The sequence below is a fragment of the Aotus nancymaae genome, unplaced genomic scaffold (assembly GCF_030222135.1).
Source record: "Aotus nancymaae isolate 86718 unplaced genomic scaffold, 86718_ANA_hifiasm-v0.15.2.pri h1tg000051l, whole genome shotgun sequence".
Taxonomy (NCBI): domain Eukaryota; kingdom Metazoa; phylum Chordata; class Mammalia; order Primates; family Aotidae; genus Aotus; species Aotus nancymaae.
Window position 1 is genome coordinate 6,658,776 of NW_026988465.1, and position 72,089 is coordinate 6,730,864.

The following is a 72,089-nucleotide window of genomic DNA, read 5'->3' on the forward strand; positions in this document are numbered from 1 at the left end:
TCTGACCTTACAGAGTTCTTGTAAAGATGAAATAAAGTGATGCATGGACTTCATAAACTGATAACATTCTACAAAATTCAGCTAAGTTAATGTTATACCAAACCATTTGCCAGTATCCTGAAAGGCTAACCATAAATCTACTAAAAAGGAAGAATTTGTTTTTCTAAGTACACTAATACTAAACATAGGCTTACATCGAGTTGTTTATATAGAATGTTTCATTCGCACTTACTATAATTCTTTTTCAGAGAGCATAGTCAAATTCGATGAGACATGTTTCTGCTCACACAATTACACTCAGTCTATACTCGATGACCAGTTGGTTGCTTCTTCAAATGAAAAAAATAGACATTGTTCAACTCCCACTATGAGTGAGAAGAGGTCATGTTTGGTTTTCTGTTCCTGTTAACACATCCTTTGCGGAGGAGGAAGCCTTCCAGCTTCATCCAAGTTCCTGCAAAAGACATGATCTCAATTGTTTTTATGGCTGCACAGTATTCCATGGTGTATATGTACCACATTTTCTTTATCCAATCTATCATTGATGGGCATTTGGGACATGTCTTTGCTACACACTGGGGCCGGGGGTGAGGGGCGAGAGGAGGGAGAGCATTAGGACAAATACTTAAGGCATGCGAGGCTTAAAATCTAGATGACGGGTTGATAGGTGCAGCAAACCACCATGGTATGCATATACCTATGTAACAAACCTACACCTTCTGCCCTTGTATCCCGAAACTTAAAGTAAAAAATAATAAAAATAAAAAAATAACAACAGCGAAAAATAGTAGACATATTTAAATCTTTAAAGCAACTTTTCCCAAAGTATATTCTATTGAATACTATTTGTGAAATAAAAGTTTTCATGGTTAAATATATAAATTTAATAAATGCAACACATTATCTCCCTAATGAAAGGCACTGAAGATAGAGAAATAAAGAGAGAAAATGCAGCTTTAAATGCAGGTAATTGATGGAGACCATCCTGGCCAACATGGTGAAACACCATCTCTACTAAAAATACAAAAATTAGCTGGGCATAGTGGTGCATGCCTGTAGTCCCAGCTACTTGAGAGGCTGAGGCAGGAGAATTGCTTGAAGCCAGGAGGCAGAGGTTGCAGCGAGCCGAAGTCATGCCTTTGCACTCTAGCCTGAGGACAGAGTGAGACGCTGTCTCAAAAACAACAACAAAAAAAATGCAGGTGACTCTGTGCTTCCTTGTCTATCTCTTCTACTTGTCTATGAGGTCTTTAAACCTCTAATCATATTAATGCATATGACACATGAAGGTTGATACAAATTACAGGAGTTATGCTGAAGAGGATATAATCAAATCTTGTAGCAGAATCAAGAGCGATTTCACAGACATGGTGCCATTTAACCTTAATATTTGGGGATGAACATAAATTCACAAAATAATACAGTGGGAAGAGGGTTCAAAAAAGCAAGTTCTGGGATGTTGTAGGAAAAGATATTGAAGCCAAAGAAAACATTCGAAGTAACTGGGTATTAATCTCAAGACCAGCAATGGAAAATACGATTCATTTTGTGAGTCAGTTTGCATTGATTTTAAGGGAAACATCTTAATGTATATTAATTTTATGATTTTATGATCCCTACTTCCTTGAGGTTAACCTTTTCTTTATTCTGTTAGAGAATTGAGCATGGGTGTATGAAAAGTAACATTTTATAGTGCAATTTTTTAAAAAGAAGTATCAATGTTCAACTTTTCTTTTCACTTCCAAAATAAAACTTCAAAATAAAAAAAGGAGTTTTGGCCATCATAATTAAAAGAGGAATTAAGGAGAATATTACCTTTCACTCCTTGCACCAACCACTGGAGAAAAGTATAGTTGATTTTAAACAATGTGAGGGTTAGGGGCGCTGACCCACGTGCACTCAAAAATTTAATATAACTATTGACTCCCTAAAAGTTTGACTACTGATAGCTCTCTGTTGACTGGAAGCATTTCCAATTAAAAAAACAGTCTGTTAATACATATTTTGTATGTTATATATATGCATATTACATGCTCTTACAATAAAGAAAGCCAGAGAAAAGATGTTAGTAAGAAAATCATAAAGAAGAGAGAATATATTTACTATTCATTAAGTGGAAATGGATCATCATATAGGTCTTCATCCTCATCGTCTTCATATTGAGTAGGCTGAGAAGGATGAGGAGGGGTTGGTCTCAGGGGTGGCAGAGTTGGAAAAAACTTTGCATGTAAGTGGACCCACACAGTTCAAACCGTGTTGTTCAAGGGCCAATTTGGAGGAGACAGGGATCACAGAGAAAAGAGATCTTCAGGTTATGAGAGTATTTGGGAAGCTCTGGAGATCAAAATATAAAGACAGCAAGCCATCAATTCTATGGCCAACAAATAAGGAATCTTTAAGATCATCCTTCACCACTTGAGTATATTTATATTGTCTAGGTTTAGAAACCACATCATTACTTATAACTAACTATCTGTATACCTTTTGTTGATGTTCCAGCAGACATATTTTCACATGTTGAAGCACCTTCTGGGATCCTCTAAACATCCTCTGCAAATATTGTCAGCTCAGGTTATCTCTAAGCTTCCCTACCCACTTCCACCACCTCCTCCTCCACTCCAAAAAGAAAAAGAAAATTTAAAAGGCAGAGCTTTCATACGGTTGCATAGGGTGTGAAACAGAAAGCTCAAGCAACAACATTTGAATAGGAGAAGAGAAGGGTTCCTGTAAACCCATTCGTGTTTACAGGAATGATGAGCTGGGACCTGCATATGAGCTTAGAGAGTAAAACACCTGCACACATTTAGACACTAGGTTAGGATACAGAAAGCTGTCACACTGACCCTCTGCCCTCGTGAAAAGGCAGAAGGTCCACTGAGCTGTTAAACACTTAATCTATCCGTGGATGGCAAAGTTAAGAGTGCTGCCTGTAAACCATGCCCTCTGGGGCTTTGGGGGTTGCAGGTACTCCCCCTAGACACTGCCAAGGGGCCTGCACAGGGTTTTGCTCCTGCTGGTGCCCAAAAGCGCTCACTTCGACATCCTCAGCAGCTCACATGCATGCTCCCCCTCCCACCTCCTAGGAGGGGTTGAAAGCCGTGGGCACAGTAAGCAAGATATCCCTGTCACGAGGCCCACGAAGGGGTCAAGGGAAATTTCCTGTTTCGATATTATTTTATATTTTTACTTAAATAGAATAACAAGGAAATAAGGTTCAAAATGGCCTTAAAGAAGTAACCGAAGCTGATTGAGACACCAGTGTAGCATTTTTCTTTTCCTGCATTCCTTGAATGATTGAATTTATAGAAAGTTGAAAGCAAATGTAAACAATTACTAAAGGGTTTGCAAAATAACACAAAATTCAAACACAGTACATAAAATTAATCTTTAATGAAAAGATGTTTACTATGTAAAACTAAGAATCTTGTATCCAGGGAATAAATCAGATTATTGTAAATACATTGCCATTCTTTTCCTGAGAATTTTCTGAAAAATTAATCCCTCAGAAAGAATATTTTTTACAAGATATTCACAGGTGATTATTGAAATATTGGAAATAGCAAATTGGAAATAAACTCACTGTATAACCGTGAGCGTATCTATATTAGAATATTAAATATAACCTACAACATTAATTAAAAGTCTGTGTAACCACTGTGGAATGTTTGTTTACATTATGTGAACAGAAGGAGAATATGATATTGTATCTCTTCTATAATCAAAATATATAAAATTTTGTATTCAATTTGTCATGGGGCTGCAGAAGTTTGGTTTTTTTTAAACATAAAAATAAAAATAACTGTTAGTTTGGAATCTGGGTATTTTTAAATTTGTTTTGATTTCTATTTTGTGATGCTATTATTATAGTTTAACAGCTTGAAATATTATATTATACTCCTAAGAATATATAATGATTATGGAGGGATGATGGGATAAAAGCTATCTATAGTAAGTATGCCCTCAGATTATTGCCAATTCTTTTTTTTTTTTTTTTTTTTTTTTTTTTTTTTTGAGATGGAGTCTTGCTCTGCTGCCAGGCTGGAGTGCAGTGGCGAAATCTCGGCTCACTGCAACCTGCGCCTCCTGGGTTCAAGCGATTCTTCCGCCTCAGCCTCCCGAGTAGCTGGGACCACAGGTGCGTGCCACTACACCCTGCTAATTTTTGTGTTTTTAGTAAAGACGGGTTTTTACCATGGCCAGGATAGTCTCGATCTCTTGACCTCGTGATCTGCCCGCCTCGGTCTCCCAAAGTTATTGCCAATTCTTTCTGATACCAGCATGTGAGCTAGTACTGAGGTCTAAGAACTCCATAAAGGCAATTTTTATACTTAAAGTTTTCATCTCTTAATTTAAATATTAAACCTAATCAATGCTATAAGTTGAAAACTTGTTTAAGTGCTGTTAAGCAACTTACATTATTAGATTAAAATACTCTTGTAGAATTGACTCTTCAGCCACTATAATTAGGTGTACGTCTTTTGCATTTTCTATTAAATTCCTTTATCATCATACCTGAAGATTTTACCCCTCACAGAATTGGAAAAGTATCCACTGAATTTAAATTCTACCACAAAAAATATTATCATTTTAAGCCTCTTACTCAATTAGAACTCGGTTATTATGAGTTTCACACCAACTTCCCATGAACATAGTGAGGCATTGTTCATCTTTCCCAGTGGTATGTAAAGCCAAAGCGAAGCAGTCTCATTACTCTCAGCTTCAGAAACCAAGGTTCAAGGAGGGTTCTTCAGCATTAACCACCTGAAAAGAGGCCTCCCTATAAAACACACAGTCATACTCTCACTTTAGAGAAAATCTGGTTCATTAATCTGCATAGAACGGCCTAGGAGAATTGAGGCAAAATAATCCAAAAAGCTAAGATCATTATGCCTACTTCAGATCTTTAACATAATTTGCTTAATAAAAACTTGTTTTCCATTGTTTACTGAAAATACATTAACATAATTTAAGTGCCAAATTCAGTACCTGATAAATTACTCGAATCCTAGCTCTAAATAAATAAAACAAGTGTTCAGAATCTTAGAAAATGAAAGGTTCCATCAGGACTGACAAATGTTTTAATAACACATGAATTTTTATGCCATTGGTGATATAACTAGAAACCAAAAAGTGTATTAAATATGAACAACATATAGAAATATCATAGTTTATCATTTCAATTTTTTTATTTCTGCATACCCAAACGAACATATGAAATTTTAGATTGAAAACATCTCATTCATTATTCAAACCTTATTTAAAATAACTCTGCTCAAACCAAGAAAAGAAATTTTCATGACTTTCTCACATAGTGATAGAGAAATGATAACTTGGAATCATTTATCATTGAGGTTGCTTTTCAGGAACAATGGAACTCAAAGGCAGGAGCTGAGGTAGCCAAGCATCTTGAATATTAAGAGACTCACAACACACTGAGTCATTTGATATCTTGCTGTTCCCCCTCATTCTGAAAAAGCATTCTTTTTCTGGAAATCTACATTCTAGAATTCTTCAAATTATGGGTTATCTTCAAGGCAGAATTGGTTAAAAAAACAAAAACCAAAAAAAGTGAAGACCTTTGAGAAGCCTTGTATGTTTAGAAATTCATCAAGAATCACAAAAGCATTCGTGTCACAGATGGGATTAGTTGGTTCTATAACTAACTGAAAAAGAGGTTCAGGTACCATCCATAAAGTAACAGTTAAAGTAAAAAATGTTTAAAGATTAGAAAAAAGTAACACAAAGTGAAACAGACGAGAAAGTAGAACATAAAAAGAATGATAGCAAAACAGCTCCACAATGTGCATTTTAGAAGGGAGGAGACAATCATTTGAGTTCATAACAATAACCATCACCAGTTCAGACCTCTGCCTCCAAAGAAATCATCATCATGTTAAAGAGATACTCAGAGTATTGGGGAGTCTAAGTATGTGGGGAGCAAGAGGAACCCAAAAAACGTCAACTCTGGGACCACACAATCTACCCCAGGCAGGCACTGCCCTATCCCGAGAACACCGTAATGGTTGACATTTAGGATAGTCTTGATTCAAAAGCAATTTAAATTTTGATTGTTTCCTTTTGACAAGGAAAAATGAATAATTAGATAGCTTACAAATGTTTCTATCAAAAGAAGTTAAATGATGGCTTTCCATGAAAAGAAATCAAATCCTAAATAATCCAGGAAAATCTCTGTTCTAATGTGGTCTCTGTCCTTAGACTGAGACATCCTGCAAATCAGAATCTGTATTTCTTAAGTCCTTGAGATACCTGCTCTTAATGGAAAATGCAGGGGGAGAGGGAATATACCTCTCTCTCTCTCTCTCTCTCTCTCTCTCTCTCTCTCTCTCTCACACACACACACACACACACACACACACACCCCTTCCTGAATCAATGAATTGTTCATTAATAACAAAGGCTCTATGATTTCACTTGTTTCATTGGTTTTTTCTTTTTTAATTATCTTACTTATTTAACATTTGCCTGGATTGTGAGACCATTAGGAATTTTTTCTCAAAGTGGAATTTTGCTCTTATTATTTGGGGCAACTGTCTCTCTATCCCCATTATTTTACGATTAGGAGAAGAAACATGTTAGAAGATGAACAATTATATTTTAATATTAAGATCAGTATACATAAGCTTCCATATATCTATTTGTAAAATATTGCAAAGAGTTCTTCAACTTATTAGTATGTTTTATATTACTCTTAAAGGGAGCTTGGAAGCCATTTTGTTTGTTTGTTTTTATGTTAGATGGATTCACATCTTACATAGTTATTATATATTTTTTTAGAGAGGGGTCAATAGCAGTGAACGAATTTGGGGAAAATATTAATTATTTTTATATTTTTAAGAATACAACTCTGAGGCAAACAAAAATTATATAAAAACAAATTAATGGTTACCTCTCACAATGCTATGTTTAAAATGTTTTGCCCATGTATTTATGCTTATCAGAGTTACAATAACTAGCCTTTCTAATTATTTAAAATATGGCTTAATTTAAAATGTCTAAAGATAGACAAAATAAATTATTTAATTTTTATTAATTTGCACTTTAATTTACCAAAACATTCTGTTTTTCAGTCACAGGTCTATGTGGTTTGTTTGGACATTGACATTTTGGGGGTTTTGTTTCCCCCACTAACAAAATCCAGGCTTTTGTTTGTCTTTAAGTAAGCACTAGTCTTCAGACAGATATCACTTTAAATAGATTCACAAAAAAATTTTACTTTAATATCATGTCCAAAAAATATATTTTGCAAGGCATCTTACACATCAGCTATTTGACTATCAGGTCAGAATTCAGATAATATTTATTTCTCTCATTGGTACCAGTAGATGTGGTTCCTATTTCTTTCCATTTTCTTAAGGCTCAAGCTGCTATGAGAATTGTAACTTTGGTGCAATTTCCATAAACCAATTAGCTACGGTTGTTTATCTGTTCACAAGAATGAGCAGGAGTGCCGAAGTGGAGGGAAGAGACACGCACACGTGGAGAAGGATGGAAGAGGGTTAACAGGCAGGCAGATTTGTAGGCACAGAATGATCTGCTCTCACCCCTAATGAGCAGAATCAGGCAGCTTTAATTCATGTTTTGTTGGGGGTTTTGTCTTCCGAACCACAAAAGGGAATACAAGACCCTGTTTAGGGTAGGGTTAGATTAGTCCTATCTGGTCAAAGGGAACAATACGGACATGTTAGTTGATCAGAAAGATGTTTTCACACTGTTTCTCATAGATGGTCCCTGGAGACAACTTTCTTTCTCTCTCTCTGTCTGTCTGTCTGTCTCTCTTTTTTTAATTACCAAGCATGACATTCATGGTTATTTCTTCTTTCCACCCAGTTGACTACAAAGGGGCCAGCTCTTCAGCCCCTTGTTGGCCGGGCCTGGGGGAGGAAGTGACAGAAGGCTGGCCTTATTTACCTTAGCGGCTTCCCGTGTAATCTGGTTAATCTTGTGGCTAATGGGAGGACACCATGGGTCCCCACACACTGTGCTCCTCAATGAGGGCTCATTCATATTTAATACAATAGAGTGTTTAAGTCATTCCACGCTTTGTGGAGAAGATTGGCTTTCTTTGTGTGCCTTCTCCTGAGAAGCCTTCCCAGCTCGTCCTCTTTCAGACAGGCATATGTTCCAGCTCCTGCCTGCTGCAGCTGCACAAGGACAGAGCAGCCTTCTTTTTTCTCTCTCTCTTTTTTTAAAGTCAATGAATTGATGACTGCAGTGTGAAATGTGGGTTGAAATGGTCCCCTCCTCCCCCGCCCCGCCCCAAGGATGCATAGATTAGCCTTTTGCTATTCTAATATCTCACAACAAGACATCTCAAGAGGAAGCAGGGCTCGTGTTCCTCAAGTGTGCCATTGTGAGGACAACAATCTGTTGAGCACAAAAGAAAAATAAATAAATAAAAGCAGGTGACATGTTGACCTTGTTCCTTTAATATTATCTGTGTATGGCGCACCCGAAGCAGGGCTCTGGAGAAAAGAATAAACGGGGATGCTTGGGTGGTGGGAAACGTTCTTACTACATACAGAGTGTTTAAACAATCCTATTGGAAAGAGAATCTCATCAAAACACGGCCACTTGGTCCTTGGATTTGATTTTAGGGAGAGGAAAAAAAATGAGGTCTCATTAGTCCTAATGGGATACATTATGGATACACAGATTCTCTCACACCACACTGGATAAACTGGCATTTTTGAGAATAATGGAAGTTAATGACTTTTGATTTCTAAAGTACAGATGGCAATGTTGTTAATTCTTTTAATTTTTTCAATTTTGGTTCAAATTTTAAAGTAACTGAAATACTATCAATCTCTGCCTTCAATCTGCTAACAGTCACTGCAGTGATGCTGATTAGGAAAAATAAGGCATCACTCATATTTCTATTGTAGACTAGTTTAGTCCCTAGTTTGATAATAAAGATTGACTTTCAAAGGCAAAAGATGAATTTTAACATGCTTACTCCCAAATCCTGTGAAGCTCCCAAAGACTTAGAGTTCTGAAATCTTTCATAAACTGTTATGTATCTGAAGTCCTCCAGCTATAAGATTTATTTAGCAAAGTTTTTAAAAGTAGGGAGGGCCATGTTGAAGAGTGTTTCTGTTTAGAACAGTAACAAGAGTCCTGAGTTAATGAGCTTACATTTGCAGCTGCAGTGGTTTAGATCCAAACAAACAAATAATGTAATCTGCTGAAGTGATGACATATAAAGTAATAGTAACAGCTATATACATATGGATAAGCCTCGCTCCCAGACTAATGAAAGGCAAAAAATTATTGACTACTGGACTATGTAACCAAAGAAGATAATGATATTAATTTTTCAAATGATAGAGAGTTTCTCTGGTCTACAACCAAGTTGATGTGATGCAGCTCAAAGCAAAGGATTAGACTGGCTGATTGGTATACATCCTGCCACTCTGGTAGGGAAAAATGGTACATGTGGTCCACACAGCTTTATGTGTATCTGGGATCTTGTCAGACAAATTCATTTTTTAACTTGCCGGCGTTGGAAAATAAATTGCTTAAAACATTAAGGAGTGCATTTATATTGGTCATTAAAGGGATAACCTTTACAAACTAGCAAATGCTGCAAAAGGGTTTTACAGTTGCTTTGGCTAAGCCAGTAAACCACATTTGGAACCTGCTTGTGTTTTCTACTTATCTATCACCCTGTTGCCACTTAGAGTCTGCATATGATGTAATGTACAAATACAGCCACTTTTATTTTGTGTAATGTTCATACACAAAACTAGGCTAAGTGGCAAAAAAGAAAGCTTGATGTTTACTCTGCATTTCCTTACGATATGATTTTTATGTAAGTGATTATGAAAAAAAAATATTTAAAAATCAAATGAGAGAAGTTAAAATTAAGAAAGTATGCTTCCAGATATAATTTATCAAAGAGTAAAAAAGCTTGGAGTAGGTATTGACCAAAAAAAATTATCTACAAATATCAGAAAAGGAAAAATGGAGAAAGGAAGGAAACTCAATCAGAAGAACAGTCTTCAGTCTCTTAACTTCATTTACTCAAAAATAAGAAACCAACACGAACCCAAACCTTAATTAAAGTTTACTTTTGCGAGCTTCTGCTCACCCCCGCATTACCCCCACCTCCCCAGCTGAGAGGTTTCATCTCCTTACCCACTACTTCATTAGAGCCTAACAATCCATTATCCATTTCCTAATCCTCCACTGCTCCAAGGAGTCAGGTTATTAGAGGCCTTGAAGGGTCCTGTCATTGTCATGGAGGTATGAATCGATCACTAAGATGACAACTGGTGACAAGTGCTGTTTATTAGACTGCTACTTTGCCTCTTAATTATAACTGATTAACTTGCCCGTTGGAGGTGGAAACAGAAGAATTAACTGCTTTTGTTCCTGTCATCTACTACATTACTTTATTGCTTTGATTTGCCTTTCAATGTGACATTTTCTTTATCAAGATCACAATAAGAATCCAAAGTTTTCCAAAATGAAAACTTGTATTAAAATTTGTTTCCAAAACATTTAATCTTAACTATGAATTTGTTCACATGCCCTCAATTTAGTTATTAACTGGGATTTATTTGCAGATTTATTTTTCTCAATCTTAGTTCCAAGGAGGAAAGCATAGTGTGGGGATGGGCAATCATATTATCTGTACTTGTTTTTTTTTCTACTGAACGAGGAGGAAATTGTAAGTTCTATAGTCTTTCATTGTCTCATAAATATTTTAAGAAATAATAGTATACCTGCGAAATAATTACAATTTATATTCATTCAACTATACCTGAGTTTAGCATGGGACACATGAGTTACTGAATCCAGCCCCTAAATCTGTAATTTGCACTAGGAGGAATTTTAAATATTGAAAGGTTTTGTTTATAAGACAGAATCCATCCTAATTAAATGACTTTTGTCTTTTTTGTCACTGAACTTCTGGATTTTCAAAGTTTTCTTTGAACTGTAGTTTTAGCCCTTCTCATATTGATCAAGTCCTGAAAGAAACTATTCTTTCAGCACTCAATAACCTCAGAATTTGCCATAGCCAATTGGAATCGTTACTCGATTTAAAATAGCACTACTCTAGCCAGGTTCTGGTTTAGTAGTTAAATATTACTTTTTTTGTTGAGAACTAAACGTCTTGATTTTTCACTTATAGTGAATGTTAACAATCCTAATTTTTAAAATTTGCATATTTCAAATATACAGGTAAGTATAGCAGACATATCAGTGGGAACTCAAATACTCGAGATCTTTTTTCCTATATTTTAGAGTTAAAGAACATTAGGTAAAAATAATAATAATAATTCTAGATTCCCCCTCCCTCTGTATTCACTTACTTTTATTTTAAGCTCAAATCAAAAAAATTAAAAAAGGAGAATTGTGGCCTGAAGGAGAATGGAGAGAGCTGGTCTCATGACCAGAATCAAGGAGGAAATCTTGCCTGGTCATTCTCAGTCCACTATGAGATCCTTGAAACAGTAGAATCTCTTTTGATTATAAAATATTTATTCTGCACAGATCAAAATGGTGAGGGGAGCTGATCTATCTCAACAAGCAACATTTTAAAAATTCATAATTTTTGTCTTAACTAATGATTTTTATGACAAATTTTATGCAATCCTCAGACATTAAAGCTGAAAGAGCATTGAAATCCTTCAGAGACACAAGAATCTTAAAAATTAAGAAATATAAAATCACACAGAGAGCCAGTATGAGTCTCAGACAAGTGGTTTTGATATTTATGTTTTCTTTATCATTATTATATTTTATTCATTATCATAACACTTCAAAGTTTTTAAAACACAGAAAAACCAATCCATTGCTTAGTTTCCAATCAAAAAATTACTAATTTATAAAGTTCATGTACAATATAGTAGAATTTATGTCAGTTTTTAAAATATTAAACTAACTGTAGTTCCAATCAATGTGATCAAACTAATAATTATTGAGACAGTACAAAGGGACAATTAAAGTGAATTCTCATGTCTGGTTGTCTCATTTATATTCTGGCTTGACCACTTACTAACTTATGTTACAGTTTTGTGACCTGTAAAATAGAAAAACTGGTAGCTATTTCCTCATATTGCTGTATAAAAGAAATAATATGTTTAAGGCAGTTAGATGAAAGCCTAATATACCTCCACCTAATATTATACTTAATGATAAAGAAATAATAGCTTTTCTCCGGAGGTCAGGACCAGGACAGAGATGTCCTCTCTCACCACTTCTATTCGATAGTGTACTGTTACCAGAAGGGAATCCAGAGGTGTCTGTGGCAAATTGGTTCTTGCCTCCTCGGATGAAAGAATTCAGGTGAGGGGCAGAAGTAGTTTTAAGGCAGAGGGAGAAACTAAAGCAAGTTTTAGAACAGGAGTGAAACTTTGTTAAAGAGCTTTAGGCAGGAACAAAAGGAAGCAAAGTACATTTGGAAGAGGGCCAAGCGTGCCACTTGAGAGATCCAAGTGCCCCGTCTGATCCTTGACTTGGGGTTTTATACATTGGCATTGCTCCAGGGCTTGTATTTCTTCTCTTCTGACTCTGTTCTTGGAGCAGGCTGTCCATATGCACAGTGGCCTGCCAGCACTTGGGCGGGGCCGCGTGCACTGTGTGTTTACTGGAGTTGTGCACATACTCCACTTCCCGCTGTTCTTAGAGGAAGGTCATATGCTGGTTAAACTCCACCATTTTACCTCTTAGTGAACATGCGTGAGCCTGCTCACCCAACTCCCGAGACCTTATAGGGAAGCTGTTGATCACCAGCTTGCGGTGCTTTCTATCTATCTACTTGGAGACTGCCCTTCCCTGATCGGCTACAATTTATTATTATTTTAGAGAGACAGTTAACAACCACTTGACCATCACCTGATGGTCACCTGACATTCCTGGGAGGGTTCCTCGCCTTTTCGCCTCATGTCAGCCTAACTACTTACTCTAAAAGTACTGGAAGTTCTAGTCAAGGCATTTAGTGAATAAAAAGAAATCAAAGGCATTTATATTAGAAAGAAATAAAACAATTCCATTCACAATAGCAATCAAAAGAATAACATAGTAAGAATTCAATTTAATTAAAGATGTGCAAGACATGTATGCTAAAGACTACAAAATATTGTTAAGAGAAATTACAGAGAATCTAAATAAAAACGGAATGAAATCCTGTGTTCATGGATTGGAAAACTTACCACTGTTAACATGGTAATACTCAGAAAATTATTATACAGATTCAACACCATCCAATCAATACTTGCATCTTTCGCATTAATTGAAAAGCTGATTCTAAAATTCATATAAAAATGCAAAAGACTTAAAGTAGCCAAAACCATCTTTTAAAAGAATAACAAAGTTAAAGAAGTTACATTTCCCACATTCAAAACTTACTATAAAGCTGTAGTAATCAAAACAATGTAGTATTAGAAAAAGAATGGAAATATCTATCAATGAAATATAATTGAGATTCTAGAAATAAATCCTTACATTTACTGTCAATTGATTTTCAGCAGATGCTAAGACCATTCAAAGAAGAAATAATTACAATTTTCAACAAGTATTACTGGAACAACTTGATGTTCATATGCAAATAAATAAACTTTGATCCTTAATTCAACCATACAAATAGTTAAGTCAAAATGAATTATAGCAGATCTTAATAATAAGACTTATAGAGGAAAACACAAAAATGTTCATGTGCTTGGGTTAGGCGAAGTGTTGTTAGACATGACACAGAAATAAGAGAAATTTTTAAAAGACTACTTGGACTTTATTAAAAATTCAAACCTTTCTTTGCTACAAAAGTCAAAATTATGAAAATGAAAAAACAAGCTATAGATTGAGAGAAAACATTTGCAAAACATTTATACAATAAGAACCTATATCCAGAATATGTAAAGAATTATTTCAACTAACAAGAAAACAGATGATTTCATTTTAAAAATGGAAAAATCATAGAAAAGACATTTATCCAAAATATATGCAAATGGTCAATAAGCACATGAAAAGATGCCAAACATCATTAGTCATGGGGAAATGAGCAAAGCTACAATGAGGTACCACTTCATACGCACTAGGATAACGATAATCAAAAAAACATTAACAAGTATTGGCAAGAATGTAGGGAAATCAGAACTCTCATTTGTTGGTAGCGAGAATCAAAAATGGCGCAGCCACTTTAGAAAACAGCTTGGCAGTTTCTAAAAAGGTTAAAATGAGTTACTGCATAATGCAGCAGTTCTTCTCTTAGCTATCTATTCAAAAATGGAGAGAAAGTACATCTGCACCAAGACATGACTGTTCATGGTAGCACTGTTCATAATATCCAATGAGTAGAAGCAATCCAGATATCCATCAACTGATGGATGGTTAAATGAACATAGTACAGCCACCCAAAGGCCTACTACTCTTCAATACAAAGAATGAGGTAAATAATAGAAAGATAATTGAGTCTGAAATAAATTTAGAGGGATATAATTATATAGACATACATAGATATATAGAGATGTATGCAGATGGTAGACGTAGACACATATATCGCTTGCCATTATCCAGGCACGCTAAATAAATCTCTGAGAAAAAGGCCCCGATATCTATGTTTAAGAGAGCCCCCTAGTTTCTTCTTATGCTCAACCAAATCTGAAAAGCCCTGAACTTGATGATTTCCTAGGTCCCTTCTATTCTTAAATTCTGACCTTTTGTTTTATTAATATTTTTAAACAAAACTGTTTTTAGATGGGACTTGTAAAAGGCGTGGTCTCTCATTGACTTCTTTTCCTTTTCTCAGCCTGTTTCTCCAAGAGTCCCACCAACAGGATGGCATATAAAACAAATTCACCAGGTGACCCTCACACTCCAAATTCCACTCCTTTCTCTTTTGCTGATGTAAGGGTCCTTATCTAAGCCTTTCTCCTTATTTAAATTACGATGACGACCCTTTAGGTTATCCTGTTGCTTGCACAATTAACAGACTGCAGCTGTACAAAGTGCTGACACTGGCATTCTGCTGTAGTATCCTACAGAACACACACGTAACTCCACTTTTGCTTCATTAAACTGCTTGCCAATCAGATTACAATTTTTGCTTCTAGGCTTTTGAAGCCTGCCAAGCTCTTTTGAATCCATTTTCTCTGATGTGCTAGGACCAATTGCAACTCAGGTGGCTGGACAGCCAGTGGATGCTGACTTTTATTCTGAAGACTCATAGACCAGGTCTATATTCTTGATTGTATACATTCACCAATAGGGGGTGTGCATATTAGTGAGCATTCACAGGTAATCCCAAAGTCTCCTGCTAATTCAGAATTGCAAACTTCCTGCCCAGGAAACCAGCATGGCTAATTTGCATATAATCCCTTATAATCACTTTCTTAACTCTTGCCTTCTCTCTGGTGTGGTGGAGGTGCTAATGAGCAGAGAAATGAGTTAGACATAGCAAGTACAAGGCATCAAGAAACATGATAATTCGTCCCTAAATAATGAAAATGGGGAAGGGTTTACCCTTCCATATTCTCTCTTTTTTGCTTCTGTTTTACATCTCATTTAAGACAGCAAAAGTACTCAACCACATTTAACAAATAGTCATTCAGCACCTACCCTTGTTCAGAACTGTGCTCAGTGCTGACCAGTTACACAGGAAAATTAAACATATTGCATTCTGTACCCTAAAGGGCTAGTCAATCTAGTATACAGAATAAGACTCAAAAACTGACGTTTCTAATCTAAAATATAATGTGAGCATTTCTCAGTTCCTTACTGCCTAAATTTCTTTGCTTGAGTTTAACAAATTGAGTTATATAAGCACATCTCCCCAACAAGTGTTTGCAAACTAAGTGTGTCAATACACAGTAATGTTCTCAGTGGTACAGCCAATATAGAATGGTTCCATTTACAGCTTTTGTTCATGGTGCAGTCTTGTATGCTGTATTAACAGAGACTGGAAAACATCAGGCATAATAATTCTGTCTTTAGAAATTTGGACAAACTTGGGATCTCTAAAAATGATGGTTAGCAGTTTCCCCTTGGGTCTGCTCACTTACATAGAACCAGAATTGCCAAACTCAGATGTATGGCTCAAAGTTTTGAGCAAGTTTTAAGTGTATTTCTGCTACAATGAATGGGCATACTGTTACTATTATTGACATCATACGATAGAGACTAAACGTAAAGGTTATAGCTCAACATCAACAGTAATAGTCAGAAACAAAGATTGTGAGTTTTCATGTAGGAATTCTACCATTTGATATATTAGAAAGGGAAAAGAACACAGCCAGTATTTCTACTCTAATAGTAACACAGTATTCATGGAAAAACAAGCACATTGTTTATTGAACATATGTGTTTTAAAGTCATCATAAGACATTTTTATACTACAGTAGTGATTGAACTTAAATTATTAACTCATATTTATTACTTTAATCTCCTCTAAAATGCCAACAAAAATCTCTGTATTCAAAAGTGTGCAACAATGCCAAAAAATGGACAACTTCAGGAAAAAAGACACACATTAAAGATACATATGTGAGTGACTATCTTAAACCAAGTTTTAAAATAAAGCAAATATAATAGCTTGTCCCCATCCTAAAGCTGGCTTGTAAGGACCCTTAATCAAGCTAGACCTTGACTCCATAAAATACATGAATTACCATGGGTGTCTTTCTTGGTGTCCTGGATTTATAAGGGTGTCCTTCTACCAATGATGTTCTTGGATTACTCACTAAAATGAAAAATAAGATCTTTACTCAGATCAGGAGTTTTGATGCAGCTTCAGCAAGTCCATGGAGTCCATCACCTAGTTATTATTATTTTTTATTTGCACTCCATCGTGAGAACCCTACTGTACTCCTACTTTTACTATTTAACGGTATTTATCTTTGCTTATTTCTGAGACCAGGAGTGATGTATCAAAATTTGTATCCTCTTTAGTGAAGAGTTTCATTTCACCCTAAGTACACGGACTAGAGCCCTTCATGCCCTTTGGGCTTCACAGTGACTCCGGGGAGACATTTAAAGTGTGAAAAGCAAACCTTGTTCACTTCACCTGGACAAAATGCAAATGGCTTTATGGCGAGGAGCAAAGAACATTGTCCTATATTGAGGAAACAGGAGGTAATAAAATAATTTTCAAAAAAGAGAGGAGAGACGGTTCTGAAGAATTACCTTCCAGTTCTAGAAGAAAATGCTCTTAATTTGATTAGCCACTCTCATGGTAAGACCAGACTAGTGTCAAACTCCATTGCTGACTGGTCACATCTACACAAAACATATCCTGCTGCTTAATGGGTGCATTTTTAGCAACGTGCAAATTGAATATTGGGGTATTCCCCCAAATTAGGATTTCTCTCTGAAAGGACAGGAGTTTTGATGCATAAAGCTTGGAAAGTTCTGGTGAGATTGATGCTGCAGCTCAGAACTCTGACATTTGGATTTAAGCAGTACAGAAATGAATCTTGTATTTGACATTTAAAAGGGAGGCTTTTCTACTGCCCGCAGTTTCCTAAATCATACCAAAAGGAACTGTTGTGACAGAAAAGCTTGAGAAATCAGTTCCATTCATTCCTTATTTTCCCACAGTATGGCCAATGAATTGAGACTCAGAGTTATTACATACTTGGTATCACAGCAACATACAAACTAGTGAAGCAATTCACAAATATGAACAATCATTCCCTTTTTATAGATATAACAGCAAAATTTGACTTGCCAACCACATCCACTGGGATCTCTAAGAAAGCATAACATTGAAATGATTCTCTTCCTTCTTCCTGAATACGTACTCTTTTTTGAGAAACAGAGCAGGTAGTAGATAGGTATGAACTACTACAATTTGAATGTTTACAAAATAGTTTCAATGGTTTAATGGAGTGTTTCATTATAACTAGAACTTTATGGTCTTTATTCTGAAATACTGTAATGTATTAGCTTCATAGTCAGGTTTATAAAGTCTCATACATTCAAGATCAACTAATATATACATCCAATATGTTTATTAAATCTATCAATATGATTTTTAAAATTTTAGAGTGGAAACCTTTAAACTTGTTTTCCACAAAAAATATATGTAATCAAATACACAAAATATGTTTTTCAAATGTCATGGATTTGAATCTCCAATAATGATATATAGATTAGAGAAGATCTCTAAAGCACAATTGTTTATCCTTGACTAGGCTATCCAAGAGTCTTCTGTATTTGTAAATGCTTTATTTCATATCTCTTTTCTAGACAATCATAGCTACAATTCAGTTGTTAATAAAATTGTCATCACAATATGATATTCTTTACCAAAGACTATAGAAAACATAAATGTTATAGATGTGTGTATACATGTGTTCATATATATGTTCTACATATATGTAAGATTGAACTGTACCTGAAAAGATTGCACGTATAACATAGCTTTACAGCAATGAGATGAAAACGTGTGGGTAAAATATACTCACCTAGGGGCTTTCTCTTGTGTTCACATATGTTTTATGAATTGAAACCTTGTTGCCATCTCCTTCAATATATGTGGGAGCTCCTAATTCCATTTTCCCTGTGTCCTCTTGTCATGCCTAAATTATTCATTTACTTCATAAATAGGAAGAAAACCCTTTGTCCTAAAGCACTTTTATTTCTTTTAATCAAACTCCTTTTTGCATTTTTAAATAAACATCTTACCACCTCCACAAAATATGTAGCTCTCTTCTATAAAAAAGGGCATACCATTATCGAAATATATACTAGGGGATCAGTACATAGTAGTCACTACGTTAAGTGCAGACTGTTCAGAGAGAAAAAGTCAGACAATCCCTTTTCTATATAGTGCACAGCCTCAAGAAGAATCTGGCACCTAACCATCGAAGAGAAGGGCAAGCACTAGAAGAAAGGTAGGCACAGCGTGCTGTAGGGGATCATAGCCAGACTTGTTGAGTGTGTCTGGAGATTGCAAAAGAATCACTGGAAGAGATCAGATATGAGCTGATTTGAAAGGATGGATGTTAAGTGGAGTCACAGGGACAGTGGTTAAGGGAGGGGAGTTCCAAATAAAAGGAAGAGAGAGAACAAAATTTCAGAACTGTAGCACCATATGGCATGTTCTGGGAGCTAAGAGTAGATCTATATACTTGCAAGGAGAAAAAGATTGAAAAGGAGTAAGAATTTCATGCTGAATAGGTAGGATGGGCTCAGGTAATAAATGGTTGTGCATGATAAGCTAAGATTTTAGGGCTTCCTACCCAAAGAAAGAGAGAGAGAAAGGAGCACCCATTTAAATATTCTAAGTAGCAAAATTAAAAAGAAAAATTGTTCTAAACTGAAGATGGGGATCAAAATGAGAAAGACTAATTAGGAAACTGTTGCATAATCCCGTGGCCACAGTGATGACGGCAGGGTGGGGGAGACAGAGGGGAGACAGATCTGGGAAATATCAGGAAGACTAAATCCATATACATACATCCCAGATTTAATGTGGACCTTAAGGGAGAGGAAGTCAAGAATTATGCCTACCAGTATTCTTCCTTGGACATTTTAATGGATGTTCATGCCATTAAATGAGATGGCTGAAAAGGATTTGATGGCGGAGCAGGAGGAAGGAATAGAGATACATAAGTTTGGTTTATCTCCATGTTGAGTTTGAAATATTGAGGACCTTTACACAGAGATATTCAGGAAGCTGAATTTCTGAGTTTGGGGTTCAGAAGCAAGACTCAGAAGCTTAGAATTGAGAGGCACTATTTTAAGTTATAGGTAAAATAAGATTTCCTGGGAAATGTGTAATTAAAAATAAAAAAGGCTGAGTTTGGAACACATATTTTTAAGATCATGGTGAAAGCCCATGTAGGTGTAGCTAGAAATATAAGAACAACCAGAAGAAAACTGGCAGTGGAAGCAAAGGTGACCAGCAGGTTCCAAAACTCTTTGTCTCTAGCAAGTCCCAGAGAGTAGTTGCATGTATGAAAGATGACTTAAGTTGCATATGTAATGTGAATATAGAATTAAATATACACGTTAAGTAATCAATTAAATACATCACGCACAATGTCATAAAAATAGTCTTTATATCATTCATTTCCCATCACACGTCATATGTACCATACATTCTACTTGAACTATAGTTTTGTAGTCTGTTAGAGCTTCTCTTTGCTTGTATTTCATTATTGAGAGCTCTCATTTACAAACCTCTGTTTTATTTCCCACAATAAAAGAGGTGTAATAATTTAACTATGCAGTTATTCAACTCCTTTGGGAAAAAAACTATGGGAGTTTGCTTAAATTTTAAACAAGTCAGTAACATGGGAGCATTAGCGTTTTTATTTCCACATTCTACTTATTTCAGATAATTCTTTTCCCCTTGCTCTCTGCCCTTGTCCTTTAATTATTTAAGATGTACTATTTTCCATGGAAAAGCAAGATGGTCCAAAATTACTAGGATTGAATATTTTCCCTTAAGCCTTCATTATAGTATTCAGGAGAAGAGAGCAAATGTGCCAACTATTAAACTGCTGCTTTCTAGAGAACTTGCGTGAAGATTTTACATTTCTTTACTCCCAACCTCAGTGGCACTGACAATTGCAACTTCAATGAGACCAACATAAACATACATAAAGGCTTTTTCTTATGAAAGTCATCAGTCACAAATTAATACAAGCATCAATGAACTTGCATAAAAATTGAAATAGGAAAAATATATAAAGGGATCAGCTTTTATTGTTCCTAAGCCAGGATAAACAATGAAATGAAATGACTAAATGGTGAAAAACAGATACACTGAAATACACTACGGAGACAGTAACTGTCTGTTTGTCTTAGGAATTTCATAGGTCTGAAGTAATTTTGTATTAAATGGACATTTTAACTATGGAAGGTGGACTGTGTTTGTTTGTTTGTTTGTTTTTTAACAATGAAACAAAGACAGAACTGTTAGTACTTGACTATTTTTTTCCCATAGCCCATGGGTACTTATTTTAATGACCCAAGGAAGTAACAAGAGGCTTATTCACACATTAAAATGACCTGGGTTCATTAACTTTTACTTTGACAACCATCAAAAATGAGTCTTTGTTTAAATGATTAAAGACACTTAGAATCCAGCATTGCAATTAGTGAAACATTTCTTTAAATATTGTAGGACCCAGTGACTACATTGATACTGATGAGTTGAGCTCATTGAAGTTGGAATAAATCAATTTTCAACACATATATTCACTGGTCTAATACTACTCAATTCCTTTACAACATTCTGTTTATTATCTGCTCCTCATGAACTGCTAAATTTAAGAAAAAGCCTACTGTGCCCAACATTTGTACTCTGATAAGGAAGAAAGAAGTAGCCCTAATCTACATTTCAGAAAGCTAATATGACGCTTGCACCAGAGGCCACTAGTTAAAGAAACTAGGAGACAAAAATCAGACTTGTCTTCTTAAAAATATCTGTGAAGTAGGGTAGGAAAGTCTTTGGTAATCATTGGATTGTAACCTCAGTAACTATGATAACTGATAAGAGAATATTGTCACTGTGGTTTGCCTGGTTACATTGTGAAAGCAGAATTATTAGAAGTATATGTAAAAAGTAAAGTAGCTATAACCATACTCTTAAAATAGGTGTCCTTCAGTTACCAAAACATTATGGTACTGGTGAATAAACAGGCACATAAACCAGTGGAACAGAATAGAGAACTCAAAAATAAAACTGCACATCTACAACCATCTGATCTTCAACAAACCCAACAAAAGCAAGCAATGGGGAAAGGATTCCCTATTCAATAAATGGTGCTGGGAAAACTGGCCAGCCATATGCAGAAAATTGAAACTGGGTCTCTTCCTTACACTTTATACAAAAATTAACTCAAGGTGTTTTAAAGACTTAAATGTAAAACTCAAAACTATTAAAACCCTAGAAGAAAGTCTAGGCAATACTATTTAGGACATAGGCACGGGCAAAGACTTTATGATGAAATTGCCGAAAGCAATGGCAACAAAAGCAAAACTTGACAAATGGGATCTAATTAAGCTAAAGAGCTTCTGCACAGCAAACGAAACTATCATCAGAGTGAACAGACAACCTACAGAATGGGAGAAAACTTTTGTAATCTATCTATCTGACAAAGGTCTAACATATAGAATCTATAAAGAACTTAAGCAAATTTACAAGAAAAAAACAAGCAACCTCATTAAAAAGTGGACAAAGTATATGAACAGACACTTCGCAAAAAAAAAAAAGACAAATACGGTCAAAAAACACATGAAAAATAGCTCAACATCAGTGATCATTAGAGTAATGCAAATCAGTCACAATGATACGCCATCTTGCACTAATCAGAATGGTGATTATTAAAAAGTCAGGGAACAACAGATGCTGGTGAGGTTGCAGAGAATTAGGAATCCTTTTACACTGTTGGTGGGAGTGTAAACTAGTTCAACCATTGTGGAAGACAGTGTGTCAATTCCTCAAAGATTGAGAACCAGAAATACCATTTGACTCAGCAATCCCATTACTGTGTATCTGCCCAAATTAATATAAATCATTCTATTATAAAGATACACACATGGATATGTTCATTGCAGCACTCTTCACAATAGCAAAGACATGGAATCAATCCAAATGCCCATCAATGATAGAATGGATAAAGAAAATGTGGTACATATACTCCATGGAATAGTATGCAGCCATAAAAAGGAATGAGTTCATGTCCTTTGCAGGGAGATGGATGAAACTGGAAACCATCATTCTCAGCACAAATCCTGACATTTTGTAAGGGATCAGTAATGTAAACTGTTGTTATTACTAATAGCAGTAATACTAGTAGCAGTATAGAATGTCTATTAATCGAAGAGCTATCATGGTCTAAATAGCATGCTAGACACTATGTAAATTACAAACACAAATCAAACATAAGTCTTATGCTTAAGGAGATTCCAGTCTGGTGAAAGGAATAATTAATATATGTTAATTATATACAGTATATTTTACAGTTCATTTGGAAAAATAGACTTTGAATATCTGGCCCCTATAGTGATAATTTTGCATTATATTATTGCATATTAATAAATCAGATGATTTTTAATATATATATACACATACTTACACATATGTATACATATAATGTATGTGTGTTTGTGAAAGGCCAAGATAAAGAGAAGAGGGGAAAATATTTTAAACCATTTGAATAGCTTCTAAAATTTACATATGTTTGTACAATACAAACCATGGCTGAATTTGGTATGCCAACTTCCTGAACAAAAAAAAATCAAAGTACGTTCATCACAGTAGGAAATGATATGGCTGCTACATACAATTTTAGCAACTGGTTAATATCTGTTCTTAGTTTAATTACTTCAAAGTGTCAACATTTTAATTCACAAGATTAAACAGAAGACATTTCTTAATCTTAAAGTGTCTATTTTTTTTTTTTTTTTTTTTTTTGAGACGGAGTTTCGCTCTTGATACCCAGGCTGGAGTGCGATGGCGCGATCTCGGCTCACCGCAACCTCCGCCTCCTGGGTTCAGGCAATTCTCCTGCCTCAGCCTCCTGAGTAGCTGGGATTACAGGCACGCGCCACCATGCCCAGCTAATTTTTTGTATTAGTAGAGACGGGGTTTCACCATGTTGACCAGGATGGTCTCGATCTCCTGACCTCGTGATCCACCCGCCTCGGCCTCCCAAAGTGCTGGGGTTACAGGCTTGAGCCACCGCGCCCGGCCTTAAAGTGTCTATTTTTAACTCACTGGTGCGATACTCCTACCTGACTTTAAATATATTGGTTTTTTCCCTTTAGTATAAATAGGGTGCTTTATTGCCAAGATATGACCAAGTTAGAACTTAGTTGAAACTTCCCCAGGGCAGGGATTATATCAAATTCATCTGTGTATGTTTGACAGTGCCTAGTATGTAAAAGATCTTCATATATTTGTGTCTTTTTTTAAATGAAGCAACAAGTGCCTGTCAAGGTATTAGGAGCACCAGGTATTCTCCCTGACCCAGTACTTCTCTTTTAGTTCTTTTTTTTTTTTCTTTTTTGAGATGGAGTTTAACCCTTGTTGCCCAGGCTGGAGTGCAATAGCGTGGTCTCTGCTCACTGCAACCTCTGCCTCCCAGTTTCATGCGATTCTCCTGCCTCAGCCTTCCTAGTAGCTGGGATTACAGGCACCTGCCACTACGCCCAACTAATTATTGTATTTTTAGTAGAGACGGTGTTTCACCATATTGGCCAGGCTGGTTTCAAACTCCTGACCTCAGGTGATCCATCTGCCTCAGCCTCTCGAAACGCTGGGATTACAGGCACGAGCTACCATGCTGGTCTGACCCAGTACTTTTCTGTAAACTTTTCACTAGTAATCTTCAATGAGATAGGAGCTTATGCTGAAATATAAGTCGACTATGGTGTAGACACTGTTTTGTTCAGCCAACTTTTTTTAGCAAGACTTTCTGAATGAAGAAAGAAATGCATTAATTTACAATCTTAGTTCACCATAAACTGTTTACTGACCTGTTATTTTAAGAAGCATTGGTATAGTGTATGCTCCAAGGGGCTAGAATATGTTGTCACAAGCAAACCTTAATGCAGAGTTTTCTATCTCAAACATTTGGGTGGCAAGGTAAGAAGCGGGAGATCATTAAAAAAAATTGAAAGTGAGATTTTTTTATTGCCTTCATTTTTATAGGGTGTATATTTTGCTGGTTGCTGTATAAAAATTTAATTAATTATTATAAGTTACTGGTTATAAATTTGTCTTATTCACCATCTGTGCCCTCTGCAAACAAGCAAGAGAAGTATTCTAAGTTCTTATCCAAAATAAATACTTTATTTTTCCAGTGTTATATATAACCAGGAGGCCTTGGTTGTGAGGCCAGATGAAGTCTCAGCAGTAGGGTCATGGAGTAAGGTAGCAGTCGAGATGAGCTGGGACTGGAGAGATTGATCAACCTCTAGGGTTTTCTATGCAAGACCGAATGTTCCGGTTCAACATATCATGTCCAAAATGACAAAGAAAAGATTGTTGAACAACAGAGAAAATATATACAGTTACATCGGATGCAGATGTGAATGGTGCTTCCTACAATTGTGCCAAGCACAATCTGCATAGTTTTATATGGTGATCCTGACCTCTGTGGGTCAGTAGAAACACCTGAGGACTTACTATCAAATGTTTGAGTATAACAGCAAAAGTGTAGATGCTTGAAAATGCCAAGGGTCAAGATGGACAGCAATGCCTTACCTGTAGGTGACAAATCTGCTAAAGAATAGGGCAATAACTAATGGCTACCCCTGTAGAGAGTAGACTTCAACCCTCAAGGGAAATTGGGGCTTATAAAAGAAAACATTTTTTAGAGTTCTAGTCAAATTCACTGGAATTTGTGATAAAACTAATGTCTTTAAAGAACAAGCGATCCAGTAAGAACCAGGAAAATCTGTCCTTCTGTGGCCTTCAGATTGGCCAGAAATCCTTGCACATACACCATATGTTAATAGGAATTACCCAGGGATAATATTTAAAATATATTCAATAAAAGCATAGTGTGGTTATCAGCCAATCAGAATAAATGTTGACTATAGCTGGGAAAACAGGGTTGAGAGGATCTTGCTGTGCCAATGTTAACTAGTTGCTACATCATGGTGATGAAAATGGCTGAATTTTCCCATAGAAATGATATTTATGCTTTTTAAAAAATAAACATAGAAATCGACCCTCCTGGTCTTAATATTTGAAACATATTTATCTCATCTGAGTTCCTTCCTCAGAAAAAGGAACCTCAAGCAAGGGACTGAAACGCCTCAGATCACTGCACCCAGACAATGAGACGCCAGCCCGCTCATCCATCATGATTGCTTCGTTGCCCCTCCCTAATTCTTGTTTTCCCACCTTTCCCGCTATATAAACCCCCCAATTTTAGTTAGCTGGGGAGAGATGGATTTGAGACTCACCCTCCATTCTCCCAGTTGATGTCCCTCTAATAACAGCCTTCTTCCCTGGCAATACTCCTCTCAGTGATTGGCTTTCTGTGTAGTGAGCAACAGGATGTAGGCTGCACCCTGGCACCATGTAACATGGAATTAGGGCCCTAGACTACAAATATGGCTGCATATTGGAATCAACTGTGAATTGTTCTTTTGAATGCTGATAGTATTATTAGAGATTCTGATTAATTGTTCTTCGGGGTTGGTGGAGATATGGGTAGTTTAAAAGTTCCCGGATGATTCCAGTATGCAATGAAGTGTGAGAATCACTGATTGAGCATTCGGACAATAAGAAGATCAAGAATGAAACAGTACAAACCCTTCTCTCCTACACACATTAGTGTATAAAACTTTTGTTATCAATCACTTAAAAATTAGCTCACTTCGGTTTCAATGGTTTGTTTTAAAATTTTCAGGAAATGGATCCGAGTAGATTTCATATTCTCTTATCATCCAAATTCCCTCACCAATGTCCATCTTCCAAGTTCTAGTCAATGTCAAATTTTTGACACCTGTCTTTGTTTTGTAATCGAGGTTATATGCATTGTCTTATGGTTAGCATTTTATTTCGCAAAATAGTGTGAAAAGGTTTAAACGCTGTAAAGTATAGACACCATTTATGAAGCGTTTTTTCTTTCCTTCCTAAAGAATTTTAATCGACAGAAAATCTTTCAATCCAGCTCTCTCCTCCTGGAAGAAATTATGCGCGGAAATTCCTTTTCTACATGCTCTTATTGAAACCCCGAATCATTATCTGAAATGTGTTCTATGCTAGAGCAGATTGGGCTTCAAGCTTTGTCTTGGCAAGATACAGAAATTAAAGTCATGGGCCAATTTTTGAATTAACATGAAAATTCTTTTTTATGTGCATATGAAAACATGTCTTTGAAACATTTTGCCAAAGGCTTCTTGATCTTCTGGTTATTACATAAAAACATGGTCATCCCAAAGGGGCGAAAAAAAAAAAAAACCAACCATGTTCCACCTTAATCAGATTCACAATCATGTCCTAATGTAATTTGTCCTAATCCGTTTCGGAGGAAGACAACCATTTATGATTCTCAGAGACATGTGGGAATAAATGTGACTATATGGAAAGTCCCTGGGTGTTCTGTATGCTATATTTGCTAGTTCATAAAAAAGTTAATTGCATTTCTGAAAAGAAGGCTTTATGGATGCAATGTATATTCTAAATGCAAAACCCTACTCTGTCACCCCACAGTTATATGGTTCTTATCCTTTTGCCATATACTAACTATATTCTGGATTACAGTAACTTATTTTGTAATTAAAAGCACACACATCACTGTATTAGCCTGATTGTATATGTCAATGTTTGAGAGACAGTCCTATTTTCAGTTTTGCTGGGAAAAAAAAATAGCTAACACTTAGCATAGTAAGTAATATATTACCCTATAGTAAAATAGAAAATGATTGGTTCCCGATTTTTTCCCCAATGCCTTGGAAGATAAATACATTAAGTGGCTTGTCAGAAGACCTAGCATAGTTTTGTTTCTGAGAAGCTATTGTACAGAATGCTTCCAAGGGTAATGAATCTACAAGTTTATTCTGCAATGAAATCCTTCTTCATGGATTTTAATTTTCATTACAAGCATGTTTTTAAGAAAGCAATGTTTTCTGTAAACAGAACTGGTACTAGACAATACACTACTGAAGCAAGCCAGAAATGTAAATAATCAAACTGTTTTTATTTACTTTTCTGCAATAATCATGAAATCATACTGACCTAACAGCTCATAATTTTTTTTATTTTTCATGTGATATAATTTTTTCTTTATCTCTAGCCCCTTTCGATGGTCATTTGTAGCTAAATTATCTCTGCTTTGCTCTCTTTGGCTATAGGAATTCTATCGTTTCACTTAGTCAATGATGTGGTTTCAACGGCCATGCAGTACTCCTTATGGAAGTTTCAGGGATAGCATAATTGTTCACTGTTGCCAGGGAAGTGATCTTTGAGGACGTCTGGGAATCAGATCTTCTCTCAAAACTACGAAAAATCACAAGTTAACTGATTGACAAACATGATCATTTATAATTGAATTAAAACAAAGTAACATCTAAATTTAAATAATAAAGCTTCTCTAGGCCGTGAATGGAGAGATATTCAGCTATTTAACTTTTTAATGTTTGACCATACCTCTGGTCAACATTAAAGCTTAAATATCAGGTCCCCGACTCTCTAAATATTTGGCAAATGAACTTCACCTACCCCTCATCCCCACTGCTACTTGCTCCACCAAAGAAATACCTTAATCTTTCATCTAGTGTTCTTCTCTCCGTCTTCCTCCTTTCTCTCAAGAGTCCCCAGTGGCTTCTTGAGAGATAATTATGCCTGTAGCTCAGGGACTTAAAGTAATCACCAGACTTGGCATGAAAGAATGCTGGAATGCAAACTGAAGTGGGAAGCAACAAAGATTCAGTGCAGATATTATGAAGAGGGAATGCATTATAGCAATTACTCAGTTGGCCTGATTTCTGCCAGCCTACAGGATACAGCAAGGAGGCCAAAGCATAAACACCACCTAGTATTACTCATCATGACTCATTGACATTTGGTGTTCAGGACCCAGTGGAAGTCGTTGCATAAAGATCTAGAAGCTTTGATACCAAAGCTTCTAGAAAAGAAAAACAAAGCTCATAGACTTTTTGGCTTTTATTCAGTATAACATTAACTTCTCCCTGTGTCTCCTTTAAAGTTGGAGGTTACAGTCAGGAGCTGTGTTTAGAGAAGCTTAATCGGGAAATATCATGTAAAGTTGTGAAGTGCTGCTAGAGTGAACAGTTAGCTGATTTGATGAGAGTCAGTTACAACCGACAATGAGGTTGAGAGTGTGATTGCCGCTTGGGCTGCGGGCATTCACGCTGTCACAGTCTATAACCCAAATCCCCACCAGCCACCTATTAATGCTTGATTTTATCACAGTGGATGAAGGAAATAGCACAGAATAATCAACATAACTTGAGAAAATTGTAAGTGTATGCTGAAATGAGTAGCGCTGTCACATCACAAATGCAGCCTGCATTATCAAAAAGATACGACAAGAGGAAAATAGGAAAGCTATACATGTTTTGGAAGGAAGTTCCAGTTTTCCTAGAACTGGCCCTGTTTGCCTCAAACAGTCCTAGTGTGTGTGATTTTCCTGGAGTAATTCTTAATTTCACTCTAAAATTGAACCAGTTTGGACAATGAATGATCTAGCCTCATTCTCACTTTATCCAATTTGACATGACAAAGAAGGATGAGAAAGCAGATTTATTTAGAGCATCTGTGATATGTCTTGTGTTTCATATGTGCTACATAACGTATCTGTATTAACTGTATTATTTAAACAAAGTAAAGCAATACATTCTATTGGATGGTGTTGATACCCAGCAATGAAGGTGCTTAATTACATAAAGGATCATTAATTGCAATAATCATGTAAGTATTTTAATCCTGATTTTAGTAGTTTTCTAGCAATTTTTCATAAGTTATATAAACTTCCTGGAAAAGGATTCTTAGAAGTGAAATTTATGAAATTAAAAGAAAAATTCTAAACTATAGATAAGCCAAACTGTTTCACTTGTTCTGACCCCTAACATCCACATAGCTGAATGGAGATAACCAGAATTATCCAGTGAACTGTCCCATGTCCCAGTTGGTAGCTTAAGGCACTGAATAATGGAATCCATTGAGTGCTAAATACATCAATTATCTATTTAATTTAGGACATTCATGGCCTGTTATAATTGTTCTGAATACTGGCAGCTTTAATTAAGGAACAAGGTTGTAGTATTGGTTAATGTTATGAGCTAAAAGACAATTGTTTCTAGTTTCTTTTCTATAATTTTTTTTGTGCCAGACATGTGCATGCATTTTGCTCAAGATGATTTCCTTAGACAAGAAATTTAAAGCCAGGCTTATTCATGGCAGCCAAATGTGGACATGCCATACCATCTTCTTACATATTACCAATTGTGGCAGCAGAATGGATTCTGAAACAACCTGCATTGATTGTTAGACTAGATAACATGTTCATCTTAAGTGAAGTTAGGCACACATACTTTGTGAAACGTTAGGAGACAGAAACTGAAGCACTAAAAAATTATTTTAATCAATGTTGCTGCTCATAACAGCAGCTAATAAACCATGTGAAGCAACAGTGTGAACTACATTTTCTTTCTCCTTTCTAACAATTCACTTTGGGGCGCACATGCCTGGATTACGGCAACAGCTGTTTTGGAACTAGCTTTGTTGGTTTAATCAAATGTATTTGCACTTTACGTCTCTTCTATGTTACGGTTATTTATTATTAATATTAAACGATATTAGCGTGATCTGGGGCCATAAAGCATACAATTTAATTGCACATGGTTTTTGAAATTTGCAACAGGATTGGTAACCTGTTGCCACTTTTTTCCTTTCATTTAGGGCATAAATCACTAAAGAACAACTGAAGTAGCTCGCTTTAATTTTACTTAGTGCTTTGGATCCTAGCCCATAAGGGAAGTGACTGAGATTCACACATTTTTTTTCAATTAATTTGATTTCAAAACTTGCAGGAAGCTGTCACAATGATTCAAAACTGTTTTCTCTAAAACAATAAGTGTAATCTTTGATACAACTGGGCCAATTAGACGCATTGAAAGTAAGTGCGGGAATAGAAAATTAGGTCAGCTGAATGGTCCAATGGTGACAATAAAACACTGTGCATGAATATTTCCAAATACTTACTGTAGTAATTGCCACAACAATGAGTTCTATGAAATGAACCTGAGGGTTCCCTGAGTACTAATTTATTTCACTTACTACATATGGATACTGACTAAGGCAGCTTCACTTTGCACATTCAAGGAAGAGGAAAAATCCAGAACTATCTCTAAAACACTTTTGGTACAAATTTGGCCAATGAAGAAAATTGGGCACTCAATTAGGCAGTAAAAAAATTACTATAATTTAGAAACGAACTGACTGATGAAGCCAAGTAAAATAATGGACCTCATAGTACCACAAGCATGTAAATCAAACCTAAATTAAAGTGAATATTGTTCAAACAAGTATAATTTGATTATATCAGTTTTAATCACTTGATCTTTCAGCCCTGAAATACAGTTTTTAAAATGCTACTTTATTTTTCTTGTATACAGTAATCATCCTTTTCTGTGTATGCTCTGCATATCCAGGATACTTTTATCAATAGAACAAGATAGCTATTTATTTCTATATTTCATAATTTATATATGATTCATTTAATCATGAAATGTTTATTAAGCATCTATTCTATGCTAGCCTCATTCTAAGGACTGAGGATACGATTACGGGCTGGATAAACAAAAGCCCTGCATACTGAAGATGAACAGCCAAGCAAATAGTACCAATAACTTTAAGAAGTATTATGATAATGGAGGTTAAGATCACATTGGGAGCATGAAGCGGTATCTCACCTCATCTGGGGTGTGTGTGTGTGTGTGTGTGTGTGTGTGTGTGTGTTTGTGATAGGGTTGGTTAGAGGAGTCTTAAAGGGGCATCTCGCCTAGTTTGGGGTGTGTGTGTGTGTGTGTGTGTGTGTGTGTGTTTCTTAGGGGGTTGGTTAGAGGAGTCTTCCCGGAGTAAATGACGTTAGAGACTTGAAGGAGTTAGCCAGGAATGAAGGCGGCACAGAACAGCCCCTAGATGTAGCTCCTCAATTAATTATTCTTCCTGGATATGGTCCTCCCTCATTCCAGAATTTCCTAGAGTCCAGTGAGAACTCCAGAATGTAGTCAAAACCTGGTCTCTTTGAGCTAGATCCCAACTTGATATAGGTATGTTTGCCTGCTGTGTTAATGTTGTTTTTATAACTGCATTAATCAACAACATTTAGAAATTAAAACATTTCTATTCAAAATTCACACTTTGGGCTTCTCTTAAAAAAATAAAAGGAAGCTCTGGCAATAGTGATCTTGGCTCCCTGGGTAGCAGTTAATCCCTTGGATCAAATAGGACTCTCCAGCACATCACAACCCCTTCATTCTTTACTAATCCTCAGTACAAGTGACTGTCCCTAATATTTCATACTTCACCTCCTCGACTTCACTCACTTAGGTTACTTTCCTGGCATCTATAGACATTTCGGCTTGTGACCTAGGCTTAATGCTATTCCAGGTTTTAAGTAAAAGAAACACCTGATACTTCATAGCCTTTTGGGTGTTGAGTTAAGCTGATCCTTCACTGCAGGGTGTATGTGTGTGGATATATCCCACAGATGTTTAATTCACGTTACCGATATATAAGACACATCATCCTGGATATTTTTTTAGTGGTTCTGTTTTTCTTGTTCATACCTTGCCCACATATATACAGGCAATTTTGTTATTGTTCTCAACTGAACTGCACATAATTGCTTAAACAAGACACACATTCAAATATACAAAGTGTCATTTTTTAAGTAAAGGGATATGCATGAACTCTAAAGAAAATAAGATTTAAAAGAGAATTTAAAACATACTCAAGCCTCAAATATTTGTACTTTGTGAATGATTCTTTAAGCCTGTCTAGGCAAGCAAGTTCATTGAGGATTTTTTTTTTTTTGAGGCAGATAATAGAAACACTCATATTTGAATGTTCAAATGAACAATACAGAAGGACATTGCAAAATGAACAATTTGGTAAAGGCATCTGGACAACACCTAGGGGTAGATGACCATACAACCGAGAAAAATAATAATATGGCAGCCTTAATGGATTCATTCACCGTGCACTACACACTTTAGTGTCTTCTTGGGCTCCCTTAAACTGTGTATTAAACATTTGTAATTAAATTGAGGCTCATGATGTGTGAGAAGAGGGATGTTTCAAGTTTGTTTCTTCTTGATTGTTTAATAAAAGAGGAATAAGTGAGTGCTACTGGAGGGAGAACAACACTTGCTTACAAGCTAGGAATTCGGAATTCCTGACACAAAGCTAGTCTTGCTCTAAGTATCATGAAAGACAATTGATTGGACTTGGGCATGAAACATTATGAAGTATTAAGAAAGAGTGAATGAGGGGCAAAGAAGAGTGACTTGGGATTGGAGGCGTGGTCCCGACCTTTCGACAAAGTAAGGGTCAGGGGAGCTCACATGGTGGGGACAGCAGAGAAGTGAAGAAAGAAGGAACCCAAATCTGCAGTCATTAGACTGGATATGATTGATTGTCACTCAGCACCCATTGCTTGCTCATTCCTGTGTTCCTCCCTTCAGTACAGAGCTGGAAAGTTAAAGACCCCGTTTCCTACACTTTCTTATAGGTAGAGTTCTAGAGAGGAATTAGGTCTCTCCAAGCTGATGTGCCTTCAGAAGATCTAGAAGGTAAATGAGATGTCAGCTATCTTCTTGATATTGATTCTGACACACAAAGAAATTCCTAGAATGTGAAGGTCAAGGGAGTTTTGCAAAGGCCAGCTTCAACATTCTGTGGCTCCCTGATCCCTGAATCGCACCTGTTTGCTCTCAACTGAATAGTCCTAAAGTTGCCTTCATGTTCCCTGCTCTGTCATTGTCCCTAATTATTTCTTTAAACCCATTCTGCCTAAAATACCTAGAGCACTCTCTATTTTTTACACTGAATGTTGACTAATGCAGTCCCATTTCCAGAATTTGAAGTTAGCAGATGGAACCCATCCAATTGGAGAGGCGCTGATAGAGGGAGGAGTCAGGATGGCTTTGTTATGGTTTGGGAAGATCTATCTGTAAATAGCATAATCCAGGCTTTTAGTTTAGAGGAGGCTTCTGGAGAAAGGCTTGGCAGAAGTTGGGTACAGCCCCAAATATACAGTCAAATATTGGAAGTTGTGTTAAGGCAACACATATAAAGTAAGACAAAAATATAAAGGAAAATTCCAGACTAAAAGCATTATTCCATTGGTTGGACAAATAATGAGTTAGCAGTAGGGTGAAAAAAAACTGTATAACTGATAAGCTTTAAAAAAAAAATCCCAGGCCCTAGATTGTAGCTGGCAGAAGAAAATAGAGAACTAAAGAAGGCCATTCTGTAACGGCTAGACTCTGGATCCCATCTAGAGACGAGACTTTAAAGAAGTGAATGATAGAGGACCTGACAATAATAGGACTGGCTCAAGAACTAATCCAGTACTGATGTTGTAAGTAGGAAAAGCAATCCACGAGGTTGAATCCTGAACATTTACCATCTGCCCTGTTATAGTGATGAGTCTGCAGGGACAGTATACATGCTGGGAACTATACAGACAGGTAGGGTGGGGATAGGCAAAGTAACAAGTTAAGGGGCTATGGAAGGAAGAGGGACACTAGAAAATGCTACAAGAAATGGGCAGAGGAGAAGAAAGTATGGGGGAATATGCCTATCACTTTTATTTCAAGAGAATCATTCAAATTTATACCCAGCAGTTAAATAAAGGACTACAAAACTAAGTGATCTTACTCCTTGCAATAAGAGAGAGGGCCCTCTCAGCCATCTATAAACAACTGCAGAAAATATATTTTAAAATATTTTAGAGCACAGGTCTCACTCAGTTACCCAGGCTAGAGTGCAATGGCACAATCATAGCTCATTGCAACCTCAAACTCCTGTAGAGACTGGGTCTTGCTATATTGCTCAGGCTGGTCTCAAACTCTTGGGGTCAAGTGATCCTCCCTTTTTGGCCTCTTGAAGTACTGAGATTACAATAGTGGGCCACCATACTTGCTTGTAGAAAGTAGTTTATAAAGGATAAGTGTCAGCACAATATTCCTTTGCCTCACATCTTTATTCCAATATGATTCTGATATTACTCTCAAGTTTAATAATTTTATTATATTGGAAAATACACCAAAAAAATTTTCAGTCACTGAGCATAGCCAGATCAAAACTTCAAATAGAGGTGGCATGATGGAAGTAAAAGATCTGGATAGGAAAACTAACCTCCAGAAATTGTCATTAACCATTGCCATTGATATTTGGACAATTACGTTTTTCTGGTTCCAAAATTTCTGATAGATAAGGAAGAGCGTTGGGTCATGTCATCTTCAAGAGAAAATAAAGATTGATGTAAAATTATGTGCTCCAAATTTCTCTTTAAATGTGAAAAAAAATGAATCCATGAAAATAGCCACTTCTGGCAATGATGCTGAGAAACTCACTCATATGTTGTAAATTTGTTTAAACTTTTTGGGAATAACTTATAAGATGTTCCAGGAGGCTTAAAAATGTATCACTGAATTTGCGATGCTACATTTTGAAAAATACTTTTAGAAAATAATTTTTAAAACATGGGAACACTATATGACAAAAGGTATTCATCACATTATTTTTAGTATTATAGAATCATACAACTATTAAAAATAAGATACTTAGGTCAATATAATAAGTTTAAAGGATTGTTACTTAGATACTAACATTATCTTTAAAAGACACTATATAAACATAGAATTGTGTACACTGCACTATTAAATTAAAAAGCAAATAAAAAATAAATATGTACAATAACTATGTAAAAATGACCACAAAAAGTTTTGTGGAAAAAAGATGTTTTACAATCTTATCCTCCTGTTGAACTTAAATATCCTAGTTTCAAAGCATTACCTCCACCACCAAACAAGATCTCCAGAGGAGCCAGACACGGTGCTCACGCCTGTAACCCTAGCACTTTGTGGGGCTGTGGCAGGTGGATCACCTGAGGTCAGGGATTCTACACCAGCCTGGCCAACATGACGAAACCCTGTCTCTACTTAAAACACAAAAATTAGCTGGGCGTGGTGGTGCTTGCCTGTAATCCCCGCTACTCAGGAGGCCGAGGCAGGAGAATTGCTTGAAGCCAGGAGGCTGAGGTTGCAGTGAGCTGAGATTGTGCCACTGCACTCCAGCCTGGGCAACAGAGCGAGACTTGGTCTCAAAAAAAAAAAAAAAAAAAAAACCCTGGGCCCACTGATGTCTTATTCTTCTCACTGTGCCTCCTTCATTAATGAAAGAAGTGTCCCCAAGGCTCTTCCCTGTGAATATAGATGGCTGGTGGGTTTGCTGACCTTGTGTAGTTGATCTATTCAATGATGCCCACCTAGATGAGCTTTCTATTTCCTTCTTATAACTATCAGGCACTTTCAACTTCACCTCATTTACTACAGGCCAGCATCATCGCCAATCCTCTAAGCAGCTATCCCATCAAGGAATTATACAGGCTCAGACATCCTTGCCAGCAGGTTAAATCCGATGCCAATAAAAGATACCCAACGATAACAACCACTCCTACCCAGCCTTGTATTTTGGGCCTCCTGTGTCAACACCTTTATTCATTCTCATACATACTCTCCCTGTCCCTGCTAGTTCATATTGACCAGGACCTGTGATGAATTTTGGTGAATATTCCATTTCTTCCCATCCCATGCAAAAATGGTACCTTCCCACTAAAACCATGCTGATAACAGATTCTAGTTATTGGACTAGAAATAATAAGAGGAGAAGGGGCAGGTTGTGAAGAGAAAGAAAAGTATTTTGTGAGGCATCTGCTTTATGTGAACTCTTTGTAGACCCTCTAGGCAAAAGGAGGTTATTCTTTCTTAGCAGGCAGAGGGTGTCATTTTAATCAGCTTGGAGGATTCAGGTGATTCTGGGAATGCAGGTTCTCGTGTGTGTGACCTAACTGTCTTTATCTTGGGTCTCAAGGTCCCTTTCCTTCCCTAGTAGACCGAATTTTAACATGGACAACTTGCTGGAGCTGTATTCTTAGTATCCTTCTTAACTCCACAATCATAATGATCTAAGTTTAGGCCTGACTTCATTACAGTCTTGCCTCTAAGTGCAGGAGATGAGGGTCTCTTTAACCCTGCCATGGAGGTCTTCTGACTTTCACAGTGTATGCTAAGGTAATAGTTGGATGAGCCTACCACTATCTTTTATCAAGACTTTTATAGCAACTAGAAAAACTCAAGTAACTCCATAATTCTTACAATAACCATTTGTCACCATATTTTTCAAGGACCAGTGCTGCTCTTCCACCTGTATGCTAACATATTCCAGCACAGGCGAGAGTTAGTAATTGACACCCAAGGGTTATCACCACCCTACTTATCACCGGTAGAAGGCACTTGCTGCCATCATATTTCAGAATGGCATCATGGTGGTCTGCTTTCCCGGTACTAATTGCATGAGTTTAGGTTCCCCCAAAGGCAGATGCTAAGACAAGATTTTGGCCCATGTGTTTCTTTGGGAGATGAACAGGAAGCACGGTGAAGTTATGGAAAGGAGAGGAAGGGAAAGAGGTAAGAATAAGGGGGTGAGCACTATGTGGGAACTTAGTGGGAAGCTCAGTCCCACCAAAGATGGTCTCAGAGGTGAAGTAGAACATATCTCAAGATCTCAGACTTATCCCACTGAAGTGCAAAGAGGCTGGCATATTTATCCACTAACTCCCATTTCTTACTGTTGAGGACCATTCCTGGGACATTAACTCCCTGGCACTTCTGACCGCTTCCACTGCTAGAGAATTCTGAGGCAGAAAAATGCAGAAAACCACTGGCCTTGAATATGACCATCTGCAATTTCCTTTGCAGGTGAACTAAAAGGATATGGGCGGAGTACTAAACATGTCTGTTAGAGCTAGGGAACATCTCCAATGAAGAAACATCACAGCCTGATAGTGCTTATCCCAGTTTATGAGCACTCTGGGGTGCTTCACAGTATTTAACACCATAGAAATTGCTTAGCTGATGGACTACAAACATATGACATAATCCCAGGACCCCCTGCAAGGCCATTCTTTGAGAAATTAACAATACTAAGAAGGTATCTGAATTGCAGCTCTGAATCACTCTCAGGATGTGAGGATGGTCTCTTGCTTAGATAACATATAATTACTGAGAAATGTATGAGCTGGAAAAAGAAGAGTAGGTAAGCGACAAAGAATGAATGAAAGTAAAGAAAAGGAAGCATTTCAATATACTGCTTAGACTCTACTCTCTAAAACAGACATCTTTAGCATATGCATGTGTATTTATGTGTGTTCATGTCAAATAGATAAAATATACATGCATAGATAATGCATACCTTTATCATAAAATCTTACATATGTGTGTATTTGTGTACTTAGAAAAAATTAACTGTGCATGCTTTTTGTTAGACCTATAATATCTTATTTAAGACTCAAAGCCAACATGTGATCTTAACTTTCTCTCATAAAGATTTATGAACTACATAAGGAAATTAACTGAATGGATAGACAGATAGATAGATAGATAGATAGATAGATAGATAGATAGATAGATAGACAGATAGATGACAGACAGAAGGTCTATATTTATAGATCATTAAAATATAGAAAGGTCTTATGGAAGGTCAAAAGATAGAGTACATGGATTTTAAAGGGTCACATAAGTCTTTATTAAGATTGCATTTAAGCTGAGCCTTAAATAACAGTTAGAACTTGGGTATGCAGAGATGGGAGGGAGTGGGGAGCAGAAACAGACTAGACTGTCCATGGGGCGGAAACAGTTTAAGCAACAAGCTCAATATACCAACTAAAATAATATACCAACTAAATTAATAATAATAACAAGAAGCTTTGTATTTCAGAATTTATTGTCCTAGGAATTACTGCACAAAATTGGAGCTGAAATACGTCCCATGGTAAAATGCCCACCTCTGGTGTTTCTCTGCATCTAAGACAAGTTAACAGATAATGTGTATAATATCACATAATTACAGTAAAAGGTTAGTGCCAGTGAAATGGTCACAAGGGGTATTAAAATAACAAACTAAGTGACGCTTCTTTGCTCCTTCTTCCTCGTGCACTCTGTTAGAGAATGGGGTGAAAAAATCAGGAACAAAATGTCCTTTGCTGCTTCTCCCCTCTTTGGCTGATTTCCCCTTTGACCTTTTGGGGTTCGGGTTGTTTCCAGACATCATTTGCACACTCTTTTCTCCTCCTTTCCTGGCTTAGCACTCAGTGTTTCCACAGCAGATTAATGACAGCTAATAATATCTGATATATCTGGACATTGCCACATAATGAGTTGCAGTCCCACTGGGTCCCAGAAGTGTCACCACTAACAAATTCGCCAGACCTGCACATAATTAGCATGTAAAGGGAGTGATTGTGCAGTAAATCTGTAGGGGAAGATGGATAGCCCAGGAGAGAAAATATAAGGGGAGAAAAATCCCTTCTTATCATGCCTTACTAAATATATGTTTCTTGGCAAGAATATTTTCTTGATAACAAACTGTGGACAGGTTACCTTAACAGTAACATTATTCCTTTCATGGCTGATAGGCAGAATTTCATTATGTCACCACTAATGTTTCAATATTTCTGCAAAATGTCACCCTATGTAAATTAGGAGACGTTAGGGTTTCCTTTGCAGTTTTCTTTAAAGATGCACAACCCCCTTTCCATCGTGGCCTGGTGCTCACTTCCTCTCCTCTTTGACAGGCTAGAATTTAGTAAAGAAACCTGTGGAAACTTTGCCTTTAGCTTGCAAAAGCTAAATGAAATAGTATATATACTCAGAGACATTGCCCTGAAAACTATAAATGGAATTTCCACTAGCAGGTGAAAATAAAAAGAGAGAAGGAATCCAGAAACCACAGTGTGCGTAGAATGAGTACCAACTTGGAAGCTTATTTCTCACATGATCTGGAGCATTTAAACCTACATGATAATTTTAGGATTTGTCTCTTGCAGTCAGAACAAAAATGGAAATGTTTCTGATTGTGTTCATTTGGGCATGAGAGCTTTGCTCTGATCCTTCAAACCCAGCACAGTAAACCAGGCCGGAATAAGGCCTGCTACTTGAAAGAAAACAGTAACAGTAAAAATGACATAAAAATCAGCCTGTTGAGGAAGACACTTCCAAAATGTTGATCAACACTTTTCCTGCAAGAGTTAGGAAACTGAGCCAGAGGGCCTAGGCGAAAGTATGAAGAAGTTTTAACAACCAAGCCACAAAAAGAGCATTCATGCACTGGGCCTTGGGGAGACATGCTGTGGAGACTCCCTCTCTTTGACCTTTGACTTGGGATGTGTGGCCAGTGTCTGCCTCTGATTTTATACCTCACAATTCTTCCAATAAACATAGTGAAGGGGGGAGGAGGATTGTTCCTTGAAGCAGGATTTTGAGAAGACAATCCCAGATACTCAGAGCAATCTGGTAGACAATCAGCACTTACAGCCTGATAATTATCCCTTAAGACGATCAATAAAAACCCTAAGGGCAGAGACTCTTTTTCATCCCTCAATTCACCGCACTCAGGTCTCTGCCTCTCAATGCCCCTGAAAAGTGACACTTGTGACCTCCAAAACCATCCCTTATAGGTCTTTTTGATTTTCATGGTCTTTATCTTCAGTGGGCAATTCCACTCACACACATGATCTCAAATGTCCTTACATCTTCTGATTCCTAAATGCATGCTCCCAAGACCTGTTTAGCCAATGGTCTACTGAACATCTACTCCTGAATGGACCAAATGCTTTCCAACCTTAATATGTCTAAAATTCAACTTCTGTGTTGAATTTTAGCCCAACCTCAACTCTCTCTTCCTGTATTGAAAAATGTGATGGTGTCACAACTCATTCAGTGTCCAAAGCCATTCAAGGAGTCATCCTTCCCTCACCCTCCTGTTCAGTCAGTGACACAATTTTCTTAAATGCCTTTCATATTCACCCCCTTCTCTTTGAGTCTTTACTTCTTTACCCTTGATTTATCTCCTAGATTATAGAACACATGCTGAAAGGTTAACTAATTTGAGTCTTATCTTTACCCATCCTTCTGCTACCAGAATGATCTTTCTAAAACCCAAATGCAACCACATTATTAATTTCTTATAAGCCCTTCAATGACTCCCCATTACCAGAATAATCAAGCTCAAATCCCTAAATTCCTTAAAGTAGCAAACACAATTCTTTTCCTGTCTTCTGACTTGTCAAGGTCTGACCTGCAGACCTTGACCTAGCGATGGATGAACAAATTCACTTAGACGTAGAATACAGTGAAAGAGTGGGCTATACATGTCTGTGACCACTCACAGACACTCTTGAGAGAGATAGCAGTCATAGTCTTGACCAGCTGGTACTCTAGGCATTTATTTAGTATAGATTTAATAACAGAGGCTCTGAGTCAACATACTATGGATAATGATAAAGGCCAGGTTCTGAGTCCTAAAGCAAACACCATTTGTGGGTGGTAAATTTGGTTGCCCTCCCCCTTATAAAGCCATCTGGTCTGCAAAAGATTAGTTTTAGGACCACATGAGTAACTAAGTTATTCAGATAAACTCCCCCACATTCCCTAGTTAATTGCTTTTCTTTATCAACTAAAGGTAAAGGGGATTAGGCTGTCTTCAGCTGAAACTTCTACTGAAACTATACAAACCTCTCGGCCTTCCAAGAAGGTTTGTGACAATATTCTATAATTTTACAATCTTTCCAACTATCCTGACAGATCTCCCGCACTGGCTGACTGCCTTGCCTACTTTATCTTGCTTATTTGTTTTTGTTGTCAGATGTAGAATCTCAGTCCTACATCTGCATCTGCATTTTAAGATTTCCAGGGGATTTGAATTCACATTTAAAAATCCAAGAAGCACTGATCTAGCACACTGGTTCTCAAACTTGGCTACACATTGAATTCACCTGAGAAGCTTTTAAAACTTATAATTGAGTACTATTCCCAGAGATTCTAATTGAAAGATTTGTTAGATATTATATCACAAACATGATGACCAAGGACAAGAAAAAATAATTGATAAAATTGAACTTCATCAAAGTTAAACTTTTGGTATTTGAAAGACACTATTAAGAGAATGAAGAAAGGTGATATTTCTACTTTCATCAGATGAAAAGGTGATCAACATTATTAATCATTAGAGAAATGCAAATTAAAACCATGATAAGGTACCACTGTAACACTATTAGAATGATTAAAAATAAAAAGTACACATTTTGACATTTTGCCAACTGTTGGCATGGATTTGGAAGAACTAGAATGCTTGTACATTGCTGGTGGAAATATGAAATGCTGCCACCATTATGCCAACAGTTCAGCAATTTCTTAAAATGTTAAGCATACACCTACCATGCGACCCAGACATTCTGCTTCTAGGTATTTACTCAAGGGAAAAGAAAATGCATGTGCGTTCAAAGATGCATACATGGAAGCTCATGGTAGTTTTATTTGGAATAGTTCAAAACTAGGGAAAACAAAACAAAACAAAATGTCAATCAGAGGAAAGAATAAACAACTTGTGGCATCTATGGAACATACACGGCACTGAAAAAGAATGAATGGACCGTTGGTACATACAACAACATAAATGCATCTCAAAGTAATCATGCTGAGTGAAATAGGCCAAACAAAAAAAGAGTATACCACATGAAGTCATTTATGTAAAACTTTAGAAAATCAAAAGTAATGTATTGTAATATAAAGCAGATTGGTGGTTGCTTGGTGATGGGAAATGAAGAGAGCTGGGACAGTCTACAGAGACCTGATGAAACATTTGAGGGGTATCACCCAAAAGCTTCACGCATGTCTAGTGAAGCTAGACATGTTCACTATTTGATTCTGAGGATGGTTTTAACAGTGAAAGCATGTGTCAAAACTTACTAAATTGTACACTTTAAATATGTGCATTGTCCTGCATGTTAATTACATCTCAGGAAAGCTGTTGAATTAGTGCTCATGTTACATCCTAGAAAAAGTATCTTTTGTTTTAAGTCTACATTGTGTTCCAACAATATGAAAATACATATTACATGTCTCCTTGGGTTTCCATATGCCCTCCCATATTATTTCTGTCTAGGAAACTGTCCCTGGGTAAAGATTTCAATCAGTTGTCACTCCCCATGCGAAGTCTTCCTAGGTCCTCCTTCAGTAGGTTGGATGGTTCTGTTCCTTGTATCTCCTGTATTTCTTACAGTGAAACCACTTTATTAAGAACTTTATACATCTGCATTTGGTATTAGATGATGATCTTTTTGTGGAAGGGACTTAGAATGGTTCACATAGGGATCAACCTTTGCCAAGTGCTGAAAAATGTCAATGCACAGAAAGAAGTGGGTGGCTTTGGCCTGGGCCACTGCGTCTGTCAGTAAATTCTGGTTATGTCAAAGGACATAGAGTTGATGGGTCAGTTTCAAGATACCATAGGGTCCTTTAAGTATTGGTGGTCATTAAGAAGACACATTTTACTGCACTTTTTAGGCAGGCTTCTTGCCTCAAAAATCAGCAATATAACTAAATAATAGAGATGACTTATAGAGTAGTAGACTGTGTAAACACTTCTGTCTCTAACTCCTTTCCCCATTCACTGTTTTTGAATAAATGAATACTGGCATAGGCAGCCTTTATAACAAAAAGGTCCCCTGTGTACTGTAATGTCATTATTTCTCCTATTTGTGAAGCTGAATGCCTTCCTTAGTTTTATCTGCATATTTAAGTTTCAAGAATCTTTCAAGGCCCAAACCGAAGTCTACCTAGTCCATAAAACCTCCCTCGGCTGGGCATGGTGGCTCATGCCTGTAATCCCAGCACTTTGGAAGGCCAAGGTGGGTGAATCACCTGAGGTTGGGAACTCAAGACCAGCCTAGCCAAGACCAGGCTGACCCATCTCTACTAAAAATACAAAATATTAGCCAGGTGTGGTGGCACACACCTCTAATCCCAGCTACTTGGGAGACTGGGAAGAATCGCTTGAGTTTGGGACAGAGAGGTTGCAGTGAGCCAAGATTGCACGACTGTTATCCAGCCTGGATGACAGAGCGAGATTCAGTCTCAAAAAAAAAAAAAAAGAAAAAAGCCTCCCTCTCAACTTGATTCTTTTACTACTCTTGATTTTTTACTACTCTTGATTCTTCAGAGTAATAATTAATGTATAGTTCGATACTTATAAGCAAACTTTTTAAAAAAGTTAACCAGCTATACATGACAATAAACGATTCTTTTAGCAAGAAGGTTGAAAGCAATTTGAGATCAGGAAATATGCATTACTGCATCTTCTATCAAACCATGATGGCATCAACTGCCATGCCCTGCACATAGTGTTTTTGAGGAAATTTTAAAACAGTAACTCAGAAAACTTGCTGGTTTCTTAATTACATGTTCAAATAAATACGCTGCTTAAAACTATTCAAAAGAGAAGAGGCTTATGAAAAACTCTGGATTAAAAAGCTATTTATTTTCTTATAATATATATATATATATATAAACAATTTAGTAAGTGCATCAATTGTAAGGTAAAATCACCCTTCTTTGACTCTCGGTTCAAGAAAATAGACAACTATCCATCATTTTCTTCCTGGTGGAGAAGATAAACATTCATAGGAACTGAGTAAACTAGATAAATCCTCAAATCTTGAGATGATTTTGAATTATTTGTAAATTATTATCTTTTATCTGGTTTTGTGAGTCTTTTTTTTAATTTTGTTTTTTTTTCTTTTTTGAGACAGAGTCTCATTCTGTCCCCCAGGCTGGAGTGCAGTGGCATGATCTCAGCTCACTGGAACCTCTGCCTCCCAGGCTCAAGCAATTTTCCTGCCTCAGTCTCCCAAGTAGCTGGGAGTACAGACGCGTGCCACTACCACCCAGCTAATTTTTTGTATTTTTAGTTTAGACAACCTGGCTGGTCTTGAACTCCTGACCTCAAATGATCCACCCGCCTCGGCCTCCCAAAGTGCTGGGATTACAGGCATGAGCCACGGCACCCGGCCCTTTGTGATTATCTTCTAATAAAAATAGCCACCATTCATTACATACTTATTTGTACCAAATACTGTAATAACCACTAGGCATTTCTAAGGTTATTTATTCCTCACACAATCCTATGAGGAGGGTTCTATTACTATTCCCATTTCTCAGGAGGCACATTTCTACCTGCAGGTTAAATTTGAATCAGTTTACCCATATTTGCTCTTCTTTTTCAGTATTTCCTATTCAGCCAGAAATTTGGGGTTGAACTTGACAGTCCCTTCTACCTCATACCTTACCCAAATTAATTCGTTGCAAAATCCTGTCGCTTTTGTATTCTGTTTTCAGTATCTCTCAAGAACAGACATTCCTGTTCAGCCCTCCACAACCCCGCAGGAGCCAGGCCGCCACTGTATCTCATCTGGATGGCTTCTCCCTACCTCTGTGGGTGTGCACTCTTTACTCTCCAATCAGTTCTCAAAGCTGCATCCAAAGTAGGTGTTTTCCCCCTCCAATCATATATTTGTTGATGAAAAGACAAATTCAAATGTTCATAAAATACTTATTCTGAGCCAAGTATGAGTGATGACTGGTCTGTGGCACAGCCTCAGGCGATCCTGAGAACATATGCCCAAAATGGGTGGGATACAGAGTGGTTTTATACATTATAGGGAGCTAAAAGACATCAATCAATACACGAAAGATGTACTTTTATTTGGTCCAGAAAGGAAGGACAATTTGAAAGGGTTGGACAGCGGGGGCTTCCAGGTTATTGGTGCATTCAGAGATTTTCTGATTGGCAATTGGTTGAAAGATTATTATCTAAAGACCTAGAATCAATAGAAAGGAAGGTCTGGGTTAAGATAAAGGGTTGCCAAGACCAAAGTTTTATCATGCAGATGAAATCTCCAGGCAGCAGGCATCAGAGCTCTTATCAGACCCCAAAAAGGTACCAGACTCTTAGTCAATTCTCTCCTGAATCAGGGAAAAGACCTGGAATGAGAAGGGAATTCTCTGCAGAATGTAGATTTTCCCTACAAGAGACAACCTTGCAGGGCCATTTCAAAATATGCCAAAGACATATCTTTTGGATTAAAATACTTTTATTTCTTTCAGGGCCTGCTATCTGTCATGTTGGTATCTTACCGCTAGAAAGTGTTTGCTTTGTCAGTCTTAATGTCTGTTTTAATGTTAAGGCTGGTCGGCTTCCTTCCAAAGGATGGCAGGTATAATGAAGCATGTCCGGCCACCCATTCCCATCATGGCCTAAACTAGTTTCAAGTTTACTATAGAATGCCCTTGGTCCAGAGGAGGTGTCCATTCAGTTAGTTAGGGGGCTTAGAATTTTATTTTTGGTTCATAAATATGACAACATAACCCCTCTCTAACACAGAGATGAAAGTTTGGAATGGGAAAAATAACTTGCATGAAGTTCATTATTTTCATCATAATCATTACTATGGCCTCAAGAAAACTATATTACATAGCTTATTTTGAAGTAAAAATAAATAAATAAATAAATAAAAGTAAAAGCAAACACTGCTATTCATCTTAGCATATAATGAGTTAAAAATTCCCATGATTGGCCAGGCATGGCAGCTCATGCCTGTAATCCCAACACTTCGGGAGACCGAGGTGGGTGCATCACCTGCTGTCAGGAGATTGAGACCAGACTAGCCAATGTGGTGAAACTCCATCTCTACTAAAAATACAAAAATTAGCTGGGCATGGTAGCATAAGCCTGTAATCCCAGCTACTTGGGAGGCTGAGGCAGAAAAATTGCTTGAACCCGGGAGGCAGAGGTTGTAGTGAGCCGAGATCGTGCCACTGCACTCTAGCCTGGGCAACAAGAGTGAAACTTCTTCCCCCACCTAAAAAAAATTCCCATGATTGAGGATAATTCGAGTTGTTTCTTAAACACTTAGGACACATCAATCCTTAACACACATAGTCTTCTCAATAATCATCGAAGGCAGGTCCTGAATCCTATTTTGCAGGTGAGGGCACGGTAGCTGTGGCTTGTTAAAGAACTTCTCTGTGATCACATAGCTAGCAAGTGGCAGAACTCAGTCTAGAGTCTGAATTCTAGATCACTGTATGGGTGGATCTCAGCCCCACCTGACTCTACATTCTGTTTAATAGTAGATCCTGTGAAATCCCTGCTTTATCATCCTGAAATAAAATTTATAGACAACTGCCAAAAATGAAATTAAAATTAATAGTAGCTGTGAGTGAAACGTTAAAAAACAAAAAAGGAAAACACTGACAATAAAATAATGTGCACATTATTATGTAAATGTTCGGGCACAAGCATGCTAGGAGACATAACAAGGAAGTCAGACACTTGCCCCTGAAATTCCCTGAACATGACAGCTTTCAGTAAGAATGACACAGATGGGCTTCATCGGTAGTGTTATGGTCAGTGATATATTCTAAACCGGTGAGAAAAATCTTGGTACTTTTCTGAATGAAACAAAGTGACCTCCTTTCTCAATTTTTGTGGCAATTGTATTCCAAGAAAATTCAATGTGAATTAAAACTGAGTAAAAGCAACAACAACAGCACCAACTTTGGGTTCATATGTTACCCAAATTGGGGTCTAGTTTCAGATACACAGATGTTCATCTACTTGAATTTTCAGCAAGGCAAATGGAAGTCGTGGGATACACAGGCAGCGTCCTTGCAGGGCTAGACTGAATCACACAGTGTCTTGATAACTAAGTCCTCTTGCTTCTGAGCACTAAACCCTACAGGTTGAGTATCCCTTATCTGAAATGCTTGGGATCAGAAGTGTTTCAAATTTCGGATATTTTCAGATTTGGGATGCTCAAATATGTCAGCATCACTTCAATCATTGTGACAACCAGTGACTCCCCCACAAATATTCTAAATGTCCCGTGGGCAATGCCATCTCCATAGTCACTCTCTTATGACCTCATGAAGCATATGTCCCTCTTGATAAAAAATAACCAAATTTCTTACTTTTAACTCAGAACCATAGGCTCATCAATCATACAATCCCAGTATTGTATTATTTAAAATAATGAACATTTACTGTACAAATAGGACTGAGTTTATCTAGATTGATATTATTATTATTTTTTTTTGAGACAGAGTTTCACTCTTGTTACCCAGGCTGGCTGGAGTGCAGTGGTGCGATCTCGGCTCACTGCAACCTCCGCCTCCTGGGTTCAGGCAATTCTCCTGCCTCAGCCTCCTGAGTAGCTGGGATTACAGGCACGCACCACTGTGCCCAGCTAATTTTCTGTATTTTCAGTAGAGACGGGGTTTCACCATGTTGACCAGGATGGTCTCGATCTCTTGACCTCGTGATCCGCCCGCCTTGGCCTCCCAAAGTGCTGGGATTACAGGCGTGAGCCACCGCGCCCGGCCCGATTGATATTATTAATACAAGAAAATGTATCTCTTATTTAGAGACCACTATTACCTTCGATGCTCTAAGAAGCTTCTTTGGAAAAGAGTAAAGTCTAATAATCAAGAGGCATACACATCTAATAGAGACAGACAGGTTACTTAGAACTTTTAAAGTATTTTATGCTATTAAATGTAGTTTTTGAATAAATGCGTAACTTTGGAAAAGTTAATTATTTGAGGATGCTCTGCCACGCTTGACTGAATCAATCTCGTTTGGTTTGATCCACAGAAAATTTCTTTTAGCAAAGTCATTCTTTCACAGATCACATCTCTTTATATTTTCTAGCATGAAAAGCCATATATCCATGGCTTTGAAAAATGGTGTTTATTGTTTCTGTTATATATTTATAAGCATGTGTATGTTTATGTATGTAAACTTCTACATACATGTATAGCAAAAAAACTTTGTAAATTATTGTGATTTTAGAGTATAGTGAAGAAATGGCACAAACTAAGAAATGTCAAGAACTTTGTGTGATCACTTTGAGGGAGAGGCGGGTAGAATGCATTTCTGGACTGGGGTTGAATGCTGGTTGAAACCGGGAAGAGGCAGGGAAAGCAACCTCATAAGACACGCCCACCAGCGCCAAGACAATTGACCATAGCAACGCCAGGAAATTACTGCCCCTTGCCGTAGCGACACCCAGAAAGTAGCGCCCATTTTTTACTATTTCTGAATAACCTGCCCCTTAATTAGCATGTCATTAAAAGTGAGTGTGACTGCAAAAACTGCTCCTAGGCTGCTACTCTCAGCGCACTGCCGGTGGGGTAGCCCCGCTCTGCAGGAGCGGTCAGAGCTGTAAGGCTGCCACCACCTCAATAAAGCTGTTTTCTTTTATCCCTGGCTCCCTCTTGAATTCATTCCCGGTGAAGCCAAGACCTGCCCTGTATCTGCTTCATTTGATCCATACAACGGTCTTAAAACGTGGATATTAGTAACCTCTTGCTACCAAGGAGAAACTGATACTCAGAGAAGATAGGCAGTTCCTCTGAGTCCTTCAACCGGGACACAGGCAAACCACAGTTTCAAACCAGCTACAGCTGGCTTTACAGCATGTGGCCTTTCCACTAGGTTTCACAAATAAATTCAATAGTGCTCATTTAGACTAGGAATACTAATTCATCTCAGAAAAGGCAAATTAGAAGAAATAGAACCCTTATAGGGGACCCTGAAACTCATGAAAGCAAACCAGCTTGGATAATATCCAACCACCCACCTCAAACTACGTATAATGTACTATAATTCACCTCTGAAGAACCAGGATACTTCAAGGGAACAATTTCAAACCACTATTCTAGAGTTCCAAAGAGAAGCTAAGATGAATGATCTGATCTTTGGAAGTAAAAAAAAAAGTAAGATCTTCACCTGTTAGAACTTTAAAAAAGATAGTTATAAAGACATTCAAATACAGAAAAAAACTCATTTAATAGAAAAGAAAACAGGATTCCAACTTACATGTATTCAACGATTAAAAAGTACAAAGTCATAGAAAAGAAGTGGGAAGAAAAGTAAAACCGAGAGCGGCCGTGTTTATGTTTCAAAAAATGAAAGCAGTGTCAGTGAGTATCTATTATGTTCTAGCCTCTCTTCACACTTTAGACTGACTTACATCTCATAGGAATGCTCAGAAGTTGGTGCTATTTTATTCATTTTGCAGATCCAGAATTTAGGACGAGGCTAATTATTTGTCCAAATATTACACAGTGTAACAGAACTAGGGCATAAATCCAATTCTGCCACCCCGAAGTCTATGCTCAAAATAACTTGAATTGTGGGCAATTGTCTTTCCCTTCACCATTGTCTTGTATTGAAAGAGCATTATGTTACATTTCAAATAAAAATGACTTATACTAAAGGGTTTATTTTAGGTAAAATAAAAATAAACTGCATCCCATAACTGACTTGCAATAGTCAATTACTTAAGTTCTACATGAAATGCAAAATAGAAAAGCGTACATTCATCCATTGAATTTGTTTCATGGAGAACATTTAGTCCATTAATTCTTAACAAAAAGAATTGAAAAGAAACACCAGTTCATAGGTTGGTTAATAAGAAAATCTTTTTTTTGCAAGTGCTAATTAATTAATGCAAGTACTTAGATAGTGCCTAGCACATCATGAGTACTTATAACTGTACTTTGGGGTGACTGTTATTATAATTATATAATGGGAGCTCAACCAGTGGTTCTTGTTTGAGAGGATGACTTTTCTGTGGCTGAATGGTTGTTGCCTATTTCTTCCAATTTGAAGAAACCATCTGTGTCCTAAATAAAACAATGATCCTTTAACAGATCCTAAATAGTCATACACTTTTAAGCTCAAGAGATAAACTCATGGGAAAATTATATATCCAAAAGTTTAATTTGTATTCTATAGACAAAATGACTGGTTGGCAGAATATTTCGCAGAATTTTGGCAAGTAGCAAATTCTTCGAAAAGAATTTCAAGACAGCTATGCCATCACATGGGTTCTTAAAATACAAATGCACACAAGTGGGTCTTTCTTCTGGTAAAAGTCACACATAAGAAATAGACATATGATAATATGATTGGAATGTGACCTCACAGTAAAAATGCCTTCTTTTTATCACCAGTTTGTAATTTCTAAAACAAAATGCATCATTTCACAACAGGAAACCACTGGGGATGATGAGGAGCATAAAATATGTTCAAACAAATTAAACTTGTTTAATATGTTTTGACTCTTCCATTTTTGTTTTCTCCTCTTGAACTACATGCTCTTTGTTTATAGCTTTGCACAGAAGAAAACGAGTGCCTTATGTGCATGAGAGATCTGTCATATGATTACCTGGAGGAAATTAAAATGATACACAATGTAATAAGGCAAATGGAATGTTGAGCAATTATTCAGGAAATCTGATTGGCCAATGTACCGGGCAGTAATTCCTTAGACATTCCACTCTCAGAGAGATCTTGTACTTCCCACAGAGATGTGAAAAAATCCCCTTGCCTATAGAACTGCCATGGGTAGTCATTGCAAATCAGTGTACTTCCTCTTGTTCTGCATAAAGGAACCTGAAGGGCAGGAACATGTGTCACACAAAAGCACCACGGGAGCCTATCATTATTACTACTAATAAGAATGAATGGAACCTTCGCATACATAAACAAATCATAGGAGGTATATATTTTTTTCTCAGCTTTTAGAATCAATGGTAAGCATCAGGGCATTTTCTTGGGATTAATCTACTGGGGTTTTTTGCTACTTTGAAATGAACAAACTTCAGTCAGTCATTAATCCCTAAGAAATTCTGTGCCTCTCAGTCACTGGACTGACATGTGGATTGTTGCTCCCCTTTGGATTCAGAGGAGGTGCTACTAAAACTCCAGCCTGATCACAGAATTCAAAAACAAAACAAAAAGGAAACAACAAAGGTACCCTAGCTTCTTGGGTTACTTCTTGGAGTTCAGAACCTAAATAAAATGTGCTAAGTACAATTTTGGATTAAGAACCTTTCAGGGCTTCTAACAGCTGCAATTCCAACATTTTGTGAAGAGTAGATTTGCAGCTGCCAACCTGCCCAGGCGACTTTCGCTTTAGTAGGCAGTAGAACCATTCCCAGAGGATCAAAAGCAAACAGTATTATGTGGCTTTTTGCTGAATGTGTATTCACTGCCAGGCATCAACACTCACCTGGGGAAAAAAAAGAAATCTCTATTATGGAGGAGTGTATCACCAGTAGCAACTGTTCTCACAGAGATGGACACACATGGGTGTGAGTATTCACTCATCAGAATACAGGTTTGGTGGGAGAACAGTGATAATTCAAGTAATAGCTAAAGATGAATTTTAATGAGGATATTCAATAGTCATTAAATATGGCATTAGACATAGGGATTAGAGGTTGGTGTTGCTATGTGAACACTGCATGAGTTATTTTAGTTCTAATTATAAGAAGAATAATTAGAATTAATAGATATATCTGTACCAGTAAAACTATTTAGTTTTTTTGATAATTCTTTGAATCCATTCATCAGAGGTGTTTGAACCAAAGCAACTCCATCTTGAATAGGGGCTAGGTAAAATGAGCCTGAGACCTACTGGGCTGCATTCCCAGACAGTGAAGTCATTTTAAATCACAGGATGAGATAGGAAGTCGGCACAAGATATAGGTCATAAAGACCTTGCTGATAAAACAAGTTTGCAGTAAAGAAGCCAGCCAAAACCCACCAAAACCAAGATGGTGACGAGAGTGACCTCTGGGCGTCTTCATTGCTGCACTGCCACCAGAACCATGACAGTTTGCAAATGCCGTGGCGACATAAGGAAGTTACTCTATGTGGTCTAAAAAAAGAGGCACTAATAATTCATCCCTAATTTAGCATTTAATCAAGAAATAACCATGAAAATGGGCAACCAGCAGCACTCAGAGCTGCCCTGCCTATAGAATAACCATTCTTTCTTCCTTGACTTTCTCAATAAACTTGCTTTCCTTTTACTCTATGAATTCACCTCAAATTATTTCTTGTGTGAGATCAAGAACCTTCTTTTGGGGTCTGGACTGAAATACTTTCCAGTAACACATATATTAAAGATTAGTGGATTTGCATTTGTGCTATTTTTCTGTTACATAGATGGAATAAATAATTTGATTGTTAAAAGTTTCTAACTACAAAACAAACAATTCATATGAAGGAATTCACCTTGGAATCTGTGATTCTCCTCCCAAAATCCAGAAACCTTTCTCTCATGAGACTTTTTTCTTTTGAACTGAAGTGCCCAGACACAAGTCCCTGCAAGAGTGTCAAACACTAATAATGAGAATAGATGCAAAAGGTGAGGTCATAGACAGATTATTTTTTACATATCATTACTAGAAATGACCATTTTGAAAGGGTTTAACCTGTTGTTTTCTTTAGTGTTCAGGGCACACCTACAAAAGGCAGGAAATATCAGAAATTCTCATGTTTCCTCAAAGACAATTGGCAAAGAAAAAGTAGATTTTCTGTGGAAGTAAGTGACCTAGTCCACACTCCAACTATTGCCTACCTGTGGGATCTCTCTTGATTTTAATTATGTGCTCTAAAAAAATCAGTACGGATAGTACTAGCTTGGACTTGTATGGCATTTTTTTTTTTTTTTTTTTTTTTGAGACAGAGTCTTGCTCTGTTGTCAGGCGCCAGGCTGGAGTGCAATGGCGCGATCTCGGCTCACTGCAACCTCTACCTCCCGGGTTCAAGCAATTCTCGTGCCTCAGCCTCCTGAGTAGCTGGGACTACAGGCATGCACCACCATGCCCAGTTAATTTTTGCATTTTTTAGTAGAGAGAGGGTTTCACCATGTTGGCCAGGATGGTTTCGATCTCTTGATTTCGTGATCGGCCCACCCTGGCCTCCCAAAGTGCTGGGATTACAGGCGTGAACTACTGCGCCCAGCCTTGTATGGCATTTTATAGTTTTCAAACACTTTCTCATGTAATCTCAAATATCCTCATCCCCATTTTTCTGATGAGGAAAATGAGGGAAAACTAGAAAACTCTCTAACGTCTAAAATTGTGAAAGGCGATTGAATAGATGTATAGCATACATCAGATAAAAGTTTTTCCTGTAATTTTCTCAGAAGGAAAGACCAGGCTCCTTCTCTCACCTTTGGGAAGATTGTAGTTCAGGACCCAGGCTTTTACAGACTTCCTCCCTACTCCAAACCCTGTGACGGAGATAGAAAAGGGAAATAATTCATTAAAGGTTGAGGAAAAGAAAAATTGTTCAATTTCTTATGCATTTTCAAAGACAATTAAAACTTTAGGATTTTGTTTTCTTAAGTTTTTGCTTACTTTCCACTGAGTAAATTATCAGTCAATATTTTCTACATCCTTAATAGTAAGGAGTTCCTATGATAAAGTCAATAATAGCACACCCAGATCTTTTGCATCATAAAAAAAATAATATATAGGATTTTGTATCCCAATTAGGTAAAACAAATATGCTGCAATTTGTAATTATTATAGCTATTACAATTCTTTTTAATGAATCCATTCTTGAATTAAAGTTCTCTTTGGTTTATTCACAATATTGTAAGAACTGTTATAAAAAATGAGCAAGGCTTTCAACATTTATAATAAAAGCTGAATGACTAAACAGACCTACTTTTTTTTATTTGCATTAATGAGTTCACCCTCAAATATATATGCAATAATATATAAAATTAAGTTATAAATGTAGGGATGTGCTCCAAGTCACCAAGAAAATCTGCATGCAAATGCATAATAATCACAAATCTACAATATTACAATATTAAAAAATACCCACAATTAAATTATCATGTGGAAATAATCATAATGTTATTGGAAACTCAATTATTGTGGCAACCCTTGTCGGGGAATTAGCAGAGTATGGCAAAGGCAAGTCAGACCTGAATTCATCAAATATATATTATCACAATATTACATGTTCACTTCGATTCCATGCAAAGACAAACATCCTCTCTCACTAGTATCTGCTCAATGCATTTGTATTATTCATGAACAACTCTGTGATCTATTATACATACAAAACTGATTGTACGCTTCTTGCCGCAGGCTACAATGCAGAGACACAGAATTAATTTTATTATATACACATGCATGATAATTGTGAAGGATTTGGTCAAATACCAAACTCTGCTCCTGTGCTCCATTATTCCACTTTCCAAAAAACAAAAACAAAACATATAAAGGTCTAAGGTCAGCAGCAATTTCTCTTCATGACAGTGAAACTCTTTGTCGTTTAGAGTAGAAAGTTCCTGGATATTAATGAGCCCCAAACTGTGAAGAATTGTCCACATTCCTTCCTACCAAAGCAAAAAATAAGTTCATTATTGATACCCTAAAAACTAGAGTCCAAGTGACATAACTATAAGGAGTATTTGGGAATTACTGGTTGTAGCTACCTTGTGTCTGGGCGGTTCTCCTGCTGGTGTAACTGGATGAGATTTTAAGATCCTTGCCAACATATAGCAGGATTTAAAGGTAACATCAATTTGCAACTTCAAGGCTGGTTGGTCCTTCCCTGTTTCACCACTTCCTCCCTTATGCTAATATGAAACATTCCTGTTTCTTTTCCTAAATCGTAAATTTCATGAAGTCCCTATTTACTTTTGATTTTTTTCCTCTTTCTGTCCATAATGCCTTGCAGAGTGCTATGGACATAGAGGAAAATAAATATGTATTTCATAAGTTCAAGATATTCCAGTACTGCTGTCCATCATGATCTTATTTTTTGAATGGTCTCCACTAGCACTGTCCAACAGAAACATAATACAAGCCACAAGTGAAATTTTAAATTTTCTGGGTGACTAGGCTAAAAAGAAAAGGTAAAAAAAAAAATGGGTAACATTAATCTTAATGATATTTAATCCACTATATTCAAATTATTACCTATTCAATACGTACTCAATATGAAAAATTATGAATGAGATAATTTACTTCAAAATTAGCTGTGTATTTTATATTGATTAATACAAACATATCTCAGTTAAGACTAGTCACATTTAATTGTTCCATATCCACATGTGGCTAGTGGCTACCATATTGGACTATGCAGGCCTATTATCTGGTTAATGCACTGAAGCTAACTGGTTAAGCCAGTTTATTTGTGTGTATTCAAGATGAGCTGATTAGCTACTGCTTTCACTTTTCAGCTGAATTTCTGTACGTCACATAAGTATAGCCTCAGGTTCAGAGAACTTTTTTCTCTAATTAGAGCAAATAAAAATAGGAAATCACTTTAAACTGTTTGAAAAGGTATTACTTTGTTTCTGTTATAGGTGATTCTTCTAGAAATGGTGGATGAGAGTGCCAGTTTTACACACTAGACCCCATTTCCATTATTTGAGTAAAAGGTGAAAGAAATTGTATCAGAGCAAGTGAACGTAATGTACAGTCAGACAAATCAAGAGCTAAATGACATCTCTGTGTATTGGGCCATTTAGTATATATTTCTGAGCCCCAATATCTTAATCTATCAAATGTAATAATATCTAGTTATCGGGCCTGTTCTGAGATTATGAGAATTAAATGAGATACAATATGCTTAGTACAATCTCTGGCATGTGTTAGGCACTTAATAAATGTTAACTATTGTTCTTTTTCTCATCATTGTTTTTCATCATTACTTAAAACCCCCTGTTGGAATGTCACCTGACTCTTTCTATGTAGGTCTTCATAAAATGAGAATTTAAAAACCAGTCCTTCTGGTTCCCAGCTGGAGCGATCACCTATGGCAAACTGAGTAAATTCTGTGTGGAAAATCCTCCAAGAACCACATGCAGACTCTCATTTAAATGCTTTTTTTATGTTGAAGATGCTTCCCTCTCTACGTACAGCTCCTTATTAGCTCCAGACACTTAGCTGTTCAGGGAGAGGATACACCTCACGGTGCATGAGGTGCAATGGTAGATTCTTCGAAGAGACGGGAGGCAGCTAATGATATATTTGCATCTGTTGAATAGTAATTGTAAACTCTGTGCCTGGAATGGGGATACGTTTTGACTAATGGATAATAACACTCAAAAAAAGTTTGTTTGGATTTGTTTGTTCTGTTGCCTGGTTTTACCTTATGAAACTGATGTCATTTCACAATGCTTTCTCTCTCTCCTTTCAATCTTCTTACTGACAGTCTCTCCATATACTATGTAAGACACTAATTGTCTCATATAGATATGATATATATATCTTGTAGTCTGATATATACATGTATCTTTCATCTGTGTGTGTGTGTGTGTGTATATACCTCATGTATCATATATATGAGAAAGAGATACCTACCTAATAGCTACATAAAAAAAGTTTCTTTCTTTTTTTTGAGATGGAGTCTCCTGTTGTCGCCCAGGCTAAAGTGCAGTGGTGTTATCTCAGCTCATTGCAATCTCCTCCTCCCAGGTTCAAGCGATTCTCCTGCCTCAGCCTCCCAAGTAGCTGGGATTACAGGAGCACACCACCAGGCCCAGATAATATTTGTAATTTTTAGTAGAGATGGAAGTTCACACGTTGGCCAGGCTGGCCTCGAATCCTGACCTCTAGTTATTTGCCCTCCTCAGCCTCCCAAAGTGCTGGGATTACAGGCATGAGCCACCATGCCCAGCCTAAAAAAAAAAGGTTTCTAATAGCTAAACTAAAACAAGTTTTTAAAAAGAGATACATATCTCTTTCTCATCTATATGATATATAAGATATATATGAGATATATATGTATATATGAGATACATAGATGGATATATATGTACACATATGTGTACATACACACAAATACATACATGTATCTACTGTATACTATATGTATTACCCACACATATGTTTACACATATGTACGTGTGTGTGTCTGCATGTATGTGTGTACATATGAAACTACAGTGTCTTGCCATATAGCTAGTGGTAATAAAGAAGAAATTTTAAATGCACTTTTATTATTGGCCTGAGTTTTCTCTTCTTTCCTGGAAGTCTAAGCCAGCATTGTCCATATTTGAAATAAAATGTGAGTCACTAATATGAGCTATCCATGTAATTAAAAATATTCTAATAGCTAAACTAAAAATAGTTTTTGAAAAGACAAAAATTTAGGTGAAATTAATTTTTCATATCTTAAACTTTTTTTTCCATTTTTTTCAGACAGGGTCTCATTCTGTCACTCAGGCCAGAGTCCAGTGGCACATTCATCGTTTACTGCAGCCTGGACCTCCAAACTCAAGTGATCTCCCACCTCAGCCTCACACCTCCTAGTAGCTGGGACTACAGGTGAGCACCACTGCATCTGACTAATTTTTAATCACGGCTTTTATTTAACTAAATACATCTTAAATTTTTTCATCGCTAAAGGTAACCAATATGAAAATATTTTTACACCTCTTTTTGTACTAAGTCTTAGAAATCCTGTGTGTGTTTTTCCGATCCAGCACCGCTCACTGCAGAACAGCCACATTCAAGTACTTACTAGGATGCATGCGTGGCTGGTGGCTACCACACTGGAGCCGCAGTTCTAATCCAACTCTTTGGCCTTCCTTAGCCTGAACTACAGAATACTGTTACTAATGAATGAAATAAAGCTTTGCCCCCACGAAGCCCTGCTGCTGAATGCTGACTGACATTTGAACAAAGAAAATGTCCTTGTATTTAAGCATCAGAACTATTACTTTTCTAATACCTCGCAACCCTTGGGTCACTTGAGGCCATTTCTCATGATTTGCATTAGGTGTTCTTTGAGACACAACATTAATCCAGTAATAATTAAAATGATATACTGTACTATTAACATTCTCAAATCTTTAAAGCAAAGTGATCTATGCCTGCAGCACTGCCCAGGCTGGCTAATTAAACAGCATACAGTTGTAAATGGCTATTGTAAGCAGTTCCCTATTTAAAAATACAGCTCTGGGAAGTGGAGTTTATAGTGACAGGGGCGCTACCAGGATTGATCAGCTTTAAATAGAAGCCGATGCAGCACACATAGCAAATTTTACTTGAGAGGCTGGTATTTTGCTTTGTTGCTAATGTGAGGCTTTGGTTTCAACCTAGGATCCTGTTGAATGGCAGGCCCTAGGCTGTGTAAGCTAGACACCTCGTTGGGGGTGAGGTTGCAGGATGGATCCTCCCCTTGGTCTTTCTCATGTGAGTCAGCATTCCTGGGAGACAGAGCCAACCATCCCAGCAAGAGGAACACTGGCTCCACTCCACCCAGCAACCTCTCATCTGCCGTGATCGGACCCCGAGCCAAGGGATTTGGGTGTGTAAACTCGAAAGACTTGGCTCCATTCTCTCTCTCTCTTTCTTTCTGCAACAATTAGAACTGAATGATTTGCTTCTTGTTTTCCCTTCTCTCACTTGTTCCACCATTCATATCTAAGTGAGTACTTTCTCGGGTTTTTTTTACACTAATGTTTCCTGGTTCTAAAAAGCAAGTGATAATTGAGTTGTCTAAATCCCTTGAAATGGAACTGAAAATCTGGAGGTAGCTACATCAGCAAAGAAGGAATGGCAGCCTTTTTAGGACATTTCACTTTCTTTCAGGACCTCCCAGAGAAGACCTCAGATAAATATTTTTAGCTCTAGGTGAAGCCTGAAAGTCAACTGAGTACAGCTGCCAGTTTTGTTTCACCTTTTCCTTTCCACCCACCAGTCACCCAGCAGTGAGCTTTAAGTCATCAGACATTGTTGTGCCTACATCAAGGGTGTGTATGGTTGTATGTACAGTGCCTGGCACAGAGTTAGACTCAATGACTGAATGAATGAATGAGCCAATAAGTGATTAAATGAGCTCACAGTACTGTCAACTCAAAGTCAGACTTCCTGGTAATCTCTTCTGAGTCTTAAATTTGCATTTTTATATTTCAAATATTATATAGAGAAATGCTTTAACCCTCCCCCACAAAAAAACCTACTAGGTTGTAGAAAGTAGGTTTTCCCATGTTACCACTTCTTCTCTTCCTCTAGGTTTCCCATATTAGAGTCAATAAAAATATGTTTTCTTAGCTCAAGTCTTAGGTGGAATTAAGAAAAAAGCACTGCTATATTAGAAAAGGAATTAGATTTGTGATTCTAGGATAAAATTACTGAAGATGAAATCTGAGTATGTGCTCTAAATAATAATTCCTCTAGGTATCCAGGTATTCAGAAACTCTATTTTTAACATCTGTCTGAATAAGTAGGGGGTTTGAGTTATCCCCATGCTTTTCAATCCATATAATTATAATTTACATTTACCTAGAATTTCTATTTAATCTGAATAACACATACCCCTCTCCAGAGTATGACTCAGTGGACAATATACTAAACCTTGGGAGTGTTCAAAAGCATAGCTTCCTAATGCCTCAACTTGCCCAAAGGAAGAATAAGCTGATCACCAAACAGATGCCCTGCGGTAATTAGATTAATTAGATGAATAACACAAGTTTAAACCCCAACCGTGTTTTATAAATACATTCTGGACAATCCCTTTTGATCAGAACGGGTCTAATTGCAATAGCTGAAACTGTCAGAACTATGAGGGTGGCCACATTCAAATACTGGAGGACATGGTCAAATCTAGAACTGACATTGATTGAAGGTTATTCCCCTAGAATAGCCAGCTTTCCCTGCCAGCTACATTGTCTACTTTAGCAAGGAATTGGGAGGTTCTAGTTGGGCTTCAGTCAGCCTAATACAGACTGAGATTGTTGTGTAAAATGTGACATGATAGAAGTAAAGAAGTGAAGATGATTTCACTTCTATGTGGAACCAAAAAAAGTTGAACTCACACAAGCAGGGTAGAACAGTGGTTGTCAGAAGGGCTGGGAAGTGGAGGGAATGGGAAGATGTTGGTTAAAGGGTATAGAGTTTCAGTTAAATAGAAAGATTTAAGTTCTGGAGATCTACTGTACAGCATGGTGACTACTGTTAATAACAAGGTATTGTATATCTGGAAATTGCTAAGATAGATTTTAAATGTTCTCACCAAAAAATGAAATGTTAAGTATGTGAGATCATAGTTAAGTTTATGAATATGTTAATTAACTTTATTTAGTCATTCCACAATATGCATGTGTGTGTATGTGTGCATGTATATCAAAACTGCTTGTTGTACACCATAAATATATATAATTTTTATTTGGTCAATTAAAAATAAACATTTAAATAAAAACTGCTGTAAAGAGACAAAGAAATAGCAGTTAGTGAGTAAGATAAAAAAGCACTGAACAATCAATTTTTTTGTTAGAATCCTCTCTAAGATACCCTGAGCATGGAGTTAAGTTCATTTTGCAGGACTCATAAGACTGTTTTTGTATGTGTGTGTGTGTATATATATATATATATATATATATATATATATATAGAGAGAGAGAGAGAGAGAGAGAGAGAGAGTGTCAGAATATATACATAAAATGGGCTTAAAACAATGTTCAAATATTCAAGTCATAAGCACATAGCTTCTATGTTTTGGCATTAGGCAAACTATTTTTGCATAAAGTCATTTAGCCAGTGACTAAATCAACAGATGACTTTTCAAAGCAAATATTTCGATCTAATATAAACATAGGGCATCCAAAATGAAGCAGAATATATGCATCACAGTGCCCTGTTGTAAGGTATTTCCTGATCGGAGTGATATTTGAAACTATGGAAGTAAAACAGTTAATTGTATTCTAGATATCACCTCCCCTAATTTATAAGTAATAGCATTTATTTAGACTGGTTTTAAACTGTTATTCATCTTTTTTTATGCAATTAGTTTTTACACAGGGCATAAATAAAACTAGCATCTATACCATTAGGTATCTTAAGGAAAATTAGCATCTATACCAATAGGTTTCTTAAGGAAAATGCTGAACTGCAATTTTCTTTGTTTCTTGAGTGAAACAAATGTTTGTGTGTACATAAATATATATATACACACACACACACATACTGTGATTAGTATAATTAGTTGTGTGCACAATCACAGGAATGTGGAATTTTTCTTACAATTATTTATCTACATTTCTGATGATATTCATTAATCTACCTGTATCCACTCTTACTTCACTCTATTCTCTTTTAAATATCATCAAGTATATGACATTCCTATTATACTAACTTTACTCACTCTAAATTCTTCCAAAGATGATTAATTTCTTCCAATGAGAATTTGAGCCTCTAAACATCAACTAAACCCATTTAGACATATATTTCCAATGATGACTTAATACACTGATATATTTTATCTGAACAGAAGTTCAAAATAACCTCTATATCCCATAGCCCTTACCATCAATCTTAGTAAAAGCAGATCAATGGAAAACAATATAGCAGAACAGCAAACATAAATACTGAAACCTTATTTGTAGATGTTTGCTATAAATGTAACACCCACCATACACAGGGAGAGATACTGAAAATAGCTTTCTTCTGAAATAAGTACACTGCTCCTTGGGAGAAAGGCAAACTGCATTATTAGATTAAGATCAACTCAATGAAGTTACTTTTTTAAGGATCTCGTACACTCAAGTTTATGTTAAGGAGGAAAGTGTCCTTTTGGTAATTGAGCTAAAAATCTAATGGACATGATGGATGCTTGATTGTATCCAGATGGCATCAAAGCATCCTATCAATTCCATACAGATTTCTGTTAACTAGATATTTTATGAAAGTGAGAGAAAAAATTAAAATGAAAATTGAATTTCAAAAAATTGAAATTGAAATATGAAGTGAATTGATCAGCTACTGTTTTAGTCCGTTTTGCCTTGCCATAAAGGAATCCCTGAGACTGAGTAATTTATAAATAAAAGAGGTTTATTTGGCTCATGGTCCTGCAGAATATACAAGCATCGCACCAGCATCTGCTTGGCTTCTGTTGAGGCCTTAAGTAACTTACATTCATGGTGGAAGGCAAAAGGGGGAGCCAGCGTATCACATGACGAGAGAGGAAGCAAAAGAGAGAGGCCAGACTCTTTAAACAACCAGCTCTCCTGTGAACTGAGAGAGCGAGAACTCACTTATTACTTATTACAGCACCAAGCCATTCATGAGGGATCCTCCCCCATGACCCAAACACCTCCCACGAGGCCCTACCTCCAACATAGAGGTCACATTTCAACGTGAGATTTGGAGGGGCTGTTTTGGAAACATGTAGCTCAGAACATTATGGTGATTGGATTATAAAATTTTGGCTCAAATATACAACATGGGCTAATATGAAATACAGGCATATCACTGTATAAACAGAGTGTCACCTTGATTTCGAAGACTTTTTTCCTGCATTATAGCCCATTATTGTTCTGTGTGTCTCAACCCTTTATCTTCAAATTTGCAACCTTGCCAAGAATATGAGTCACATCCTTAAATACCACATATTCATGAAAAAATCTTTGGGAAGTGAGTCATTTAATGGACTACTGGGGGAAATTTTTAAAATTAATATAGAATAATTTTTCAACAGGTTAACTTGTCTCTCTTCTGATTGCCATGATACTGTCTCACAGACTTGCACAGAAAATATCCAATATTTTTGGCTGAATAAATAAACTAAAGACAAGGCAGATTAACTGACTTCTCAGGCCCAAGATGGTGGCCTGTGTGACATTTTGGTCTTCAAGTCCTGATGAGAAAACCATTTGCAGCTTCTGGGTAATGGTGACTTTATTCCTGTCTCCCCCATAGCCCCTCTTAGCCTTTCATCTTGTGGGCTTTCCCTGTGCACTCCACATAATCAGCAAAGCAGTGGGGTTTTTCAATTCTGTCTCTTCTTCATAATTGGTGTTCTGCTTTAATAACCTATTAGCTCTCCAGCCCACTCACGTGATTTTGCATGATAAAGGTACCACAGGAAGACTACTAAAATAGCAGCGAATACTTTCTTTAAGCCAGGTGTACGTCATGTTTTGACACCTATTGTCTCTCTTGATTCTCACAACCACCACCCTCCCAGGTAAGTGTTATTATTTTATTATTAATCCCATTTTGAATGTATAAATGTTACACCAAAGAAACATAACTTGCAGGGCATAATCGAAGAAGAATTTTATTTTGATCATTCACATGTATTACATGGGGTTTGTTTTTCCCCTATGCTTGGATGCAATTTTTGACAAGTCCTCTGGTTTTTCTGCTTACAGGCAAGTAATGAAATCAGTTTCGGTTCAGTGATTAAAAAGATCATCTCCACATAATCATACAAACTTCAAATTTAATAAATAAGGGCTTCTTGCCATTGTTCAGCCCAGGCGTGTGTAATAGGAGGGCTGGTTACTCTCCTCTCCTTGCTTTATACGTTACCTCCTCTTCTCCATCCCACTGAGCTTGGTTCAGACCCTCCAGGATGAGAGAGAGGGAGAAGTTTGGTCAGGGGGTAAAAGAGTAAAAGATCTTACTAGATTAATATTGTTGGGAAATTGCATTGGCTCTCGTTGAACTTGGCAGATACTTTATGTGACTATTTTGTGGGTAATTTCTAGTGCCTCCTCATACATTGTTGAGGATTCATCTTCAGCAATACTTTATGCAAATACATCTCTTTTTGTGTCACATGGTCACAGTCTAACAGTCTAGATCAGTGGCCTTGCCTGTGTACACAGCTTCGTAGAATCTCATGTCTAGTGCCATCATAATATTCATTACACAACATTTTAGTTTATTGTTCTTTGTTTATTAGAAAGCTCTCTCCAACACAATCTAAGATAATCTCAGGCCAGATCTTTCACATATGCAGCCACAGCTGGGACAAGGAGTAGAATTCACAAGAGCCAAGGTGCAATCCTAAAATTATCTTCAGCATTTTTTTTTTTTTTTTTTTTTTTAGTGTCAGAGCTAGATGTCAGAAAAGTGCTGCAAAACTGGTTTTCCCACGTTTTTTGCTTTGGTATGTTCCATTTATTGACCGGAAACACCACTAAAATTGTTCCTTATTAACATTCTATTATTGTTTAAAACATCATGAAAAAAGTAATAAAGATTAAGTAGTTTTAAAAGCGACAATATATTTTCTAGCTTTTGTCTGATCAAAGAGAATTGTTTTGAAACAGGATTCACCCCTGGAAAATGATCATTGTTTTGCCACTATTGTTTTTCTTATTCAAAACAAAACAAAGCAAAATCCTTTTAACATGCCATATCTTTAAAGCATTGGAAACATGACATTTCATATCAATTACAAACTGGACTAAACGTTAGTTAGTACTGGCATTCATGAAATTAAAAGACTATTGGAGGTCAAGCTATACTATCATTCACTATGGATCAGAGTCCCCATCAGCTCAGTCAACTTGAATCCCAAGTATAATTTTTTTCTTGCAAATACTTTTATAAAAACTTGGAACACATTATTAGTACATTTCTTTGAACATAACTGAATAAAAAAAGACAAAACTCTGACTGGTTTCTAACATCCTGAAAAATATGGGCGTTGCTTTGTGAATATTGTGTTTGTGTCATATGAGATGTTCAATATTCTGAGCCTGGGCAAATGATCTATGCGTGTGTGTGTCTGTCTGTGTGTGTGTGTGTGTGTTGTGCTGGGTGTGCATATGTACTTGTCATATGAAAACAGGCAACATATCCACTGGCAATTTATGTCGATCTAAAAATGAAGAACAGAATGAAAGTATAGACAAGAGAAACAAATATAACTATCTAGAAATTAGGTGGGCAGGTCAAGCTTCAAATGCCTTTCTTGCTTCAAACATATGCACATGGCAGATAAAAAATAAAAAATGAGAAAAACTAAGAGGACATAGCCAGAATCCAAAATACAATAAACATCTCTGTTGCCAGAAAGAGAGCAGAAACATAAAATGGTGAGGGGCAAGAAATGAAAAGTTTAACTCAGGTCGCAGCAACTGAGAGTTTGTCTGAAGGAAAATGGAGACTAAACTTCAAGCATAATTGAAAACAAAAAGAAAAAAGCCTTCTCACAATTTGAAACCAGAAAGCGAGACAAAAAGTCATCACTAATCTCTGTCTCCAGCCATGACTCTTGGAAAATCGTACGTCAAGAAACCAAGTGCAGATTTTAAACCAGGAGCTAAGTTAAGCTGCCCTCTGAGCTCATTCATGGGATATGTGATCCCCAACCTGGCTTTGAGTCAGGAAAGCTGGTTCTATGACTTGCCCTGGTTCTGGATTAGGCTATAGACATAAAAAGAAAATTGTCAGACAGGGAGGGCTTAGCACAGAAAGGGAGAGTAAAGGCTGTGGGATAGTTCCACTCATCACCAGCATATAAACCAGATTTCTAAGGCATGTGAATAAGAAAGTGAAAAAAGTAAGTTAAAACTGCCTGGAATAAAAATGTGTTATAGGCTAAATAAATTGTATAGATGAGTCTGACCAGGCTGTTGATATATGTATTAAATGTTCAAAAGGAAAACATGAATTCTACTTATTTTTTTTTAATTGTAAAACAAAACCATTCATAAGTAAATCAAGAACAGGTAAAGATAATAATAACATAGTTTGAAATACAGAAAAGTAAAATATTAAAATAATAAAATAATAATAGCTATCGATAAGAACATACTTTATGTCAGGGAATCTTCTAAATGTTTTACATGAATTAGTATGTTACTACGTCCCAGTGAGGTAGGTACTATTATTATCTTCATTTAAAAATGAAAACAACTGAGGTACAGCAATGAAGTTACTCATCCAAGGTCACACACCTAGTATGCGGCAGAGTAGTCTGGCTCTAGAATTCATAGAATGTTACATTCAAACAAGAAATAACTTTCAGTAAGATAGGTGGGAAAGACCCTAGTTTATACACAAGCAGAAGTGGGAATTATTGAACTTCGAAAGATTTTAGCAAGAACTCCAGACAGAGCTAAATAGACAAAATTTGTAAAAGCAGGGAAAAAGAAAGTAGAAGATCAATTGAGAGCTTCCAACCTTTGTGTTACAAGGGAACTAAAAGAGAGTGTGCAGAATGGTAACGAGGCAGTTCTTCTCAGAAAGAACACTGCTGACTTTTTTTTTTAGTATTTAAGAAACATATAAGGTCTTCAGAACAAAAGGTCACTGTAAGTACCCAACAGAAAATAAATAGCTGAATTTGTATATAGACATGCTGTAGCAAAACTGCAGAACATAAACAAAAGGAAAACATATTAATATTCTAACACAATCAGAGAGAAACATTACCTACATTAAGAGGACAACTAGAATCAACATCAGTCTTGTCAGCAACAAGAGAAGCCATGCATTAAGCAACACCTTTAAAATTTACAGAAAAAAAAACCAGATAACTTTTTAACTTTGAAAACTATTTTAAAATCATATTGCAATTACCAGATTGAAAAACTTGACATTTTAAACTGTTTGCCTAGAGGTCAGATGTGCCAGGCTGGGCCTGGGACTACTTTCAGTGTGATTCTACCCAAATTGTACATGGTAGATACCCTGGGATCATTCTTACAGTCATTTCCCTGAAAGTCCAGAAGTCTACACGGTCACCTGGAATTCACTTGGAGTTTTTTTCTTTCAACTCCTTATCCAGTTCTTTAGTAGCCATTTACGTGTTTTCTCTTCTGATTTGAGTAGATGGAAATCTAACCTCATCTAGGTTAGGGCTAATTTTCTTCATTACTTGAAAGTTTCAACTTATATTTTTATACATTGATTTCGGAGTTTACACTCATTTTCTTCTTTTCTTTCTTTCTTTTTTATTGTTCTGTTCTGTTTACTTTCTTAACTTTTCAATGTTGTTTAATTTTCTTATATGTAGGGTTATTTGGGTTACAGTAAGAAGTGTTTTTCCTGCAAGATTGCTAGTTATCCCATGATAATTTTTTTCACCATTGTGTGATGGAGAAATGTAAACTCATAATTATTTTCTTGTAGTGTGAACACTTGTGAGATCTACCCTCTTAAAACATTTGTAAATGTGCAATACTTTGTCACTGACTCTAGATGCAATGTTGTACAGCAGATCTCTAGAGCTTACTCATCTTGCTTGACTCAAAATTTAGCCCCATTGATGATTAACTCTCATCCCCTCACCGTGTCCCAGACCCTGGAAACCACCATTCCATTTCTTTAATTCTATAAAGTTGACTGTTTAGATATCAATATAAGTTGGATCATTCAGTATTTGTCATTCTGTGACTGGCTTATTTCACTTAGCACAATATCCTCAAGATTCATCTGTATGTAGCACGTGTCAGAATTTCCTTCCTTTTGGAGGCTTAATAATATTCCATTGTATGTATACCCATTTCTTTTACCCATTCATCTTTTGATGATGGACATTTAGGATGTTTCTATGTCTCAGCTATTGTGAATCATGTTGCAATGAGTATGAATGGATTAATATCTATTTGGGATCCTGATTTCAATATGTCTCATTTTAAAATGTGTTCTTTTAAACTTAGCTAAATAAATTTATAACTCTGAGAACCTTCAGATTTAAGTACAAAAGTCATAGAGTATGGAAACTCTTGTTATTAATATTTTTATATTCACTTCAAGATAATTTGTGTTTATCATTTAAAATGTTTATAATGTCTTTAAAATGTGGCATATTAAGTCTTGTGACTTTAAGGTCTTAGGTGTGGGAAAAGTTTGTAAGTTAATATTGGAATGCTTTAGATAATATGTTTCTCTATACTTATATGTTATTTATTAGTCTTATAGGAGTTACTAAAGTGTTCAGAAAGTTTTGTTGGGTTAAAAGTCTTCAGTTTTGAACATTTGAAGGCTAAAATGTTGAATATTTTAAACTTATGAATAAAAGTTTGATCTTTAAGGCAATTAAAAAATCTGGTTATTAATGAAACAAATTGTTTAGAGAAATTTAATCTGTTCAAATTGGATTAATAAAATTTTAATCCAAAAACTAGTAAAAGAAAATGTTATATTTATAAGAAAAATGCTTAACTTTAAAATAAAATGGCAAAGTATGTAAGTTAAAGGTTTAAATAAACCAGGTTTTATATAAATTGTATAACTTTAAATGTTACGTTTTAAAAAGAAAGCTATTGAAGATGAACTATTATATAAACATAAAAGCAGCTTTTTTCCTCTTCTTCTTTCTTATCTTTCTTGAAAAAGTCAGTCCCAAAGACATTAGATGGGGGTAAACAACACAGGTATCCACACCACGTATGGAGTAAAAGATGGAAAAGAAGTGGGTGAACAGGTGTCAGAGTTTGAGCGGAATAAGGAGACAGTGGACATGAGGGTGAGGAGCAGCCCAGGGATAAGGTACCAGTGTCCTAGCAGGGTGAGCAGGCTCAAATGGCATAGGATGTCAGAGGCCAAGCAGAGTAAGGAGTGTGCCCACGTGGAGAAGTGAGTGGGCTTGGGGTGTCTGTGCCTAGCAGGTGGAGGACGGCATCTGCATCAGGAGGGGGCAGTGATACCTGTGAGAAGTTGATGACATTCAGGGGGATTAATTAAGAAAGTAAATCTATTGATAATACTGGAAGCTATGTTTCTCACTATTAAAGAGTTCTAAATATGGAAAAAGAAGGCAAAGATGAACCTCACGGTTAGGCTTGGAGTGGGACCTATACTCATGGTTTTCTAGGTTATTTAGATACGTAAAGGTCTTTTTCAATTCTCTATGTTATGGTTTGATCAGAGAAACAGAAGTACTGAGTCATATGGAATAAAGAATTTATTGTAGAGATGATGCAATCATGGGTTCTGATTATGCAATTTACATATGGCTTTTACTTCTGCCTCTGTTGCTGGGCCAGGAGTCAGCGGAATGGGCAGTCAGAAAAAAAACATGATTGTGAAGTGGGGACAGCAAAGGAAAAATGGAACGCAGGGGTCTGAACCTATACCAGTTTCTCACTGCCTGCAACGCTGATGAGGAGCTGATTTGCAGCAGAAGCTGATGCCCATTGTCACAAAGCTAAATGTGCACCTGGCACAGTTCCAGCAGGAGCTGGAGAAGCTGTGCGTTCTCGTGCTGGCTCATGTCAATCAGATGAGAAAGCAAATTTGTGAGACTGTTCACAAGCTACAACAGCACCTGACAGGACACTGACCTTTCGATCATAAACATGGCTGCTTTACCCTCCAGATTCTCACTTAACTTTCTCTTGTGGCCAATTCTAGCTCAGAATCATACCAGCAAAGGAATCTGGGAATCAAAGTTCAAGCTTAGCTTAGGTGAAACTGTACACAAAGCTGACACAATCATAAAAGAAAAAAAAAAGTCACATTATATAAAGAAATATGGCAGATACCACTTTAGTCAAGCGATCGTTGTGATCATCTGTAATGAGATAAATTTAGGTTATGTAATCCATGATAAGATGCAATGAGAATTCAGTATCTCTACCATAATATTTTTGTCAAAGATTTGTAACCTGAATCTACTCTAGGGTACATCAGAAAAAAACAAATTAAGTGACATTCTTCAAAATGACTGGTCTATAACATTAAAAAGTGTGAAAAATGTAAAAGTTCAGGAAAGTACAGCGAACTATTTCAAATTGAAGGAGGCTTAAAAGGTACGACAACTGACTGCAATTCATGATTCTGAACTGAATTGCTTTTCATAAGGAACATTTTCCTGATAATTAGGAAAACTGTAATGGAATGCTGAGGTTTAATGATAATATATCTGTTTATGAACTTAGGAATATTTCTAAGTTAATAAATGAAGGGAAAAAAAGCAGAGTAGTAATAAAAATAGGAAACATTTATTGCATGTTTGCCATATACCAAACACTGTCCGAAACCTATTTTATGTATTATCTAACTTTCATTTTCCCTTACGACTTAGAAGTGATCATTATTACATGTTTACACTAAGATGCAGAATAAGTAACTTTCCAGTATCACATAGCTAGTAATTATAGAGACAGATCTGAGCTCAGTTTGTCATCAGAGACTGCTGATAGTTTCCATATAAAATGACTAAGAGGAATTACCACAGTCATATTCTTTAAAAAAAATGTGATCGGGATAAAAGAGAACATAAGTGTGAGATAAAAGAAACAGTGAATACAGAAATGAATAGAATAAATTGATAAATCTAAAGGAAAGCAATTTAATATTTTAAAATAGCAATATTGTTCTTGATCTGGAGACTTTTAAACATATGATTAAGGAGTATCAAAGTACTTTTGATTTTAATAACAAAATTAAAAAATGGAAAACCTGAAGGTTTTATAGAAAAATTGATAGTTAAGCATGAATATTAAAATAAGTGAATCCTTAAAATTAAGGAAATACAATCTACAGCTTTGGAAATGGCAAATGAAAAAAATAATTAACAACTGTAATTTTAAAAAGGGGAAAGAATGAGAAATAAGAAAAGGTTAATGAGCAAATGAATAAATAATGGTAAAAATAAGTTCAGATATATTTATCATACAATGAAAGTAAATGTGTTAAAGTCATATGTTGAACAGCAAAGGATTTGTAATAAATTTTAAATCCTAGCTCACTATACTTCTTAGGAAAAATATACCTAAAATGAACCTATATAAAGTCTGAAAATAAAAGAATAAAAAGAGAAAAAGACAGATAAATTCCAAACAAAAGATATATGATATGGAAAAATTATTACAGGACAAAGGACTTTATAGAAAATGAATTAATTGTAATAGAAACTCTAGATAATAATTATAAATAAGGAACTACTCCATCCAAAAATTATAATGGTTGTCATCTAGGGAGAGTCATAGTCTAGTAACATAAAAGCATAGCTTCAAAATATAAAGGAAAAGTGACAAAATAATTCTCATAGTGAGAAATTTTAACACACATCTCTCAGAAATTACAGTTTAAATACATTAAAAATCGATAAAAAAACAAGAAATTTGAGCAATGTAATCAGTACACTTAATCACATATGTGATATATATATCAAACAAATATATTTATTTTTCTCTAGTACACATAAAACATTTATGAAATTAATCATGTATTAGGCCATAACAAAGTCTCAATATATTTCAAATAACTATCATACAAGGGCAATAATATGATTAATTTTTAAAACAAAAGTTTAAAAATAATTTAAATGTTTTTTGACATTTGAAAATTTTCAAAAGCACTTCTAATCAACTTATGGGTTATATATATCTATATTTTTTTCTTTTTCTTATCTAATTTGGTATCAAACTTATTATATTTATTGGCATACTTTTAAAAACTATCTACCAAATCTAATTTACTAATTTCCTTTGTGTTGTGACTTTTCCTTTTGGTTTTGTTTATTAATCATGCTTGAAATTTGTATGTTTTATTACTTTTTTCAAAAATATAGGCAACTACTTCTATGGATCTTGTATTTTTAATTTTTATTTATTTTAGCACTTAAAAATTTATTCTTTCTACTTGCTTTAAGTCCATCTTTTGTTATTTCATAGCTTTCTCAACATGGCACTCCACTATTTTCGGTATATCTCTTTTAAAAAATAAGATGTTCAAGATATAAAATAAACTCTATATTGCACTTTCTCTGTACTGCTAAGCTTGGCTGTATTTCTCCTTCACTGTTGTTCAGTTCAAAATATATTGCACCCCTTGAGATTAACCCACACAAGAGGATGTGTAAAGACACATGCAGAAATCCTAAATAAATTGTTAGCAAATCAAAGTCTTCAATGTTGGAAAATAGAAATATGGCAATTAAATAAAGTTTATTACAATAGATTAAAATGAGGAGGGTGGGAGGAAGG